Here is a 72,089-nt window from a genome sequence, read left to right as displayed (position 1 = left end):
CGATATACCTTGTGGTTTTTTGCGCTTCTCCGAAAAAACACTTTCAAGAGTTGGTTGCACTGTCAGTGGTAGCTTCTCCTTGAGTGATGCGCTTTTACTGCACTTAAATATCATTTGTTTACGTACATCATAAAGATGTCAGATAAATTCGAACTGTGTCGTGTGTGCATTTCTTAGTTTGGTGCTACGCACATGTTTACTTTCTAGCATTACCTTGATGTTTGGTCTTATGACTAAATAGATATTGCCAAACACCTTGTCATACACGTCATTCATTATTAGCAAGTGAAAAAGAAATACGGGGAGGGGTTACTTTGTATATCTGCTCCACTATGATCTTAACCAATGGTTACAAGCTCCCGACAGTGAATAACTGTTGATAGCACCAGAAAAAATGTAGCATTGGACAGTGTACACTGTCGAACATTCAATGTTTCGTGCTTCAGTTATGGCTCTGTAGTCATTATGCGGGTGATGCCGAAATATGGCTAGGCGCGCTTGCACACAGAAATTACTGGGTTAGCTGGTTCTCGGAACAATGGCTTCCGTCTTAATTTACGGTGTGAAAAAGTTACGCGTTCAAATATCAGGATCTCGTTTGTATGTAGTACTTTATTGTAGTCCAGACCACTAAAAAGGCTGAATGCAGAAAATGCCGGAGTGAGGTTTAAGATGGTAGTTTTTTTTTCAATTGTGTGCACACATGTATGTGTGGATGGGTTCATCCTAAAAGCAATAGGTCTGAGTCTAGTTCATTTGGACACGCTTCTCTTGGTGAAAAACAGGTAAAAGCACTGAGGCTCAGTCGATGAGTCGTGAGCAGATGAGCGACTCGTGTCGTTCCGTCTGCCATGCTTCGAGCCTAACTCAGCAGCCCACATGTACCCGCAGGCACAATTGTGCTAACCTACACGTACTACTGTGAGGTGTGCAACTTTGTTTGAGAAAAAAGACTCTCGTAATTGCCTTTACCTATACACGGTATATTAGATCCCTTTATGTAAACGCAATGCGATCAAGCGAAATGATCAATCAAATCAAGTGGTCCGCTTTAAATTACAGCAATCCTGTATTTGTTCTTGCCACCATGTTTGCTTCCTAAAATGCTCTTTTTAAATCAATTTTTGCTGCATCACTATTATTCCAAAGTGATTACCCGATGTAAAAATTATGCCCTGCGTGGCTAAGCTAAGGCGCAAGCAGGCGGATAACAGGACCAGCACCAAACGTGTTTGTTGAAGACGTGACTACACACACGTAACTCCCATCGTCCCTCCTAATAGCCAAACATTATGTTGCCTTCCTGTCTCTATACTAATGTAATCAAGCAATAGGTTATTCTTCAAATTATCACAATGCAACTTGCCAGAAACGAATTCTCATCATTAACCTAAGAGCAGCTTGTGTAAAACTAATATTGTAGGAGCAGCAGTGTGTCGTATAGCAGTGTACATTGGGCCTCTAATTTTGCAAACGTGTCTACTAGTGCTTCCCTTTTTATTGAATTTTTGATATCAAATCCACATAATATATCTTTGATGATAATTAAATATTTCCAACGGTAGAGATTTTGAGACAGGTTAAAAATTCCCAACCGGCTTACATAATTTAGTAGATTTTAACACCAGTATAAGTGATAGCCGACACACCACAAGGAATGTAAAACCCTCCAGAGTTTATGCCACGTGCAGTGATTGGCAGGATAGGACTCAATTGCCTCGCTCTTTTATTTTTCTCTCAGATGAAGGTGACCCGCAAGTATGTTCACTTTTATTTGTTTCCTTTACAAGATGAATGCAATAATATATGTTTGAAGTTAGCAATTACCACGCAATAAAATTAAGAACAATTCTTAATTTTCGACTTTACGCAGTTTCCATCAACAGTCAACGCTTTTTACATATTGCTGCTACCTCAACTATTTGTTGGATGGGTTGGTAATTTTTTTGGTGTTAGAGATGATGTCACACATATCATTTGTTCAAAGTTTCTAATGCAATCCCACACAAAGTGTTTCTTAGAGAATTTTTAATTGAAACGCCATCATTATAATAAACGATAATATTTTGTCTTTTCAAGCACTTCTTAAATTTACATAGATATACTAATCTTTAGCTTACCTGCAAATAAACCAGAGTTCCATGTCATTAAATACCTCACGAATCATAACAAGACTACTTTCGGCGCCATTTACAACTATTTCTTTTTTTTGTTTATTCCGATAGCGGTAAAATAACATATCACTTAGCTACTACTGCAAACCGTACCACCCTGGCGAATGTACTAAGTTTATGCCAAGCCTTCAATACACAAAGCATCTCAAGACGCTTTTTGGAGCGTAGTGGTATACGTGGAGACCGCCGTCAATATTCGGGTATACTAAACTTACGACGAACCGCTTCTCCGTTTTTTCTCGCCACCAGCTTTGCCTCTTTCGCAGCTTCAGCAGACAGATGATAACTGGGCTTGAAGCTTATGGTGTATTGCGGTCATTTACTTCATTTATAACTTTTTACGAAGGGGTCGCATTATGCTCTTTCTGATTTAAAATGCTACCTGGATGGCTGCCATATGCAGTCCCAGTTTGTTTATCTGGATGCTTTAGAAGTCACCACATTTTTCACGAACATCTGCGGCACTCGACGGTAACCTATTTTAATAGGTTCCCCACGTCCATAAAAATGGAGTGGTGTTTTTTTCTTCCATGGTTTGCTAAGGGTAAAAATAACCTTGCCAGGTTAGACGGGCCTGCCCGCTACTGGTGAATCCGCCACCAATTGCTGGAACACGCCCGCTGACTTTCGATGACCTCTGTAGTTCAAAGGGACCTGCAATACTTTCTAGAGATCAGCAATGGTTTGAATTTCTCGCGGAAAGTTTCTACGTTGCAGGCGTTCACGGTCGCCCAATGTGCAGCCTTGTAAACCAGTCTATGTACACAAGACATGGTACAAGATGAAGTTGACCAAGCCGCTGGTGCCTGCACCCTGTGTGAACAGCGTTGCCCAATCTGTAATACGGCGATTCCATGACAGCACATGGTCGGTAAACCCAGCTGTCTACTTTTCCTAAAAGCACACCCAAAATCAGTGCGAGAGATGTGCCCAAGACATCACGTGCTACACTTTCTGGCACAACAGTTTTACTGAGGAACCTGCAGACTTAGTTTATATACCATTAATAGCATTGAAATCACAGTAGTGATTTCACTCTTCATATCTTGAAGTTTTATGAACATATGTTTTATGTCCAAGCGACTGATCAATTGCAAGTATTCCTATAATGGGCTTAATTCCCCCACCGCCCCAGCACAACACCAGGCGTCATCACGGTTAAATTAAATGACGGAGTGTCGTTCAACTCTAACAGCTTCGCTATATAGAGCTTGAAGTTTCTGCGGAAATCCCATTGGCAGAACCGTTCTCGCTGCAATCATGAATCGTTTATCTTGTGGTCAGTACTGCATGGTTATCGGACGGTTGTCGCCGCATGACCTAAGCGAAAGATTACCTTCGACTGCCACAGCATTGTTCAAATAAGTAAATTCTGCCCCAAGCAGCTAGTCGGCTACAATCGTAGCCATTCGCATGGTGATGGGGATGCATGTGAACGCAGCATTTTTTGTGGAAGCAATATTAACACCTGGCGGTGACACCGTGTATTCGGGCTGAGTGGTTTTAGAAACATATAAATAAAATCGCAATGTATAATCACAGCAACGCAACAAAGAATGGAGCCTAGTTTGGTCTGCACGACTGTGGGCATGGCGCTGCTTCGAAGACTTACAGTCATCAGGCCAACAAGACTTCACCCACGTCGCCAAAACCGAATCGAGGCGTCATCAGTCACGCACCGCTACCTTAAAAATGCTGCTTACGTCATAAAATGAAACAGTTTTGGGAGAAATATTGTTGTCCTAAAGATTGCTCGGCGATACTACTGCAGAGTCCATCACTTTGAGAGATTGTACCGCTGGCGTCTTTTATAGAACCCTCCAAAAATGCTATATCCCAAGTACACCCAAAACTATTTGCCACACCCTAGTGGTAGCAAGAGCTCTAAACGTACTCCTACTTCAAAGGCCAAGCGAAGATAAAAGATACCGACGTCTTAGCTTTCTCAAGTCTTTTACCTCATACGCTGTGATCTTTTTGCATTGCTTGGAACGATTATGGCTTGAATAAAAAAATTGCATTCAAAGCTGCTGTCGTATAGTGTGTAATGGTTGTGAGAGAAGGCAAAAGTAATACCATGGCACCCATGCCTGCTACATGCTTGTCGTGTGTGAGGCGTGGTGAGCAGCATGTCATCATTCTCAGCCAGCGCTTATGATAAAAGTTTGTGAACATTAAAACTGTCTCTTATTATTACTGGGGAATATGCGCGTGTTTAAAATTAGGTACATCGGCGACAAACCACGTGTGTTCGGAGACGAAGAGAAAGTTGCTATTCTTTTCCTTGTATTTACCTATTCCTTCGTCTTCGAAGGAATAGTTGGAAGTCGAGAGAATATGTTTTGTCAAACTAGCTGCGGCCAATGTTTTCAAGGGCATTGCACTCCAAAGGCCAACCTGCACGCCTGATCGCAGCCACAGCAGTCGCTTATGTAGTTGAAGCGACAAACAAGAATGTCTGTGCGTTGAGATGTAGGTATAAGTTGGATGTCTCCCGGGGTTCTCAGTGAATCCAGAAACCCCCATTATACATCACTCAGACGGCAGGTGTAGCTTTGACAGAATAAACACTCGAACTTTGCAATTGTTTCTTTTGTTTTGAAAGTACAGCTTTTAAACGTGAGACGGATTTATTTTGGTATTTGTACACACATATTTAACACCCACTGTAATTTTGAAGCTCAGCAGAGACATCCTAATCATGAAAGGAGTGGACTTTGATTCACTTAAAGATATCCGGGAATGCATGCACGGCTGCCTTAAGAATTACCCACAATGGGTTTTATGGGCTCTACAGAGTTACATTTATTTATTTATTTATTTATTTATTTAGAAATACTGCAGGCAGCATCGCTGCCCAAGCAGGAGAGGGTTACAAAAGGTGATTATACAATGCATGTTCAAATGCACCAACACTTGTACATTCCACAATCGAGAGGGGCAAACAGATCCATTGTTCTATGGTGTTAGGAAAAAAAGACTTCTGAAATATTTTAGTGCGGGCGAAGTACGGGCTTATGGTCTTGCTGTGATTGATCCTCGATGACCTTTGTGGTGCGGGAAGCAGATAATCTTCGCGTAACAGGCCGGTTTTATTGTCGTACAGTAGATAAAAAAATTTGAGGCGCGTGACCTGGCGGCGGAGTTGAAGTGACGGCAAGGCGAGTTTCTTTATCATATTTGTTACTGATGACGATGTTCTGTAGTCGGACAAAATGAACCGTGCAGCAAGACGCTGGATACGTTCAATCTTTGTAATATTCTTGGCATGAAACGGATCCCAAACTATTGATGAGTACTCGAGGACTGGGCGAACCAAGGTGCGATAAGCTTCTAATTTAATATTAGAAGGACATCCTTTCAGTTTTCTTCTCAAGAAGCATAGATTCTGAAAGGCTTTGTTGCAAATATTATCAACATGCGCATTCCATTTCAGATTATTAGTAATTGTTAAGCCCAAGTATTTCACAGACGTTACAACTTCGAGATCACGGTTTTTAATAACATAAGTGTGAATAAACGGATTCTTTTTTGTTGTAAATACCATCGAAACTGATTTTGAAAAATTAATTTCCATTCCCCTCTTATCGCACCAGTCCACGAGTTTAAAAACATTTTCATTCAGTGCAGCCTGACAAGACCCACTCTTGATAACGGAGTAAACAACACAATCATCTGCAAACAATTTGACCTTTACACCGTCACCAATATCTTTTGCAATATAATTGATGTACACTAAGAAGAGCAAGGGTCCCAACACTGAACCCTGCGGCACTCCTGACAAGACACGTAGACTATCCGACCTAACACCGTCGCATTCCACAAACTGGGTACGGTTTTCAAGGTAAGCCTTTATCCATCGAACTATAATGTCGGGTAAACCAATCTCTGTTAGTCTAGCCAGAAGTAAATTGTGCGGCACTCGGTCAAATGCCTTTCACAGGTCTAAAAATACCGCATCTATTTGTTGATGATTATCAATTGCGGTTGGGAAGTCATGAATGACAGTTACTAATTGTGTTACTGTGGATACCTTGCGCCTAAATCCATGTTGGTACTCAACAAAAAAGTTGGTATGCTCAAGGTGATTCGATATGTGGCTAGCTATTATATGTTCCAATATTTTGCAGCAGGTACTAATCAATGAAATTGGCCTGTAGTTTTTTGCGTTTAATATGTCATCTGATTTGGGTATGGGAATTACCTTCGCTGTCAACCAGTCATGTGGCAAAGTGCTCTGCCTGAGCGATGCCTCAAAAAGTACATAGAGGTAGTGCGAAAGTATTTCAGAATATCGTTTTAGAAAGATGTTTGGTATGCCATCCGCGCCGCATGACTTTTTTACATCAAGATTTAAAAGAAGTGCGAATATGCCTTCTTGGTGTAATACCACATCAAAAATTGGAATGCGTGTTGGCGATCCGCAAGATTCATTTTGGGTACAGAGGAATGCTGGTTGCGAGAAAGACTGAAAAAACGTGGAAATAAATTCATTTGTAATCTCTTGGAGAACAGTGGTAGTTTTCCCATTAATCTTGAGCTGTTCTGTCTGCCGCTTAGTGTCTGATAAAAAGCGCCAAAATTTCTGAGGCGATTCCTTCAGGAAAGTTGAAAGCGTTTGGCAGTAAAACTTAGAACGTGCAGTACGCAATTTGATGAGCAGGTCATCCTTCATGGTGCGCAGTTCAGAAGTTTTTACCTTCGCCTTGCGCTTTCGAGAAGTTCTGAAGTATTTTTCCAGGGTGCTTTGACAAACTGTAACAGTCGCGTCTAGAAAACGACACTTGTTGACAAATTTTATGTCGACCTTTTTTGCACATGGGTTAACATACGTGAAATTACTGTCTAAAAAATTTTGTCAACCTAAAAATATTCTCAGAGGCAGTTCCTTTTGTGGCTGCGTCTCAAGGTACGTGTTTCTTTTTTATTTTTGTGAAACAAAAACTTTCGCAGCTATCACCTTATTTAGCTTATGTAGAAAGGTTGCATAGCCACAAATAATTGAGCATATTAGTGACTGGCTTGCAGAGTGAACTCCTTTGATGAAAAATTTCAAAACTGCATATACGAAAATTCACCTGTTGTGACACTGTTATTCATATTTACACAATATAGTTGTTTTGATCCCTTTAGTTTTCTTCTCCTCTCATTCTCTCGTCTCTGTGGCAATTTCAATTGAAATGGTCAAGACGGTTCCATTATGGAAAACCAGAGTACTGCAGTTAGTAACTGCGTTTTGGTATATTTAGAAGGCAATAGAAAACCACCATCTTTCATTTTTTTTCAATTTTCCTCAATTTACACCAACATTTGCGCCACATCACCGACATGAAAATCAAGCTGCACTAAACTTGCTTCTCTGCAGCTACAAAGCTCCACATATAGGCTTGTCAGCAGTGTTTTGGTGACAATATTCGTTTGTAAGAAGCTTGCGACCTGAATGTAGGTGAGAAATTGTTGTTAACAAAAATAAAACCAATAAACAAACATTGCGATGAGCCCGCTTTGTTGAAATCAAATAGAGCAAACTAGCCAGCAATATAAAAATTGCAGAAAATCACACCAAGGGAATCGAAGGAATCGTTCTAGCTAGCACACTACCCCGTCGGGATGCATCTCTCACGCACTGCTCACTGTTTTGGCACACTAGCCTACATAGAGATGAAAAGATGATATCCATAACTCTCGGGAGCGACCGGGCGCACACTCGGCAAAGGCTTAGTCTATCTTGCAGGGTCTGGGAAACCGTTGTGGTGGAAAATAGTAAGTTCTAATAGATACATCATTAACCAGCGCAAGTTCAACTACATGAGAGAGGTGTACACAACACAAGGACTACTAACAACTGATGTTTTATTGAAAAGAAGGAAAACATATAAAGTCTTCAGCCGGGGCACTAAACACAGTCGTCACGTAAACCACGGAGGAAACACACTCTCCACTACACCGATACTGAAGCCCAAGTACTATTGAGATAAGCAACTTCAATATCCACCAATGACACCCAGGGCGAGCTAATGCAACCGTCAGAATTCATTTTTATCAAGAAGGCTTCCTAAATTTCTCTTGTGAGTGTGTCAATGTGTCGAAACAGAACACCTGTGTGGTTCAACGTGGGGCAACAACCATGGTTAGAGCATTGCGACGAATGTTGGAACCTGGGTTTGCCTTTTAACTTGTGATGTTCTCGCAAGCACTCATTTTTGCACCGGCTCGTCTGTCCAATATAAATCTTATCACACGACAAGGGAATGCAGTACACAACGTTCGTTTTGCATTGAAGAAACTGTGATTGGTCTTTTTTTGTACGAAGACCCTCTTTTCTTGCTGTTGCCTGACTGCCTGTGAATCGCAGGAGACACCTTTTCTAACTTTTTTTTTGCTTAAAAAACCACGTCCTCGTTGAACCTGTCAGGTATCCTTTCACCCTGGGCGAAGTTATGTGCATATATGGGACAACAGCAAAACGCTTTACTTTTTTCCTTTGCCTGCCTTGACTTTCTGGATTTTTTAATTTTCAGAGAACTTTGATAGCCGCAGAAACAAGCGCATGTTCCGGGAATCCTGCCTGTTTTATTCCAGTAACATGGCAGGCGGAAGTGGCAAACATGCTGTGTACGCACGACTTCGTTAAAGAAGAATGCAGGCTGTTAACGGTGAAACCCAACTTTACCACCTTAGAGGGAAAATACGAAAAACCTAACAATGCTTCATTGACCTTGACGAGTAGGTACATCACATGTCCTCACCCTGAAAATTGAGTGACAAATCCAAAAACTGAATAACACGTTCTTTGGGAACTTGGGTGATTGAAACCAGACCGTGTGCATTTACCTCAATTCTATAGAGGATGTAAGACATTCTTTGCTTAACGTTACTGGGACGAACAACCGGAAGGTAATCCTCCAACAACCTAAAGGCTTTCACAATCACATTTTTCAGCTTTCTCTGAAGAACGATGTTCATGTTTCCGAGAAAAACGTTACTCAAGACGGGAGCCACACGAGAACCAATACAAACGCCCTATTTTAATGTAGACACTTACACCCTAGGCTACAAGTATAGACTTCAGATAGAAGCTTAAAGAGTTCCAAGAAACTTGACAGGTAAATGCCACACCTCTTAACTAACAAACCGCAGCCCGTGGTTTTGTTTTGCAATACACTGCTTCACACAAGACGTAAGCTTTTCGTGAGGAATGGAGTATAATGAATGGGTAACATCAATAATAAAAGCAAAACATTGGCTTGGTTTTTTTGGAGACAAATACTCTGTTACCTGGTCATAACCTGTGACAAGAAATGGGTCTGCCATACTTAACATGCACAACTGGTTTTGGAGGTATGTAGAGATTTGGCCTTGACACGTATCTCTTTCCGTCATAATAACAATAAATGGGATACCGGGTCAGTAAGTCTGCAGAGAAAAACGGTTCCAACGTCCCCAAAAGAAGACGTAGGAAAACAGGCTCAGCATAGGAAGCAGCAACTACAATGTCAAATAAAATATTAAAAATACCAAGATGTGAATATATTAGGTAGTTTCGACATCATGACCATAGATGGGGGGGAAGTGGTCAAAATGCTGCTGCAGAGGAGTAGGGAAACCTATGTGAATTGAAATATTTAAAATACGGTGATAAAAATATTATAGGCAAGCAAAACATATTGACCATATTCCTATCCAGTAAATTTCGGGAAAGTAGATGAATATCAGCTTATTCCTTAATAAAAGCTAGACTGCCACGACTGGCAGCAACACATAAGTGTATTGAAAAAATTAAAATAAGATTTTTATTTATAATTGGCAAATAAAACATAATGACCAGTGTCATCTCCCTGAAATGATCGGGTTAGTACATCATGATCACCTTGTTCTTTCCTAAAAATATAAATGCACTGTTGCGAATGGCAGCCACATAATCAAGTATGGTGAAAAAGGCGTGTTTTGGTGCAGGGGAAATGACGCAAAAAATGTCCCAAGAAGAAGTTCCCAAGAGCAAGCAGTTGCAGCTGAGTAGAGGAAGAACATGTGGCACGAGGCACGGTCAGACTCAGATCAAGCGAGACCGAGCCACAACGAGACAAAGCGGGTAGAACGGGGTACGGCACATTGGATAAATGAGTAAGACGTCCTGCCTACATCACACACCGAGGCAAGGCCATCGCCTGCCTACGGCACTGTTCCGGGCGTCGCCGTAAAGGCCCTTGGCGTCGTCTACAGCCCGGATGGGCCTACGCTCCCGAATACCGGGCTCCGGGGCGCAGAAGGGCGCGTTACCAGGCGCAAGGCCGGATCAAGCCCTTAAACTGACCCGGCTGAGCTTCTCTGCAGCGTCGCAACCTGCGAAGTCAACCACGATTGCGCAAGCACCGCTACAAAGGAGACGTCGCTACCCGCATCCTCATACGACTGACCGTGAGCGTGTTACTTTCTCAGGACATTTATGCGGGGACGTTCGCGCACCTTGCAGACCCGGCCACCTGGGTAGTTCCCTTTAGCTAATTCTCGTCTAAATTTTAGTGTGTAACCTTTCATCGTTGATTCAAATCTGTCCTGGGCAGTCTGTAATCAAAATGTCTCCGCCCCGTCTCCACAAGGAGCATCCCATTTCCGTCGCGTGATCCGGATTAATCATTACAGAGGGGGGAAGAGGCAGAATATACTGCTTCAGAGAAAGCACCGACCCATATGTCAATTAAAATATTTAAGATATAAAGATATACATATAATAGCAAGTAAAAACGTAATAATCATTGTCCTGTCCCAGACAAGATCAGGTTAGTAGGTCAATATCAGCATATTCAAGAGAAATAAACTGCTACGAATAAAAGCCACACATCAAGTGGGTTAAGAAAATGAAGGGGTTTGGTAGCAGACAAGAAAGAGGCAAAAAGCTGCTACAGAGAAACCAGCCACACTGTTGTCAATTGAAATATTAAAAATGTAGATTTATAAATACAATAAAAAATAAAACATTACGATCATAGTCCTTTCCTACGAAAGGTAGGGTTAGTAGTTCACAATTAGCTTATTCTTTCCTAAAAATAAAAATAAACTGGCAGCCATACAGTCAAGTAGGATAAAAAAGGGGGTAGTGAGGAGTGAGGAAAGAGGCGAAAAATTCTGCTGCAGCGGTAGCCGTAACACCTATGCCGAATAAATACTAAATATATAAATATGTGAATACAATAGAAAAATAATGACGATATTCCGTTCCAAGAAAAGCTCAGGTTAGTAGATCAAAGTCGGGTAATTTTTCGGAAAAAGATAAACTGTTGCGAAGGTCAGCCACACTGTCATGTTGGTTAAGGACAGGTAGGGGTTGCTTAAGAGGCTCGAAAGAGGCGAAAAATGCTGCTGCAAAGCAAGCAGTTTCACACGTGTCAATGAAAGTAATAAAAATATGAAGACATTAATATAATAGCAAACGAAACATAATTACCATAGTCCTCTATCGAGAGAAGTCGGGTTAGCGTATCGTGATCAGATTAGTATTTCCTAAAATAATAATAGTCTTGCACGAATGGCAGCCACACAGTCAAGTGGGATAACAAAGGTGGGGCATGAGGAAGACGCGAAGAGGCGCGTAATTCAGCTTCAGAAGAAGCAGCAACACCTTTATGAATCAAAATAATAAAATTATACAGATATAATTATATTAGGCAATTAAAACATAGCGACCATAGTTCCCGAAAAAAAGGTCGGGTAAATAGTTCTAGATCAGCTCATTCTTTTGTAAAATATAAATACCCTACAGCGAATGGCAGCCACACAGTCAAGTGGAATAAAAAAAGAAAGGGGGGTAGAGGGGGAAAGTGGTAAAAATACCGCTGCAGACGAAGCAGCAACTTTGGCAATAAAAATATTAAAAACCGAAATATATAAATATAATACGTAATTTAACCTAATGGCCATAGTCTTCTCCAAGGAAAGGTTAGGTCAGTAGTTTAAGATAATCTTATTCTTTCATAAAAAGGTAGACTGCTGCGAATGGCAGCCACGCAGGCGAGTATGGTAAAAAAGGGTGGGGGTTTCGGTAGAGGGGAAACAGGCTGAAAATCACCGGCAGATCAAGCAGCAATATCTATGTCAAGTAAAACATGAAAAGCATTTGTATATGTATATATTTCGGAAATTATACATAATGTTTAGCGTTGTCTCCAAGGAAAGGTCGTGTTATTAGATCAATATTTGCCTAACTTTCCATAAAAAGAGAAGCGCAGTGTCTAGAGTTATATCCGACCGAACCCAAAATGAAAAAATACAGTTACGTCCGACATAACTTTAAGCCGTTTCTAGAGTTACGTCCTACGGAACCCAGAATTGTAAACTACAGTTACGTATGGTATAACGTAACGCACAAAAAAATTGATGGCTAACCGCACCAGCTATCGTAACGCTCTATATGTGTTATCTATACGAAGCATTATTTAAATGGTCGTTTTTTCAATAAATGACGACAAATTCGGAAACACAAATGCTGCTGCTATACGGCCAAACCAGTTTAGAATGATTAAATCATACGTAACATGCTCGACAGCGCTGGCTCCTTATCGGCCTAGTGTTTAGGAACGTCATACAAGTGCCCCCACTACTGCAGGGATGATAGTTCGAATCCAAGAGGGGTTGATGGAGTTGTTTCCTAATTAAAGGATTCAAATTTTTCCGTACTATTCCACGTACACATCTTTCGAATTCCAACACATGCAAGCAAATGAGAAGACAGGAATTACTTGAACTGAAACTCGTGCGGTGGGCGCAGTTCTAGTTTGTACCGCCTGCGGTTTCTGGCGACAAATTTACATGGGTCAAGAGTCTTTTAACAAAGTATTAGTAACTGCAAGGCGTCGGTGAATATTATAACCCGATTATTTGGCTGGGCTTATCCATCGATTCTTCGGTTATGTTCCTTTGGCAGACATCGGGCAACGGAATAAATAGTGTCGCATTATGGCGGCGATGGGAGCAGTCAAGTTTACCTCACTGTCAAAACCGCTTCCAATCACTGACTAGCCAGAGTCACTGTGATTATCAATAACGACTCTGACTAGTCAGTGAGCGGAAGCGGTTTGTCCGGTTGGGTAAAATCCAGACAGACTGATGCGTTTGCAGTTTCGAAACGACACAAGCGAGGATTGCTGTACAAGATGCGAGCAGTCTGTCTTGATTTTTACCCTACCGCCCAAACCGCTTCCGCTCACTGACTGCTGTTGCCACCGCGAAGGCAGACTGCAGGCGGAATGACGTCCAGAGCTGATAGGCGAACGTAACTGTTTACTTCATAGCGAGAGGTGGGCCGAAGCCAAAAAAACACACAATGCCCCGACGGGCGAGGTTACAATACAGAACACGAGCAGAGCGACCGCATGGATTCGCTGCTCAGACAGGAATGATTATCAGCGTTTGTGCTGCTGCTTTTATACCCAAAAAACGCCCCCAAGAGTAACACGCCACGAACATCACAAACACACACACACACTCCATAGTTCGCGAGTCATTGCTTCGCCCCTCGTGGCGTCTGGAGACGGGGGGGGAGAGTGTCCTTGAAAGGTGCCGGGGTCGCGCTATCACCTGCTGATAGTGCCGATAGCGAAACGTCTGAGCTGGGAGGGTCAAGGCAGGACTCTCCGACGGGCAGGTGCCTGAAGGGTGTGGCGCTGGCAGCTGCCGGAAGCACGTTGCAAAGCGAGGTGATTGACCCGGCATGGCCAGACACGAATGTACGATTCACCGACACGCGGGCGCACATGGTCGATTCCCACGTGGTCGCTGATGCGGGAAAACACGTGTTGCTGGCCGATTCGTAACAGCTTATCCGCCGGGGGTCCGAGATCCCGATGGATAATCGTCTTCAACCGTTGTCCGGAGGGATGCTTTCGCAGGGAAGTGCTCAGCAGACGCTCGACTCCAGGCCTGGGCTGTACGACACCGTGCTGGAGCTTCACAGGGCCGATCATTGGACGAGAAGTGGCTCCCCAAGAACGTCTCTGGATTGGTCAGGCAAGCAACAGAACAACACAGCAAGACTCAACCGCAAAGCCGGCAAGCGCGAAGACAAATCCACACTGAAGATCTACCAGGCTTTTAGGTGCGAAAAAATACGCCAATAACTAACTACACTAGTTATATTTTAGCCCAACAGTACTTTAGACAAGTGCACAAACCTGAAATGTGACATTTCGCGCGATTAGAAATGTCCCACACACACAAAAAAAACGTGATCGTAAAGGGCGAAACCTGCTTCAGGAAAAACAAAGAAATTTGAGAAAGTCAGGCGTCAGCAGGCCACATCTTGCCTTAAGGACTCCGACTTAAGCCATCAGCATTGCCATTCAGTTTCCCCTTTTTGTACCGCACTTCAAACGTATACTGATGCAGAGCCAGACTCCAGCGTAGGAGGCGACCGTTCTTTGAGGACATCGTGTGCAGCCACGTGAGAGGGCAGTGGTCGGTCTCTACTATAAACTTCGAGCACGCGAGGTAACAGGCCAGTTTTTGCACCGCCCATACGAGACACGCACACTCTTTTTCGAAGGCGCTGTACGCTTCTTCGCGAATCGTCAGCTTACGACTTGCGTACAAGACTGGGTGTTCCTCCTGTTGTTCCTGCGTCTGCCTCTCGAGCTCTTGTTCTCGCTTTTTCTCCTCGCGTTCCTGTTTCTGCCTCTCGAGCTCCTCACGCTGGCGCTCAGCCTCTGCAGCCTGACGTTTAGCGGTCTCCCTGTCATTCGTCGTCTCAATGCACTCGGACAGCTCGTCATCGTCAGCCCCAACAGCGAGTATAGCCTCCATCAGCTCTGGCTTTCTCAGCGCGTCCGGAACATCCAAGCGCAACTTTTTTGCAAGATCCGACAACTGCGGTTTTTTCAACGCTTTCAAATTCATGGCCGGTCTAGAGTACTGCTTTCCCACTGCTCCCAAAAAAATGTTTTGTGCGAATAACCCACGCGACAAAAACACGCGCCCTACCAGCTATCCTCAGAAGCCTGGTAAAACTCAGTGAAGAAAAGTCCCGCACTCCCCCTTGACCGCCGTGACGTCCGTGGTGTTGGGTCTCGCACCGCATGCTCCAGGTGTCGCGAAGTTGTCATCCCACCGCTGCCACCTGTTGTTGCAACCGGGCGGGGGCAACCCGATCCTTTCTCCGTGGCCTCCAACATACGATGGGTAGCGTGTATGAAGCGAGCGGCCAGCCGGTGTTGCAGCCGTGAAGAAGTCCAGAGCAGTAGGATAACGTAACTGTTTACTTCATAGCGAGAGGTGAGCCGAGGCCAAAAAAACATACAATGCCCCGACGGGCGAGGTTACACTACAGGACACGAGCAGAGCGACCGCATGGATTCGCTGCTCAGACAGGAATGATTATCAGCGTTTGTGCTGCTTCTTTTATACCCAAAAAACGCCCCCAAGAGTAACACGCCACGAACATCACAAACACACACACACACTGCATAGTTCGCGAGTCATGGCTTCGCCCCTCGTGGCGTCTGGAGACGGGGGGGGGGGGGAGAGTGTCCTTGAAAGGTGCAGGGGTCGCGCTGTCACCTGCTGATCGTGCCGATAGCGAAACGTCTGAGCCGGGAAGGTCAAGGCGGGACTCTCCGACGCGCAGGTGCCTGAAGGGTGTGGCGCTGGCCGCTGCCGGAAGCACGTTGCAAAGCGAGGTGATTGACCCGGCATGGCCAGACACGAAAGTACGATTCACCGACACGCGGGCGCACATGGTCGATTCCCACGTGGTCGCTGATGCGGGAAAACACGTGCTGCTGGCCGATTCGTAACACTACCAGAGTCACTGGTTATTACTAGTTCTGACTCTGGCTAGTCAGTGAGCGGAAGCGGTTTGGCCGGTTAGGTTAAATTTAATGCAGACTGCTCCCATCGCCGTCATCATGGGACAATAATTAAACCATTGCACAACAACTGACCAAAAATAATTACCTGGGAGCAATAATAAGAGAGAGAGAGAGAAAACACTTTTTTTAGTTTATATGGCATAAGGGGCCGTTGTTGGCTCTGGCTTGTGCCGGGCGGCGACTTTGGCAGCTCTAGTGACCAAGGAGGTTTGTACCTCTAGGTCTGAGCTCCCCAGCGCCTCCTCCCACTGCTCATCAGAGGAACTTAGGGAATGGGATCTTTAGGGCACCCCCAGAAGATGTGGGGAAGGGTGGCGAGGGCTACACATGCAGGGCATTCAGGGGAAGGGTATAGTGAAGGGTTGATTCGGTTGAGTATAACGGGATTAGGGAGCGTGTTCGTCTGAAGGAGGCGCCACGTGTGTTCTTCGGAATTAGGTTGACGTGAGCCGCGGTGTACCTACGGCGGTCAAGGGGGTAATGAACGGTTATTTCTTTGTACGTAAGACGACTGTCTCTGGCGGATCTGGCTCCGTAATGGGGTTCGAGGCTTACCCCGTCTCGGATTGCGAGCCCTCGAGCTGTATTGTGGGCAGCCTCCTTACCCGCGAGGCCAGCGTGCGCCGGAGTCCAGACAATTTCTACCGGGGAGTCGGGTGGGTGGCGTCGGAGAATTTTGGATGCCTGTGGTGAAACATGGCCGTTGGCAACATTTTGAATGGCCACTTTAGAATCGGAGATTATTACATAGGGGGTCGGCCTTTGGGAGAGGGCTAAAGCTTTTCCCGCCTCTTCCGCCGTGGCGGGATGGGGAGTACTTAAGATTAGAAAGTCCAGAGGGGGATTATCCGGGTCGTTTAAAACTGCAATGGTGAATGCGGCGCGGTGTTTATATTTTGCAGGATCCATATGGACCACGTCGGGTCGAGCCGGGAGTCGTTTTTGGAGAGCTCGTGCTCTCTGTTCCCTGCGGCTCGCGTGGTATATGGGATGCATGTTGCGGGGTATTGGTTTAATGATAAGCTTTGCATGGGTTTCAGAAGCCAGGGGAATTTAAGCCTCAGGGCAGTCAATACGACCTATACCTAGCCGCGTGAGAACATTGGTTCCAGTGGGAGTTTTAGACAAGCGGACGACCTGATTGGAAAGGTGGGCTTCAACAATCTCCTCTGCCGTATTGTGCACACCAAGACTTTCAAATCTGGCAGTAGGTGTGTTAAGGGGGAGGTGGAGGACAGATTTGTATGCCATTGTGATGAGCCGATTGACCTTGTCTAATTCAGTGGCAGTCGGGTTTAGGTAGGGGAGGGAGTACGTGATCCTGCTGATAATAAAAGCTTGGATCAGCCTGATCCTCTCTTCTTCATTGAGACCCCCGCGGCGGTTGGAGATTCGTCTGATGAGTCCTATAGTTTGAATAACGTGTTGTTTTAATTTCTGGACGAATTGTGTGTTAGTCCGATTATTTTGGATAAGCATCTCTAGGAATGTAAGGGTAGAGACCTCTGGAATCGGGTTCTTTTCTATTTGAACTCTAATGTCGGGTGATACTTTAGATCTCCTTTTTGGTTGCAGCAGGAGAAGTTCGGACTTACTGGGGGAGCAAGCGATCTCCGCTTTGGCGGCTTCCTCTAGAACTGTCTGAACTTCCTCCTGTAGGGTCTCCTCTAAATTGGAGTCGCTTCCGCCATAGACCCACAGTGTGATGTCGTCGGCGTAAAGGCTGAATTTAAGACTAGGAATTTGCTCAAGACGGCGGGGGATGTTAAGTGTGGCCAAATTAAACAACAAGGGAGGTAGTACCGCTCCTTGAAGCGTTACTTTGGAGGGGAGATAGACCGTGTCGGAGGTAATGCCACCGATCTGGAGGATGGCGCTTCAATTGGACAAGAAACTGCGTATATAGTTGCACGTGCAAAGCCCCGGGCTGGTGTATTCAGGTCCAGTCTTTATGGCGTCGTGGAACACGTTATCAAAGGCTCTGGTCAAATCTAAGGCAAGGATAGCCGCCATGTCCAAGTTGTTTTGGGGATTATTACTTCGCGGGAGATTTGAAGGAGGATGTCCTGCGTGGACAGGCCCGAACAGAAACCGATCGTGGAGTGGGTGAAGGGGTAGAAATTTTGAATGTGGGAAACCAAGCGTGCATGTATCATATGCTCAAACAGCTTTCCCGGGCACGAGGTGAGGGAAATGGGCCGGAGGTGTGGCAAAGCACGCGGTTTTCCTGGTTTGGGAATAAATGTGATTTTATCATGTTTCCAGCATTGTGGCAGCGTGCGCTGTTCCCAATAATGTTTGAAGTAGGCTGTAATAGTTGTGATGGAGTGGCCCTCGAGATTCTTCAGCGTTTTGTTGGTTACCTGATAAGGGCACAGTGCCGAGCCCGATCGCAACTTGAGTATGGCTTCTCGTACTTCTGCCTCAGATATTTCCCTGTCCATATACAAATTTGGAAGACAGATGTATGGGAGGAGAAAATTGCTAGGGCCTTTGGGCAAATACGGTCCTTGATCTTATTAACTGGGTCTGCATCCGTGCCTGGGAATCCTTGGATGATACCAGTGAGACGATGGCTTCATCTGTTTTTGACTGGTTCGGGCTCAGGAGATGTTTGAGAAGATGCCATGTACGTTTCATCCCCAGATTGCCACGCACCGGGTCGCAGATTTCGCCCCACTGATCATTAGAAAGTCGCAGTGTGTTTTTTTCAATGTTCGCTTCCAGTTCCGCGAGTTTACGGCGCAACCTGTGGTTATGTTTGTTTCGTCTCCAACGTTTTCGTATGCTCTTATACGCGTTCCACAGGTGTTGCAGATGAGTATCTATGGTCTCTGATGGTATGTCTGGGTCGACTGCTTTGGTTACGGCTCGCGTGTCCGTAATGAGTTGCTTTACCCACCTTTGCAGATCTAGTGGGTTATAGGCTACTGATGCTTCTTTGTGGGCTGCTCGACAACTTCTGAACTCATCCCAGTTTGTGAGGAGCTGCTGGCGGGGGTGAGTTCTAATGGTGTGGGCAAGGGTGAGCTCAGTTTGTATGATTAAATTATCACTTCCAAGTGTGCTATCAGTAATGCTCCATCTGGCATTTTTATTATGGAGTGTAAAGGTGAGATCTATTGTGGAATCTTTTTGATCACTGTTGCCAATTCGGGTTGGAGCATTGGGGGTCTGATTCTAATGTAAAATGATAGATCTGCGCTTGGTGCGGTGCGCAACCCCACGCCGTGTGCGGTGCATCAAAGTCACCCTTAACAATTAGGGCGTTGGGGCCGGCTTCTGTATTGAATCTGTTGAATCTGTATTGAATCTAGATTGAATCTGTAATTCTGCACCCGAGGGTTACTATATATATTCAGCATGAGAAGTTTGTATCCTCCCCTTTTTGTGCGAAGCACCGTGATTAGATCGTGGGGGATTTCTACAATTTCGAATAGGGTTGTATACGCTGGAATGTTTCTTTGGATTAGTACGGCTGTTTTTGGATTCGCTTCGTTTTCGAATGCTTTGTAACCGGTCAGCTTAACTGCCTTGTCCGGCTCCTGGAGGGCTATAATGTGTGGAGTGGTTTCCACGGACTGGATGTGTAACTGAAAGTTGCTTCGTTTTCTGCTAAAGCCCATACAGTTCCACTGCCAGACTCGGACGGCCGCGGAGCAACTATTGGACGACAGGTTCATATTGGGTGCCAATTTGGGGAACGTGCCCAGACAGGTTGTTGACGCTTTTGAGAACGTATCCTATGTACGAGAGCAGTTAAGCGCGGAGGTTTTCTATGCTACCTTGGAGATAAGATTGAAGAGCTAACATATTAGCCTGCTGAGTTTGGTGGAGTTGTTGAAGCTCGGCAAATTCATTGTTCTGCTCGTCCAAGAGCTTCCAGGTTGACGAGACGCTGGCTTCAAGGGCAGTGATTCTTTTATTATGCTGCTCGTCATGCATGGCGTTCTCAGCTTCGGCTTGAGAGGTCTCACAGACTGCCCTGCGTATGTTTAAGGGGGTGTTTGTGTTCGCTTCTGCTAGAGTGCGGGCTTTGATTTTCGATTTCACGGCTTTGTTTTCCTGACTTAAAGCAAAATTCTCCTGTCTGAGCAGGTTAATCTCCACTCTGATGCTAGCGAGCTCTCTTATTATGTCAGGGGAGGGAGACGAAGAGGGGGTTGGTGCAGGGAAGATGAGCAGTGAGAGGGAGCCCTAGAGACGCCCACCTTTTTGTCGCCGCTTGGCAACCTCTCTTGAGATGATTGTGTGGACTGTTTCTTGGGTACTTGGGGTCCTCCAGGTGATTTCTTTTGGCTGGAAGGGGGTTGGTGAACAGTGGCCAGACGTTTCCCTCCTCTGGGTTCTTTGGATGATTCTTGCTTGGAGGGTTGGGCGTCCTGCTGGTCTTTCTCGGGGTTTAAAGCTTGAGCATAGGTTTGGGGGCGTCTGCGGGGTTGGAAGCGGTGGGGACAGTCTGTAGCACCAGTGATGTGTGGGCCTCCGCAAACGATGCATTTGGGGAGACACGTGTAATTGTCATCGGAGTTAGGGGTTCCACACTTGGGGCACCTTGTGGGTGGCTTTGCGTTGGGGCATACATCTTGGCGGTGCCCCGGCTGCCAGCACGCGGTGCACGCCTCCGTTTTCTGTCGAAAGGGCTTACACCGGTACATCGCGGCTCGGTAACGGATCCAGAGAGGGACCCGGGTGCCATTAAACAGGACCTGGGCGTTATTGGAGGTTCTGGACCGTTTCGCAACGAGGATCTGCACATCGGGATTGTAGTCGCTCACGCGTCGGAAAACTTCTTCGGGTGTGTCGTCATCGAGGATATTGAAAATCACTCCAGTTGCCGTGTTGGCAGGAGCGGAAACATGCGCAAGGACTTCGTATTACTGTCCTTTGAACGCGGGTGATTGGATGGCCGAGTATGTTTGTATGCGTTCTTCCGAGGGGGTACTTATCAGCAGGTAGTTGGCCACGTGTTGGACCCGTATTTGGTCTACCGGGTTCTGAGGGAGGTTGAGTTTTTTAAAAATGGCATCCGCAAAAGAGGCTTGAGCCACTAACCTGAGATTGAGTCCCCCTTTCGGTTGGAGAACCATCTTGATGTCCGTGTCGGGAAGCGGCGATGCCGCCGGGTTGCGCCGCGCAGAGCGGTTGCGAGCGTCTAGGTTCATTTGTTGGTTGTTCGAGGTGGGTGCTCGCAAGGAACCATTTCTGGCGTCGAGGTAGGTTCATTGTCGGCGGCGAATGTCCGTCCAGCCGCCTTGGTGGAGCTCGGTGGGATCGATGTTCTCACCGGCTACGACGACTTCCGTAGCCACGGTGGTTGTGGGGAGCTAGGCGTAGCGGCTAAGCCTACCTTCGGCGTGGCGAACGAACGAGCTTGGTTTACCACCAGAACAGTGCAGGAATGTCCAAAAAAACGTTTTCCAATCGTTCCTTACACCCTCCGGCGTCCGCTGTCGCTGGCCTTCGGGGTACAAGACGAGGATTTCGGCTCAACACTCGACAAATTTCGGAGCTCATGCGGGGCACGTCTGGTCAAGTCGAGCGACTAGAGCGCTTCCCAGCATTATTAAGATCAATGTGCTCATACACTTGCCCACACACATTCCAGATGAGGTAAGTAGGACATCGTCTGCGAATGATGCGGGTGAGGCGCTTACCAACTAGTTCGTCACACACACGTTTCTAGAATCAGAAAAATCAGCACCCGTCGTGAGTGCCGATGGAGCGGATAAATCGCGGCTTGCGTTCTACAGAAACTCTACATACAACAGCAAACCGGTATATATAGTTCCCCACTCGCTTTCTGTGCCGTGTATATTTGTATTCTTTGCAGATTTTGCCCTGTGGAATGAAGATACAAGAGTTCAGATCTCACGAACAAGAAGACTTCATATAAAAGTCTAAGAGTTGTCGATGAAATATTGTTGATTTTCTCACCTGGTTAAACCGGTTAAAACTATTATTCGCTACTAAATCAGTAATCCATTATTAGAAAGCCTAATTGAACAATAGCCTACCCCTAATAATAAATTATTGATTGGCGATAATAAAGTGAATGTCCCGCTAGTGCTTTTTTTCGTCCCAGAAAACAAATATGCCGATTAATTTTGGTCAATTGATCTGGCTGACTAATGAAAACCGTATGGTTCTAAATTAGTGATTTCCGTCTTCTGCTTTGCTTGCATGTGCTAGATATGGAAAGAAGTGTACGTGGACTAGTACAGAAAAAGTTTTTATTATAAAACTCCATAAACCCAACTGGGATTCGAACGCACACCGCTGCAGAAGTGAGTGCGCTATTATCACGTTCGAGGCGACACGAGCGACGGGGAGCCGGTGGTGTCAAACATGTTACCGATGACATACTCATTCAGAACCGGTTTGGCCGTAACGCAGCAGCATTTGTGTTTCCGAATTCGGCGTCATTTATCATACAAGCGATCAATTCAATATTGCTGCGTATAGATTACACATATAGAGCGTAGTGGTAGCTGGTGTGGTTAGCCACACAATTTTTCTGCTTGATATTACGCTGGACGTAACTCAAAACATTGACCTTAAGTTCCGTCGGATGTAACTGTACTTTGCAATCATTGGTTCCGTGCGACGTAACTCTACAGTCTGGCTATAGTTCTGCATGGTGTAATTCTAGTTTTAAATTTTGTGTTACGTTGGACGCAACTCTAAACTCTGCAAAAGAGAAATAGACTGCTGCCAATGGCAACCACACAGTGAAGTGCGTTAAGAGGAGGTAGGGATTGGGGAAGACAGGGAAAAAAGGCAGAAAATGTGTCTGAAGAGGAAGCAGCAACACCGGTGTCACAAAAAATATATATATAATTATATATACATAATATATATATATATATATAATAAGCAAATAAAGCTTATTGACCATAGGACTCTCCCGAGAAATGTCGGTTTAGTAGTTCAAGATCAGCTTATTGTTTTGTAAAAGAAAAGTGGACTGCTACGAATAACGGTCACTGAGTCAAGTACGACATTAAAAGATGGGGATAGGAAAAAGGGCCAGAGGAAAAAAGTTCTGCTGCATCGCAAGCACTAACACCTGTGTCAAATAGACTTTTAAAATTATGCAGATGTAAATATAATGGTGCTTAAGACATGTTGGCCATAGTCTTCTGCAATTAGACGTCGGGTTAGCAGATCCAGATCAGCTTATACTTTCATAAAATATCAATACACTGCTGCGAATGGCAGCCACACTGTCAAGTGGGATAACAAAAGATAGCCGAGGAGAGGAGTGGGAAAAGAGGCAAATATTCTAGTGCAGAGGTAGCAGGAGGACCTATGTCGAAACATATCAGAGATATAAAGGTATATAATTAATAGGGAAATAAAACATGACGATAGTCGTCTCCCAGAAAAGGTAGGGTTAGTAGTTCAAGATCAGCCTATTCTTCTATGAAAAAAATTGGTCTGCTACTAATGCCGGAAACAAATGGAATAAAAAAAGCTGTTATGGGCGAAATAGGGGCGAACAGGCCAATACAGTCAAACCCGTTTATAGCGAATTGCAATATGCACCGGGATTAGTTCCATATATCCATTAGTTCAATATAGCCGAACCCGCCTATAACGAACTTATTGTTACAAGTTCGCAATCCGCGGGAGCCCCCCCCCCCCCTTCTCGCCCTCCCCAATTCCACCATCCCCTCATGCAGAAACAAACACACTAAAGTAGCCAGTACCATACCAAAAATAACCCATTTATTCCAAGCAATAAAGCTACTTTCCGCCTGAACTGCCAAATTCGCAAAAAAAGCGGTGATTTTTGTTTTCAATTTTGTTTTGGCGGCTTTAACTAGCATAGCATTCTCTACACGAAACATTGTTACACCAATTCGAGTCCGCGTCCTCCAAACTCTAAGACGCATTGGCCGAGCACATCTACTACCGAAAGCACCTCATTATAAGCGTTGGATGGCTTTCACTCGAGACATCATCGGGAACATGGGGGAGCTCTTCCCGCAGTTCACCGATGCTGCTGTCTTGGTCCGGACTCGCTGACTTCACGGGTTCCGTCGTGAGTCCCGCGCGTTAGAAACAGTTGCGGAAAGTGTCTGGCGTCACGTCGTCCGTGCGAGGCGCAATATCTTAGTCGCAACACTTGCTCTGCGGTCGCGGCAAATCCGCATCCCAATCGCCGCTCCGAGACCGTGCGTTTCGGCGGCCATTTTCGGCGCGCAGAGTTCGATATATCGGATGTGAAATTCGTTATAAGGAATATGTTTCCCAAGTATTTCCGTAACTGAAATATTTTTGTTCGATATATAGTATAATTTGCTCTATCCGGGTTCGTTATAGCCGGGTTTGACTGTACTTGTTCTGCCGAGAAAGCAATGACACCTGTGCCAATAAAACATTTAAAATAATAAGATGTACATATAACATTAAAATGAAACATAGTGACCATAGTCCTCTCCCAGGCAAGCTCAGGTTAGTAGATCAATATCAGCGTCTTATTTCGGAAAAATATACACTGCCGCAAAGGGCAGCCAGATAGTCTAGTGGGATAAAGAAGGGGTTTGGGTATTACGAAAAGAGGGAAAAATACTGCTGCACAGAAAGCGGAACCACCTGTGTCCATTGAAAAAAAAATTAGGAAGATATAAATATAATACTAAACGAAAACATAAACACCATTGTTCTGTCGCAGTTATATTTGGGTAAGTAGCTGAAAATCAGCTTATTCTTTTGTAAATACCCGTTGCGAATGGCACCCACATACACAAGATTGAGGAAAAGGTCGGGGTTGGGCAAGAGGGGGAAGGTGTAAGGCATCCTGCTGCCGAGGAAGCAGCAGCACATGCGTCCTATAAAATAATTAAAAATGAAGATATGAATATAAAAGCAAAAAAAACATAACTACAAATGTCCTCTCCCAGGAGAGTTAGGATTAGCTGATAAAGATAAGCTTATTCATTCGTAAAAGATAGCCTTCTGCGAATAGCAGCCACACAGTCAAGTGGGATTAGAAAAGGTAGGTATCTGGAGGAGGGTGTGATGGTTCATACCCGTTAAGGGGAAAAGCACACATTCGACGCCAAGAAGCTCAGAAGATTAAGTGGTTGCGGTTGAGGGAGAGAAAGAAGAGGTGGCACGAGGCACGGGCAGAGTCAGAGCGGCGAGACCGAGCCATAACTAGACAAGGCGGATGCAACGGGGCGCAGCACATTGAAAACCTGCGTAAGACTTGCGGTCTACGTACCACAGCGGGGCAAGATCATCACCAGCCTCTGCCACGGTTCCGGGCCTCGCAGCCAAGGCCCTGGGCGTCGTCGACAGGACGGGCTAGGTCTGCGCTACCGTCTACCGGGCACCGGGGGACCGAACGACGCGTGACCGGGCGCGAGGCGGTATTTAGACCTTCGAATGACCTGACTGAGCTTCTCTCCAGCGTCGCAACCTCTGAAGTCAACCTCGACTACGCAAACAGCGCTACAAGCATGGCTTCGGCACCCGCGTCTTCATAGGAGTGACCCTGGGCGTGTTCTGTTCTGTGGACGTTTATGCGGGGATTTTCGCTGACCTTGTAGTTGTGGGCAGTGAAACGTCCCACATGCGTTGATCCCTTTAGCCAATTCTCTTCAAACGTTTTGGTGTGTAACCTTTCGTCGTGTATTCAAATCTATCCTGTGACGTCTGTAAATGTAATGTCTCCTACTCGACTGCAAAAGGAGCACTCCATTTCTGTCAAGTGATCATGCCCAATCATTACATTAGGTACCGGGCCTTCCAGGACCCTATCATACATTTCTATGGGAATCGCTTGAATGTTGTGTGCTTACGAGTGATTTGACATTTGCAAGGTGGATTTCGTACAAGTTAATGGTAATAGGTTCACAGCTGAGATTCTCGGGACCGGACCTTCAGGGGTGGATTGAAACCACGTGTGCGGAGGAGAGGGCTGAGGAGGCAGCCGTGAGAGGCCCTTAGAGAAGCAGAGGAAAGGAGAAAGGAAGCCGACGGAAGGAAGTTGGCACTGACCATGCTAAGATGCTCACTCAGGAAGGGGCACAAAACATTCCAGTAGTTACTGGAGAGAGTAGCGCCAGCCGAAAAACACTTGTGATCAATCCACTGAAACTGCTATTCTTGTTCGATGAGAGGCGAGACAATTTTCACGCCTATCTTCAAAGGTTCGAGCGCGTAGCAGCGGTTGAGCGTTAGTCCCAAGACAAAAGGGCCGTTGCCATTAGTATGTGCTTGCCTTGGGAGGAACTTTCAGTTATCGGCTGAATGACTGCAACAGAGTCGTTAGACTATGCAAAAGTTAAAAACGCTGGGCTTCAACGGATTAGGCTCGCTGTACAAGCCCAAGAAGCCAAGTTACGTCGTGCAGATATCCTGGAGACGTCAGCAATCGACATTGCAGATGTCCAGGTGACGTACCGTTCGGGTCGAAATTACTTTTATTCAACGTTGCTACAACTGCAAAAAACCTATCCAAATCACACTAAGGGTAAGGTAGAATAGACCTCTCTGGGAATTTTAAATGCTGTTTACGGGACTTTCTCTTAGTTGTACATCTTATGGATATTGTAGTGGTACACATGCAAGACGTATATAGATGTCTGTTCTACATTGTTTTCTTGTCTTTGGCACAAGCATTAGTTTGTTATATTCATGACTCGTGTAGATGTGTATGATATTGTTGAGATGAACCTGTATGCTTGAAATTTACATTCTTTATACAATATTGTGGAGTTTGGGGCCATCCGCCATTCCAAGATGGCCTACGTGTTGTGGGCATTTAAACTTCAAATACATGTCTTTTAACTATTCAGCACTGTTTGCTGTTACTTGGAACCTGGTTTCTAGATTAATGTGCTTCAAATTTTGAAGTGCTGCATACTGCATGAAGTCTCATATATGAAGTGCCAAGCAGACCACACACTCTTGCTGAAGCACACAAAGCACAGCTCGAAACAAGAAATGTGGCATCAAAAAGAGGCAGTAAGTAACAGCAACTCAGTCCTGATCAGCACAAGCGCCCTTGACACTAAGGCAACCACAGTAGCGCCATCAAATTGTACCTCATAGCACGGCTGTACAGGCCTTGTGCAAATAAACTATCACAGAAACGATTAAAAAATTTAACTAAGTGAAATGACAGTCGCCCCTTCTAGCTATAAGTACCTGCAGCTTGGTAGTAAGAACGCTTTCAAAGTACACATAAAACACAAAAGTGTTCAGGTAACACAGTTTATAGTGACTTCCAAATTATGTAATATGCTTTTGCAACACAACCACTTTATTTTGGTTCCTATCTGTCCGGGCCCATAGGGTACGCATTTGTACAATTACGAGAATAGTACAAATCACACACAGTCACACACATAAGTCACACACAGCAGAAAGGTTCACAAAAAATAGGAACAAAAGCAAACATGTAAACCCCAGGTACAAGCACAGAATAGTTATGCAACTTGAAATATGTCACATTAAGTGAAATTTGTGAAAAACAACGCTAGAAAAGTATGAAAACAAAGATATTGATTTATTGGTGGTTACAAAAACAGAGCAATATTACGAAATATTATTATTTCACATGTAGTGAAATTTTGGGGAACAATAAAACAAAAGCGCCTTGGAAACACGGAAGCGGTGTTGAGTGTTGGTTGTGAGTGCCATACAAATTTACGCTACTTTAAAAACACCAACATCTAGGGAAATGGTATGAACTATAGAAAAGCTGTGTATACAGAAAAGTCTGTACTGCGGTTACAAGAGCAGTAGAAATTCACGTGATGAAATGATTCCCACTTATTCATATGGCAGGACTACAATAAAACAACCAAAAACTTTAGAAACAACGCATTGAAGTCTGGTTAGGAAAACAATAAAAAGTTACAATATTTCAATATTTCACAAAAAGTGATATGATTTGCGAACAAACGAAAAAACGGCGAACATGGAAATGAATAAATATTAGTTACAAGACAGATTTAAATGACTACATGATTCACACCAAGTGATACGCTCAAAGAACAATAACACAAAATAAAGACGCATGAAACCACGGAAATGATTCAGTGGCGGTTCAATGGTGCATGCCTCCATCATCAGTTATGGTAGGTATTGTTGAACAGTTTGCGTTCTTCGTTGTAGTGCCAGAAACTCCCAAAATCGTTGCAGACCGGATTGGTTGGAAAGTGAGTAAAAATTTCATGGTCGAAAGGCTGAAAGAAATTTAAGACCTCTTCAAGCAATAAAAACTTAGAAGCCGGAGGTTTTCTACAAAGCTGATAGTTGCGCAATATGTGATTGACAATCAAAATCTGGGCCGTATACATTGTCTGGTAAAAGAATTTGATGTCTGTAACAACACGAAGATATCTATTTACACACAATTCAGGATGCCACTCGCAGATGCAAAAAAAGCGTGCTTTTCGTTTCCCAAAACCAGGAGAAGAGGAGGTGCTGGCGATGTGGGGGCCCCCATATGAGGGCAGACTGCAGGGCGAGAAGCCCTCCTGCTCAAATTGCGGGGGTCCTCACGCAGTGCTGGACCATTCGTGCCCGCTCTGGCAGGAGGAGCGCCGCGTATGTGCAGCGCTGGCGCGGGCGCAGGCGCCTGCCTCTCGCGTCGCAGTTCGCGCAGCACTGCCAGCGGCGGCACACCCCGGGCTAGCCCTTGCCATGGCGGTTACGACGCAGCAGCACCCGGACAGCAGCGACGGCAACAGCCGACGCGGAGTGGTGGCCCAGCAGCAGAACAAAGACCAGGCAGCTCCCGGCAGCATCCAGGCAGCATCTGCGCGGCCGAAACGAGGACGATGGAGTCGACGGCAGCAGCAGGAGGGCCTGACGCTCGTGCTTCGCACCCTGGGGGAGTTGCTGCCTGCGGACTCTCACCTGCGTCCCCTGTGCGCCCAGGCTGCGCAGGGACATCAGCACCCCGAGCACCGCCATGGCTAGGAGCCGCCGCACGCAGCCTCAAGCGCCCACTGTGCTGCAGTGGAACGTGAACGCGCTTCGCCCCCGTCACGCAGAACTGAGCGCATATCTGCTGCAGCACGGGCCCGACGTGGTAGCACTGCAGGAGAGCTACGTGCGTGCGGGAGAAGGCTCGGAGCTGAGGCTGCCTGGATATACGGGCTACCACAGTCTCACGGCCTGCGACAACGCGCAGTGCTCGTTGGTGGCGTGCAGCGAGCCAGCCCATCCTCTAGGACCCTCGCGCGCGTCCGTGTTCGTGCGCGACTGCGTGCAGCACGTGGTGCTGGACACCAGTGGGGTGACAACAACTGTGCAAGAGTGCGTGGCAGTGACATTACGGCTAGGCACGGGTGGTGACATTACTGTGTGCAGTGTCTATGTGCGTCCATGCCAGAGCTGGGACTCGGGCCTCCTGGATCAGCTGGTGTCTCTATGCGCAGACCGCCATCTCCTCTGTGGTGATTTCAACACCCACCACACTGCTTGGGGAGATGGCAGGATCGACACGCGGGGAGAGCAGCTGTGGGACACCATGCTGCGCCTCAACCTCACTGCGCTGAACACCGGAAAGTGCACCTTTAGGCGTGGCAGTCGCACTGCCACTGCCATCGACCTCAGCCTGGTGTCAGCCGGGGTTGAGGCCACCTGGAGGCGCGAGCCCAGCACACGGGGCTCCGACCATTACCCACTGCACATTGCACCACCCGGGAAGCCGGCCAGACGGCCCGCACTGCACCACATCACCCACTGGAACCAGTCCCGGCGCTGCCTTGCTGAGGAGGAGCTGGGGGAGGGAGCAGAGATGTTCCGGGACTTGGTTTGCTGCGCCAGGCGAGCCACGCGGAGCTGCACCTTCGCCGAGGGGACCACCACCATGCCAGACCTGAAGCTGCTGCAGCTGCGGGCGGTACGGAACCGGGCGGAGCGGAGGGCGCAGCGCTCGGGGGACAGGGCAGACTGGACGGAGTACCGTCGCGTGGATGCTGCCTGCCGACGACATGCCCACCGCCTCAACCGGCAACGGTGGGCCGAGCTGTGTGTCAGCTCGGAGGCAGACCTGCGCTGCCGTCGACTCTGGGGCATCTTCCGCTCCATCTTGAAGCCCCGGATAAACCGCAACCCTCTGGCCGCCCTGGCCATCCACAAGCAGGCAAGCTTTGGGGAGCTGGCCGAACTCTTTGCGGATCAGTTCCTGCCACAGCACCGGACGGAACCAAGGCCTGCGGCTGCGCTGGAGGAGCCCGAGGGACGTCACCCGCTCAACGACGCCCCCATCACGGAGGGCGAACTCCGCAGTGCCATCCGAAGCTGCAAGCGCAAATCGGCGCCAGGGGCAGACGGCCTCACCTACCAGATGATCCGCAACCTGGACGAGGTGGGGTTCGGCAAGCTCCTGGTGGCCTACAACCGCATCTGGGAGACGGGGCAGCTGCCGCCCGAGTGGCGGCTCGCCATCCTGAGGCCCATCCTCAAGCCGGGGAAGGGCCTTTGGGCGGTCACGGCATATCGTCCCGTCGCCCTCACCTCCTGCGGGTGCAAGCTGCTGGAGCGGGTGGCGCTGCGCAGGATGGAGGTCATCGTGGTGGAGGAAGAGGCTATCCCGGAGCAGCTCACGGGGTTTCGGAAGCACCGAGCGGCGACCGACTCCATCACTGACGTGGTGGCGGCCCTGGAACACGCCCGTGCCACCAGGCAGGTGGCTGCCCTGGTGCTGCTCGATGTGAAGGGCGCTTCCGATAACCCCGCCATCTCCTTGGCCATGGAGGAGGCTGGCTTTGCGGGGAAGCTGCGGGGCTTCGTCGAGGCGTTCCTAACGGGCCGGACAGCGCAGGTGCAGGTGGGGACCGTCTTGTCGGCACCTCGGCCAGTGGATATCGGCACCCCACAAGGCTCCGTCATCAGCCCCTTCCTCTTCAACCTGGTGATGGCAGCCCTGCCAGGCTGCCTGCCCAGAGGGGGGGGGGGCACAGGGTACACATGTCGGTGTACGCCGACGACATTGCCCTGTGGGTGCTTGGACCGAAAGGAGACGGCAGAGCGGTCGTGCAGCAGCTGCAGGCGGCTATGGATGCGGTGCAAGCGAGCTTGAAGGTGTCGGCCTGCAGCTGTCGACTGCAAAGACAGAGGCCATGCTTGTGCACCCGAGCGCAGCCGCCCGCGGACGGACGAAGAAACTCCGCATAGACGGCGAGGAGCTGGAGTGGAAGACCAGGGTGAGCTACCTGGGGCTCACCCTGGACCACAGGGTGGACTTCCGCCAGGCCGCCAAGGAGCTACGTGCCAGGGCACAGCTGGCCACCTCGGCCGTGCGGAAGATGGTCGCCCGGGACAAAGGCTGCTCCCAGAAGACAGCCCTGCGGCTGTGCAGCGCCTCGGCCGTGGGGCTACTGATGTACGCGCTGCCGCTGGTCACCCTGCGGAGACCCAACTGGCGGCAGCTGGAGGGCGACCATCGAAAGGGCGTCCGCGCCTGCCTGGGCCTGCCCCGAAACTCGCAGTGCGACAGGACGCTGGCTGAGGCAGGGGTGTGGACGCTGGAGATAACGGCCGAGCAGAGGGCCCTGGGCCACATTGACCGGCTGCGCCGAGCCGAGGGGGGCGGCCCCCTGCTACAGCGGCTGCGCACCCACCGGCACACACGCATGGGGCGCATGGTGGCCCGGTACGAGCAGGTGGTGGGCACCACAGACTTGGGGCCCTCCAGCCGCCCTCCGGACCTGGCGGCCGAGCTGCACCTGGAGATTCCAGGCCTGCGCAGCAAGCGGCGCACGCCCCACTGCGGGTTGCTGCCGCCGGCCCGGGCCGTCGCCTGGGAAGACCTGGAGGGTCACACCCTGGCGTACTCGGATGGCTCTGTGCGGCAGCGGCAGGGCTCCGCTACAGCGGCCGCCGTGCTGGGGGAGGCCACCCGGCAGGCCCGGCTGCACTACGCCGCATCCTCGGCCACGGCAGAGCTGGTGGGGGTCCAGCTGGGCCTGGACCTGCTGCTGCAGCTGGAGAGCGCACCCGAGCGCTGCGCCCTGCTGTGCGACTCCCGGGTGGTTCTGCTGCGCATCCGGGAGGCCGACCCGCACTCCCCTCTGGTTCGATGAGTGCGCGAGAAGGCGGAGCGGCTGGCAGGCAGGGGTGCCCGGCTGCGGCTGCAGTGGGTGCCCGGCCACATCGGGCTCGAGGGAAACGAGCGGGCGGATGAGCTGGCCGCCGAGGCCCACGAGCTGACGCCCGCGGCCGCGGATGCCCAGGCAGCGGCGGACGACTCCCGCCTGCTTATACAGCGGCACCTGCGGGCACAGCACCCGGACCCACGGCTGGCTGCTGGAGAGGCCCCACCACCTGTGCGGGCTGCACGGCTGCCCCGACAGCTGCGTTCGTCAATCCTGAGCCTCCGCTTGGGGGCGGTGTGGACGGCGGAATGAAAGCACCGCCTGGGGCTGGCCGACAGCCCTGCCTGCCGGCACTGCCGCGCACCTGTCCAGTCCCTGCCGCGCCTGCTCTTCGAGTGCCCCGAGTATGCGGCAGGGAGGCCGGAACTGCTGGCCGCCCTGGGAGGAAGGGCTCGGCCGCTAGACGAGCTACTATGGCCGCCGGGCAACACCAGGGAGAGGGACAGCGTCCACGAGGGACTGGGCGGCTACCTGGATGCCTCAGGGCTCCGCCTGGCACTTGACTCTCTGGCACAGTGACTGTGTGAACTTTTACGAGTTCTTTTTTTCTTTTTTTTTCCTTGCTCCAGACTTTGTGTGGGTGTGGGAGTGTGTGTTAACTTGTAAATATGCCCCTCCCTCCCCTGTGTTCTGTAAACATGTCACCTCTATCATCTGTCTCTCCTCTCTATGAATCTGTCATCCTCTGCCCCAACCCCCACACCAGCAGGCGTTCCGGTGTCCACCCCTAGGTGTGACAATTTACGCCTGCTGGTGGTCTTTCCTTTCCTCTTTCTTGACCATAAATTCATTCATTCATTCATTGTGCAAGTTTACTGTCAACAGTAGCTTGAGCAGGCGCCTTGTACAGAGTGTTACAGTAGCACCTCCCTTGCAAGCCGGTTCATCAATCTAGGCATGGGTACAGGAAAATATGTGTTGTTAATACAGCTATTTGGTACTGCTATAATACAGAATGGTCGCCTACCATTGTCCCTTAAAAATACAGTGCTTGACAGCTGCATCCTACCGGTACTCACCTACGGGGCTGAAACTTCCAGGCTCAAGTAAAGGGTCTAACCTAAATTAAGGACTACTTCGCAGGCAATAAAACGCTAGAAGATGCGTGTAACATTAAGGGACGAGAAGAGGGCGGAGTGGATATATTTTAATCTCGGAATTGGCACTACCAAGGCAAACTTTAATTTTACTATGACATCTAATGTGAGGTACCACCATATATAGGAACTATATGTCGTGAATGGGGACTCTGAGGACATTTTAACCAAGCTACAGGTCCCATCAGAACTTGCAAAATGTTTTTCTCTGTCTATCTTAACCGCTTGGTGGATTGAAGTGACAATATTTACACGGATGAAGCCATGTCCACAAAATGTGGCAAAAGGAAACATGCACAAATCCGGACAGCGTCACTGCCACAGAATATACTTCCTGCAGCAGAATGGCGAGGTCGGATAGTTGGTATATATGCATACCTAAACCTTCAAAACGCACACCTCTAAAAAACTCGTCATGTTGTCTTGTTCGTTTGTCCTGTTAGGCTACATTTTTAGTTGAAGTACACGTTGTACAGCACGAATAATCAAAGTAGTGCAAGAACGTTTTACAGCACAATCACATTCACACATAGTCTAAGTTGCACTAGTCAGCAGCCTGCGACATGTAAGTTATTAGCAAACGACAGGGCAGATACCAGGATCATACTCTGCCTTAAACCTGCGAAATCTAATATGCTGTTACTCTGCTCACCAAGGTGTGTTACACATAACAAATTTATTTGGCTGAAAATTCCATAAGTAACAGCAACTTCACAGCCATTTCTTAATATTTTTACTTGGTTCTGAACGGTTTATTTATGTTTCCGATGCTGTAGTAAGAGTACGAAGCGCAACCAGCGCTGCTCATGCAATTGTACCAGTTACGACATGCGTGTAGGTCTGACATTACAAATAAATTCGGGTTGCCTACACCTTGTTCATTTCAACATGTAACGACCAAACTGATCGTTCCAGAAGATTGAACACTGAATCGAAACGCGAAAAAGCATCCAGATGGCATTTTAATCTAATGCTGTACGATCGGAAATCACTCGATTTATTATTTTATTTCAATGTTACACGCACGGCAATCATTTAATTAATTGTGGACGTTTTTTAACACAAAAATATTATTACAAAAAAATGGCCTCTGCAGAAGCTAAACAAAAACCAAGAGTTCATAATATCACGTTAGAAGTACATGATGTGCGTGTAACGGATACACGCCTATATTCACACACGCACTTATATTCACACTCTCCAGCTTCTGGTATTTCATTTCATGTTAAAATATACGGATAGAAAAACAGGACAGAACAAACACTTCACCAAAAACAGGGCTAGATATTGCGCCAGAATTGATTCGTGTTACACGCATAAGCCAGGTACAAAGGTCTACCGACAAATCTGCGCAACGCACAAAGCGAGTCACTCAAAAAGTTAGGGCTAACCACTTACGTCGACCGAAGTTCGAGAGCAACTCCGCTACGTTAAATACATACGTTTGGAAAATGAGGTTCACTAGTACTTACTTATCTTCACTACTTGGCAGTATTTCTTCGCCCGGTGAATAATTCGATGGTAGGCAAATCACCGAAATAACTAATGTTGAAGGCGCGCACACCCGTGCCGTCACCAACCACTGGCACGCGCATCGATAAGGAGTGCAGCAAATACAGCTGTCAACCGGTCGGACTCGCCGCCCAACTACTTTCCTGTCTCTTGTTCGTCCGAGAGAAAAACTAGTTCCTTAAAGACACCCAACTTGATAAAACGCGTTGCGAAATATATGCCCAAGTTATTGGTAAATACAGATATTAGTTGCCAATTGTATACAAAAATAGCTTGAGCGTGTGTATTTTTAAAGAAAACAGTAATTGTACCGACAATCTAGATTACGGCATTTAGGGCAATTTCAGGGTCTACGGTGGAAATGCAGCTGCCGTTGGGTTGTGGGCGCCGTACTTCTGCGGTTTTTTCTGAGGCCACAACCACGTTCAGCCTATTTTCCGCGCTTTCGTGCGTCGACATCGCCCAGCGTTGAGGGCGTCCGGAAAATGCCCGGCGACGTGACCTGACGCGGCAGCTACGCCGATGTCTATGGTACTCGCCAGATATCAGCGTCCACGCAGCGCCGGAAAGCCCCCGAAAGCATACGACATCGTCCGGATTCCATGTCCATTTCCTTGTTTGGGGGTCATTACGTTCGCAGAAAACAATTATTTTTAACGTCTGTTCGGAAGTGCGCATTCTTTCGTTGCTAGCTTGGCTTTCATCGGTGAGATCGGGGGTTTGGGATAGCTTTTTGTGATTTAAATACGGGAGCTCTGCCTACGTTGCTTGTAGTAATACAATGATGGGCTTGTTTGCAAGATCGGTGCGTAACGAACAAAGTTTATGAACGCCAGAAATCTAGCGGTGCATTCAATTTCATTTGCGGCTACCGTACCTTGCATAGGAGGAACGATGAAGCGCGATAGCTTTTTTTGGCCTAAATAAGGGAGCTTTGGTTACACCACTTGCACTATTAGCATAATTTGCCTCGCCTCCAAGATCGGTGCGAAAGAAACAAGCTTTAGCACTGCCGAAATTTGTCAAATACGACCAAAACATATCACTCGGCTGGCGTGCTGGCGGAAAGCAGGCCAGCCTAAATCTCTTCGATGTTGATATTAAAAAGACAGATATCTAGCAGGGTAACACTAATAGAAGATGCCCTGGTCGGTAGTTCTACGAGATTTTTGTATGCATGGCATGCCAGTACGTTTTTTTATTTCCAGAGACCACGTATCCACTGAACTCATGTCTATATTGATATCCCCCATTATAATACAGCAGTTGTTATTACTGCTACCAAACTGAAGGAGTCGTTCAAGAAAAATACTTAAGCTTTGCCGGTCACCATTTGGTGGTCGATAGACCACAGACTGTGGTCTTTCCCAAACGAATTGTTAAGCACTCAACATCGTTGTTACTCCTACAAAAGTCGTCAATGACCGTATACGCTATAGATTTTTTAAGTTAAATTGCAACTCCCGCCCCCTTCCTGTTCTGTCTGAAAAGGTGTTTAGATCGGTATCCACTAAAGAGTGGAATCGCATCATTTTTAGTCAACCAAGTTTCTGGAAAGCACACCAGATCAAGATCAGGTTTAATTGTTTCAAAGAAGATATAATGATATCTAGGTTGTTTCTCATGCTCCAGGCTTGAGAAAAGTTCTGTCGGACGCAACTCTAGCTTTCAATTATGGCTTCCGCCGCACGTAACTGTAGAGATTGGCTAAAATTTCCGTCGATGTAACTCTAGTTTTTTTTAATTTTCGGTTATGTTGGACGTAACTCTAGACACTGCAAAAGAGAGACTTATGTCAATGCCAGACACACAGTCAAGTAGCTAAATAGGAGCTAGGGGTTCGGGATTGTAGGGGAGGCAGGCAGAAAATGTTTCTGCAGAAGAAGAATAAACACCTGTTTGAATAAAAATATTAAAAATATCAAAGTGTATAAATAAATACTAAGCAAATAAGACATAAAGGCTGGAGTTGTCTCCCCAGAAAAGATGGGGTATTAGTTCAAGGTCAGCTTATTCTTTCGTTAAAAAGTATACTGGTAGGAATGGCAGTCACAGAGTCAACTAGGACGAAAAAGTTGGGGGATGGGAAAAAGGGAAAAAGGGGAAAAGTTTTGCTGCAGAGAAAGCACCAACACCTATGCCCATTAAAAAAATAAAATGTGAAGATATAAATATATAGAGCAGCTGAAAACATAATGACCGTAGTATTCACTCATTAGAGGTCGGGTTAGCATATCAACGTCAGCCTATTCGTTCGTTTAATATAAATTCCATTCTGGGAATGGCAGCTATAGAGTCATTTGGGATAAGATGAGATGGGGGATCAGGAAGAGTGAAAAAAGGCAAAAAAAATTCTTCTGCAGAGGTAGCAGCATCAAATTTGAAAAATTATAAAGGTAGATACATAATAAGGAAATAAAACATAATCATATTGCTCTCCCACAAAAGGTCGGGTTAGTATTTCCAGATCAGCTTATCCTTTCCTAAAATATAAATTGCCTGCCACGAATGGCAGCCTTACAGTTAAGTGGGGTAAGAAAAGGTAGGGGTTTTGAAGAGGAGGAAAAGAGGCAAAAACTATACCGCAGAGGAAGCAGCAACACCTAAGTAAAATAAAATATTAAAATATGAATATGTTATTTTAATAGGCTATACAACATAATTACCATAGTGCTCTCAACGAAATATACGGGTTAGTAGACCGTGATCTCACCTATTGTTTCGAAAAAAGAGAAATACACTACTGCAAGTGACAGCCACACAGTCAGGTGAGACAAAATTTGGGGGTTCGAGAAGAGGGGGGAAGGAGCTAAGAAAATCTGCTGCAGAGGAGGCCGCAACAATTATGTCAATGAAACTATTGAACCTTTGAAGATATAAATATAACAGGCAAATAAAAAATAAGGACCATAGTCCTCTGCCAGGAAATGTCAGGTTAGTAGATTAAGTTCAGCTCATTCTTTCGTAGAAGATAAGTTGTCTGCGGTGGATGGCCGCCACACAGTCAAGTCAGATAAGAGAGGTAGGGGTTGGGCAAGATGGGGGAAGTGGAAAAAATTCTGCTGAAGAGGAAGAAGCAACACCTATGTTAATTAAGATATTTAAAATATGAAGGTAGAAATATGAAGGCAATAAAACATAATCACCATTTTCCTCTTGCAAAAAAGTTCGGGTTAGTAGACCAAGATCAGCTCATTGTTTCTTAAAAGGATTCACTGCTGCAAATAGTAGCCACTTCGTCATGTCACATAACAACAGAAGGTTATGCTGCAGGAGAAAAAAGGCAAAAAATCATGCTTCAGCTGAGGAAGGAGGAACACCTATATCAATTAAAATATTAAAAATATGAAGATATATATCTATAAAGGCGAATAAAGCATATGGGTATAGTCTTCTCCAAGAAGCGTTCAGGTTAGTAGATGAAGATCAACTTTTTCTTTCGTGAAAAGATAGAGTGCTGCAAATACCAGCCACACAGTCAAGTTGGATAACACAGGGACAATATTGAAGAGAGAGAAAGAAGGAAAAAATGTAGCTGCAGAGGAAGCAGTAATACCTATGTCAAATAAATATTAAAATAGGAATATATAATTTTAATAGGCAATTAAAACATATTCACCGTAGTCCTCCCCGAGAAAAGGTCGGAATATAAGATGAGCTTCGCCTATTCATTCATAAAAAGCTGGACTCCTGCAAATAGCACACACACCGTGAAGTTTGATAACAAAAGCGGCGTTGGGAACAGGGGCAGAGAGGCAAAAGGTCTGCTGGACAGAAAGCAACAACACCTATGTCAATTAAAATATTTGAAATAAGAAGGTGTATATATTCGGCAGTAAAAATAATCCCCACATTCCTCTTCTAGAAAAGTTCTGGTTAGTAGATCCACATCAAATTATTCTTGGATAGAAAGATGGATTGCTACGAGTAGCAACCACACCATCAAATCGGATAAATAAAAGGGAGGTTGGGAAAGAGAGTGAAAGCGGCACAAAATGCTGCCATAGTGGAAGCGGCAAGACCCATGTCAATTAAAATAATTCAAATATGAGGATATAAATATAAATGCGAATAAAACATGAATATTGTGTTCGACAAAATTTTGAGTTACTAGATCAAGACAAGCTTATTCTTTCATAAAAAGATGGACTGCTGCAAATAGCAGCTAGACAGTAAGGTTGCATAACAAAAGGTAGGGGTTTGCGAAGAGTGGGGATAGAGGCATAAAACGCTACTTGTGAGGAAGCAGCAACACCTTTCTAAATAAAAATATTAAAAATGGGAAGATAATTATAAAATAAGCAATAAAACATACTGACCATAGTGCTCTCCAAGAAAACATCAGTGTGTACATCAAAATCAGCTTATTCATTGGTAAAAAGATAGACTCTTACGAATGGCTGCCAAACTGTCACGTAGGGCAAAATAAAGCGGGTTTGGTAGAGTGGAGAGAGGCAAGAAATGCAGCCGCAGAGCAAGCAGATAGACCTCTATCAATTGAAGCAATAAAATATAGGGCTATAAATATACTATGCATGTAAAAACTAATAACCACAGTCCCCTCACAAAAGGGTTGCATGAGTAGTTCAAAATCGTCTGATCTTTCGTTAAAAGAAAAATAGTATGCTACAAATGGCAGCAACACCGTCAAGTGCGATAAAAGGGGGGGGTCATTAGAGGGGGGTTAGAGGAAACACTCTGCTTCAAAGGAAGCAGCAACACCTATGTCGAATTAGTATAAAAATGTAAAGGGATATAAATAATAAGTAAATAAAAGATAATGACGATAGTCCTGTCCCGCAAAAGGTCGTCTAAGTAGTTAGAGATCACATTATCCTTTAGTAAAAAGTAAAAAAAAAGTTTGCTACTTATGTAAGCCACGCAGTCAAACCGAATAAAATTGTGGGGGATGAGGGAGAGCGGGCAAGATGCAAAAAATTCTGCTGCAGAGGAAGCAGCAATACCACTGTCAATAAAATATAAAAACATGAAGATACAAATATAATAGTCAATTCAAATACAATGACCATAGTCATCTCCAAGAAAAGAAAATGCTACTGCAGAGCAGGCAGCAACACCTATTTCAAAGAAAATGTTAAATATATGAAGATATAAATATAATGGGCAATTAAGAAGTAATGACGCTTGTCCTCTCCCAGGAGAGGTCGGGTTAGTTTATCAAGGTCAGCTCATTCTTTCGTAAAAAGACTGTTCAAAATAGCGTCCACACACTCAAGGGGAAAACGTTGGGGGATGGGCAAGAAGGTGGAAGTAGGCAAAAATGCTTCCGCAGAGGAAGCATCCACACATGTGTCAATTAAAATATGAAAAATAAGAAAACATAAATAAATTAGCAAATAAAGCCTAATTACCATAGTCCCCTCCCAGAAGAGGACGGGTTAGCTAATCATGATCAGCCGTTTCTTTAGTAGAAAAAATAGAGTGCTGCGAATTGCAGCCACGCAGACAAGTGGGATAAAAAACTAGGGTTTATTTAGAGGGGGAAAAAGAGAAAAATGTTTCTGCAGAGGAAGCAGCATCACCTATGTAAGTAAAATAATAAAATATGAGGATATATATACACTAGGCAATAAACATAATCACCATTGACATCTTCCACGAAAGCTCAATTTAGTAGTTCAAGATCAATTTGATTCTTATGTAAAAAGATATACTGGTGCGAGTGGCAGCCACACTATGAAGTGAGATAAGAAAAGGTAGGGGTTGGGCAAGAGGGTGGGAAAAGGCTAAAAATGCGGCTGCAGAGGAAGCCGCAAATCCTATGTCAAATGAAATATCAAACCTATGAGTATTTAAATATAATTGGAAATTAAAATACAATGACCATAGTCTTCTCGCAGGAAAGGTGGGTCAGCAGATCAAGCTCAGCCTATTCTGTCGTGGGAGACACTGTAATGTCGGATAAGAAAAATATGGATTGCGGAAGAAGTCGGAATTGCTAAAATATTCTGCTGGAGAGGAAGCAGCAACTCTTATATCAATAAAATATTAAAAGTATGAAGTTGTAATTTTATTTGGCTATTAAACATAATTACATTATCCTCTCCTTGAAAAGTGCGGGTTAGTTGATCAAGATCAGGTAATCTTTTCGTAAAAAGATGAAATGCTGCAAATAGCAGCACAAGGTCAAGTTGGCAATAAAAGGGGGTTGGGGAACACAAGAAGAGAGGCAAAAATGTTCCTCTAAAGGATTCAGCAACACCTATGCCACTTTAGAAAATAAAATATGAATATATTAATAAAAAGGCAATTAACACATACTGACCATAGTCCTCTCCCATGAAAGGTGGGGTTATTACACCAATTTCAGCTTATTCTTACATAAGAAATACACTGCTGCGAAGGGCAGCCCCAAAATCAAATGGGTAAGAGAAGGTAGGGGTGGCGGAATAGGTGAGGAAGAGGCGAAATATCCTGCTGGAGAGGAAGTGGCAACACCTACGTCATTTAAAATATTGTAAATGAGAAGATATAATTTTAATAGTCAATAAAACATTATAACCACAGTCCTTTTCCAGGAAATGTCGGGTTAGTAGATCAAGTTCAGCTTATTCTTTCATGAGGATGAATAGTCTGCTGCGAATGGCAGCCACAAAGTCAAGTCGGATAAGAAAGGTATGGGTTGGGGAAGAGAGGGTAGGGGTTAGAAACACTGCTGGAGAGGAAGCAGAAACACCTATGTAATTTGGAAATATTAAAAATATGAAGGTAAAATTATAATAGGCAATAAAAAGATAATACCCATTGTCCTCTCCTAGAAAAGGTCGGGTTAATAAATCAACATCACCCTATTTATTCATAAAAGTATGAACTTCTGCAGATAGCTACCACACAGTCAAGTAGGAAAACAAAAGTCGGTTGGAGGACAGGCAAAAGTAGAAAAAATGCTGCTGCAGAAGAGGCAGCAAGACCTATACCAATTACAATAATTAAATATGAAGATATAAATATCAAGGCGATTGAAACATATAAGTATAGTCTTCTCCTAGAAATGTTTTGGTTAGTAGATCAAGATGATGTAATTCTTTCGTAAGAGGTAGATTGCTACGAATGGCAGCCACACAGTCAAGTGGCATAGAAAGAGGTGTTAGGCAATAGGGTGGAAAAAGCAAAATATGATGCTGCAGATGAAGCAGCAAAGCCTCAGGTAATTAAAATACTAAAAATATTAAGGTGTAAATGTATAACCAATTGATGATGATGATGATTGATGATGATGATGATGATGATGATGATTGTTGGTGTTGAAGCGTGCAAGGCCAACAAGGGCGAAGAGCACCCGAGAAGAAGTTATTTAACGGTTTATGAGACTGTAAATACTTATACCGGTGACTAAATGTAAAAATAACGCAAAAAAAAAACAGAATGGAGATGGCTTGTGTATACGGCCAGGATGATCGCATGTGATATGACAACAACTGCAAAAATTTTACCTCGGCTAAAAACTGAAGACCGTGTTGACCAGAAAACACTGGTTCATAGGCAAAAAAGTATGACAGGTGCAGTGGATGTGTCGTCTTATTAATCAGAATGTTTATGTCGTGCTTTGTCAAGTGCCTTGCAAATGAATATTATGTGGACTACGATAGGTCCCTTCCACTCTGCTACACATGGGTCGCGAAGATCCAGTGAGCAGGTGGGAGAGGATTACATGCGTGTGGCTTATCCACAGTCTAGCCAGGGTCACTTCAGTGTACCTGCTGTGTGAGTCAGTTCTGTAGCGTCCCAATTGTGGTTTTATTATGTGTAGTTTGTTGTCTGTTTGTTGCGTCATTGTAGTCGCCGTGTGTCATGAAGCTGTCGTCTGACGTGTGTCTTGAGATCGGTGTTAGGTACTGTTGTCATGTGAACTATGGTCATGAAAGCAGCTGCACCAGCCATTTGAACCGCGGTCTCATTGCCAGGGATCCAAATGTGACTTCTTACCCAGCATAGACATTTTTAAAATATGAAGCATATCCAGTCATTAGTACCTGTAATGAACATTGATCCCAAATTTTTTAGAAGACCTTAATGATGATAGTGCCTGCACACAGCTTAGAGAATCTGTGCACACAATGTACTTGGGAATTTTATGTTTGATGATGTGATTTGAAATGAGTAAGATGCCTTACTCTTCTGCCATGTAAATACTGCTATGAAAATTCATTGTTTTAGAAACGCTTAAATTTGGTCTGTGTGCTGCACAAGACATGGTAGAAGCAGTTTTCGACGCGCCGCTGAAGAATTCTGCGCACGTACACTTATCCTTCAGGAACAAGAAGTGCTGCAGATTTGTACTCCTGGGTACCCTATTGTTTTAAATGCGTGAATGACTGGTCGCTCGATATAGGACGAAGATGTCATGGTGGAATTAAATCATGAATGAGTGTCTTGTGTGCGTCTTAAAGGGGGATATTAGGCGCAAAAGCCACCTCCATGTAAGCCTCCTCGAGGTAATGATATACATGCTCTGTTAAAAAGGTGTTGCAAGTCTGATGCATCGTTGATCATATGATTGAAAGAATGCTTGGTGAGAGACACGATTTTAGATGCTTACACTAAGTCAACATACTCCCGATGATGCCTTAGCTACAATTTGTCCCACTCGACATACACACCCTCGACAGCGCTAGTGTGGGAACCGCCGCTGCAGCGGCGAAGAACAAGACGCAGCACTGGGTCGAGCATTTTCAGTGCTGTTTTTGTAGCCGACCCATACACGACACTGCAGTAGTAAAGCTAAGACCCCACCAAGGCTATGTATAGGCGCAGCAGGAGTTTTTTGTCGGCCTGATAAGATTGTTGTGAGAGGACCTTAACAATGTTTATTGTTTTTATCGTTTGCATTCAGCTGTTTGATACGCGGAATGAATGTAAGCTGTTCATCCAATAAAATACAATAAACTTGTGCTCCTCCTTCACAGGAATTGACACGCTGTTTAAAGTGATGTCTGGGTCCGGGTGGACCCCACGCTTCCTGGACAACACAACGCTGAAGCTTTTTGCAGGATTCAATTTAAAACCATTCTTGTCTGCCCACCCCACCAGTTTGTTGACAAAAAGCTTGACCTGACGTTCGCAGATGGACATATTACATGATTTCAAGAAAATGTGGACGTCCTATATATACATGGAATAAGATATTGAGGTGAGAATGCTTTCCCAGTATGCTTCATCTTAACTATGAAAAGAGTTCACATCGACACTCCACCTTGCGGCACGCCATTTTCTTGCAAAATATTATTTTACAGTGCGGAACCCACTGTCACACGAAAGGTTCTCTCCGTCATTAAACTACAAAGGATGTTCAACATGTTGCCCAACACACCTATTGACTTCAGGTCACTAAGTATGCCGTAAGGCCAAGCGGTGTCATGGGCAATCTCGATGTCGAAAAATACAGTAACACAGAAATGTTTGTGAACGCAGGCATCCTTGATATACGATTCCAAAGCAACCAGTTTATTGTTGGTGGATCTCCGTGCCCTTAAGCCGGCCCGGCAGATCTCGAATAGACCGTTGTACTCCAAGTACATGAGTCTCCTGTTGATCATCTTCCTGAGAATCTTGCACAGGCAGTCGGTCAGGGCAATGGGTCGATAGCTAGCGAGAGAGGAAGGTTCCTTTCCTTCCTTCGGGAAAGCCACTACAATGGCGTCCCTCTATGAACTGGGAATCTGCCCCGAAAGCCATGTTTTGTTGTGTAGGTGAACGAGTGTCTCAAGAGTGTCTGGGTTTAGGTGTGGTAGCATGGTATATGTCATCTTATCTGCGCCTGGAGCTGAAGGTTTGCACGTGCTCAGGGCAGCCATCAACTCATAAATAGTAAATTCAGAGTTGTAAGAAGTTTTTATTTATATTTGTCATGTACGGGCTTTTTCTCTACAGATGTTTTGTGTTGCATGAAATTGTTAGTGTAAAGTGCTGAGCTGGACACGTGTTGGAAGTGTTGTGCGAGCGTGTGAGCCTGGTATTCCAGTGCGTCCCCGGTTGTACGAACAAAGGGCAGGCTGTGTGTCTGTTGCCCTTTAAGTTTGCGTATTTGTGTCCAGACTTTGTGAGTGTCGGTGTATGAGTTTATGGATGTTATGAATGAGCGCCAACTATCTTGTTTGGCCCCCGGCGCACACGTTTCGCCCTCGCCTTTGCCCTTTTCAACAATAAAAGGTTAACCGGCGTGCTGTACCAAAGAAAAATACCCTACGCCTTGTTCTGGGCCTCTCTCGCACGCCTACAGTCCTCATTTCACCACGGCCTCCTCTGGTTGCGTGGGGCACCAGAGGCGTGGGGAATAGAATTTTCGGCAGCGTCGAGGACGTATGCCATAAGGAGTTGGGCATCTTAATCAACGTGTAAGTGTCTTATAAATGTACGGTGTAGTTTGGATGTCTGTGTATATTCCAGTCAGCTCTTGCTTTATTCAATCTGCTCTTGGAAGATGTACTTCATGGATCTTTACCTACAACTGTTAGTGAGGTTGTGAAGTGGTCACTGCCGTATGAGTCAGTGGCCACACCCCCACCCAGACAAGGAAAGAGAACTGCGGAGCCAATAGCCAATACAACAAATGTGTGTGTGGTGTGTCCTATGTTATGGCATGTAGGGTATTTCTTGTTGAAAAGGCACGCTCAATAGGATGCTAAAAACTTCTCTATCTGGCGACCTCGGGAAATCGTGCCAGAAAAGACCCAAAAATAATTGTGCGCATTAAGGTCGCCAATGATGATGTAGTGTTCGGGCAGCTGGTCAGCCGCGCCTCGCAATCAGAGCTAGAAAGTTCAAGATGAGTTGGAATGTATTTGAAGCATACCATTATCAGCATAATAAATATAATTTTTAGAATTGCTACAGCCTCCAGGCAAGTGTGCAAAGTGACAGGGTTGCATGCTAAGGTTTTCCGGCGATTATAGCCACACTGCCACAAGAGTGTGCAGCCATCTGTGTCCATTCTGTATACTAGATAACTATTCAAGAAATTTGTGTGCTTGGTATTAAAATGTGTTTCCCGAACACACTATACCCTTGGCTGATTAGCATGCAGTATTTCGTACACATCATCAAGATTTTTATGAAGGCATCTGCAGTTATATTGGATTATGTTTTCTCTTCCCATTATGAAGAGCTCGGACCTACTAGAGTGTGTCGCTTAACTGTCATCTTTCGGAGCCTGGACTCTCGAAGGGGGCATTTCTGGCCCCTCTAAAGGGTTGGGTGCAGGAACCCGTTCCTTCCGCGGCGACACTAACATGAGCGGTGCCACGTCCATCTCATCCTCAGATGTCCTCAGCCGCGGACGCTGAAAGGGTCAGGAGCACCACAGGTGGCATGGGCGGTGCGGCAGGCGTGGGAGCTAATGCGGAGCGCCCGGTGTCCATCCCGTCCGCATGATCCAGTGGAAGCAGGGAGGGTGACGAAGGAAGTGCCGGAGGGCCATCGTGCCCGACGGTGGCTCTTGCCACCAGAGCTGTTGCTGGCTCAGCCAGCTGACCGTAGGTGGATTTCGGTTCCTGAGGCCATCCGAGGGGTGGGGGGGTCTCCGGAGGTACAAAACCCTACTCCCGGTACTGTGTTCTCCCGAAACCAGACGCCGATCAGCACCCGGTGAGCTGCGCCGGCGTACCTTCCCAGGGGGAAAGAGGCGAACCACTTCCGCGGCTCTCCGAAGGCGATGTTTTTTGTTACCTGTAGGTTATTGAATTTTTCTCTAGTTGAAACTTTTCACAAGGGCGAAAGTATGCTACGTGTGGACCCTGGTAATTCGTGCAGGTAAAGTTGGTTATAGTGCAGTTGTCGAATAGAAGATCATGCTGGGCAAATGTGGCACATGTTCATCCGTGACAGTAGTTGGTACCATGCCGGAACCGCTGGCAGTTGAAACAGCACTGCGGGTTCGTGATGTACGGCCGCACAAAACAACGAACTAAACCTGCGTTGACATTCTCGGGCAGACTGCAGCGGTCAAAATTCAGTATCACGTGTTTGGTGGCTACTTCTTAGTTGTCTCTCCTAATGCCGATGCGCCTTACTGCTGTGACGCCTTGGTATCTTAGGCTTTCGAGCAGATCATTCTATGTCTCGGTTAGAAGATCTGGCTCAGATATCACACCCTGGGAGTCGTTGAGGCTGGGATGGGGTGTGCCTCTGATATCCAGATCTGCCATGCGGGTTTGGCTGATGGTAGTTTTGGCTTGCTGCTGCATGTTGACCTGAACTAACACCTCAACAGTTCTTAGTTTTTTGGCATTGTCTCTCTTGCCAAGGATAGCTTCAAGAAACTTGGATTCAAGGAATACGGATAGTGAAGAAAGAGGCTTGGATTTGTCAACGGACTCTACTATCAAAACGGACTCTACTCTACATACTCTACTATCTACTATCATTTGTACCGGACTCTACTATCTACTATCAGCTATCAAATTTCGGGGGGTTGATGGAAGGAAGAGGTGAAAAAGATATTTCGGGTCTGACCCTTTTCAGGGTCCGATCTTGTTTGTTAGGGGGGGGGGGGGGCGTGTTGATTTACCATATGCCATAAAAAGAAGCAGTGGACGAGGTACTTTCTTCGCTCGGGTTACCCTGATACCGAGAGAGTTCCAGGCGCTTCTTGCGTAATAAACAGACTGGGAGCCCATCCGCCGAAGCTTGACCTGGTCTCCGACGGCCACTGTTTCAGGTTTCTACCCTTCACCTTAAAACACATCGCTTACGGTTGATCAAAACTTAATGTATGGGGGCTCGGGGTCCACGGTGTCGCCAATAAAGTCACCAAGATTACTCAAGGTGCCCCGGGGGGTGGGTTAATAAATCAAGATCACCTTATTCTAAGGTAAATAGACTGCTGCGAATGGCAGCCACAGAATCAAGTGGGGTGAAAATGGGCGGTTTGGGTAGAGGGGGAAACGAGCAAAAATGCTCCTGTAGAGCAAGTAGCTATACCTGTGTCAATTGAAATATTAAAAATGTAGAGCTACATTTATCATAAGCAAAGAAAACATGACTATTGTCCTTTCCCACAAAAGGTTGCAATACTAGCTCAAAATCATCTTATTATTTCGTAAAAAAATAGACTGCTACGAATGGCAGCCACAGGGTGAAGTGGCATAAAAAGAAATCGGGAGTTTGGGAAGAGGGGGAAACGCGGCAAAACATTCATCTGCCGACGAAGCCGTAACACCTATGTCGATTAAAATATCAAAACTATAAGTATATAAATGTACCAGACAATAAAAACACAATGACCAAAGTCCTGTCGCAAGAAAGGTGGCGTTAGTAGATCAAGTTCAGCTTACTCTTTCGTAGAAGACGCATAGTCAGGTCGGATAAGAAGGGTAGGGGTTGGGTAAGAGGGGAAGTGGAAACATTGAAAATATGAAGGTGTAGATTCAATAGGCAATAAAAAAATCACCATAGCCCTCTCCCAGAAAAGTTCTGGTTAGTAGATCAAGATAACCTCATTTTTTGTAAAAAGATGGACCCCTGCAAACAGCAGCCACACAGTCGATGGGGGTGAAAAAGGGGGAGGTTGGAATAGAGGTAGAAAATAGGCTAAAATTGTGGCTGTTCAGCAAGTAACCGCAGCTGTGTCAATTGAAATATAAAAAATATAGAGGTATAAACATCATAAGCAAGAAATTCATCGCCCATAGTCCTCCACAAAGGTTGAGTTAGTAGATCAAAATCATCTCATTCTTTCGCAAGAATAAAAAAAACTGCTTCGCATGGCAGCCACACAGTCAAGTGACAAAAAAAGAAGGCGGGGGTTGGAGAAGAGGTTGAAAAGGCGAAACTCTCGCTGCAGAGGAAGCAGCAACACCAGTGTCAATTAATATATTAAAAATTTGAAAATATAGATATAAAGGCAAAAAAAATCTGACTATAGTCTTCTCCCAGAAAAGTTCGGATTAGAAGATCAAGATCAGATTATTCTTTCGTAAAAAGATGAACTGCTGCAAATGGCAGCCACACAGTCAAGTAGGATAACAACGGAGGGTTCGGGAAGAGGAGAAAGTAGAAGAAATGCTCCTGCAGAAAAAGCAGCAAGAACTATGTGCATTACAATATTAAAATATGAGTATATAAATATACAGGCGAGTAAAACATAATGAAAACAGTCCTCTACACAACAGGTTGTATTAGTGTTGTAACGTGATAGAGTCGGCCAAGGAGCGGTGACAGCGCCGGACGCTGTTAGTTTCCCTGTGTGTTTAGCCGCCTGGCTATTATCTGTTCCGGCCGGTGACGTCACGCCTGTCCTATATATATATGCGTTGGTCAGCGCAGAATCAAGGATGACTCTTCGTCATGACTACCGTGTCGAAGTTATCACATGTGGCGACGAGGATGGTCGACGCCCCGCGTAGCCTAAGAAGAAAGTGTCCCAGTAACAAGTGAGCAGGCAGCCAAGCACTGCGAGCCGACGGAGCGACGGAGGAAATGCTGTACCTTCTTTGGGATTACGCCAGCACTCCGGCAACGGGTTCTTCGACGGACCGTCAAGAAACGCCCCTTGTCACCACAACGCGCCAACTCCGCCATGATGCAACTTAGCAAGCCACGCCGTCAAACGCAGACTTTTTGAGTGCCTTGCATCTGCAAAATGTCGTATTTGGGCAAGTTAGTCGAGTTTGATCCGAGAACTCAGAACTTTGACTCGTACCTTGAGCGCTTCAAACTTTTCGTAATTGCCAATGATGTAATACAGGAAAAAGTTCTGCCCGTGTTTCTGACTGCAATTGGCGCAGAAGCATTTGAAGTGCTCAGAAGTTTGGTTGTGCCAGACGCGCCTGCGAACAAAACATTTGCAGAGGTGAAACAGGTGCTTCAGGCGCATTACAGTCCTTCGAGTTCACTGATTGCTGAACGGTGCAAATTCAATAGGCGTCTTCAACATGAACAGGAAAGTGTCGACGATGTTATTGTAGAACTGAAGCACCTAGCCAGGAAATGCGATTTCGGCGAGTTTTTGAATGATGCTTTGCGAGACAGGCTTGTGGAAGGGGTAAGAAATGATGACACTCAGCGTGTGCTATTCGCCGAGGAAAATTTGAAGTTCGATAATGCATGCCAAATTGCTTTGGGCCGAGAGTTAGCAGCCCGAGACTCGGCATAATGAAGGCTACGGATGCCAACATACATCCACTGAAGAGTCGGCAAAGGGAGAATAGGGAGGGCTGCGACGCTACTAGTAAGCCTAGTCAGTCTCGTCCGAACATTCAATGCGAGCGATGTGGCAAGAACCACCCTGCAAGCAAGTCATGGTACAAAGAGTTTAGGTGCCGCCGGTGCGACAAGCTAGGGAATTTGCAGAATCTGTGTCGAAATGAGCCTAGACGAAGCAAACAAACTCACGCGGTAGAATGTTGGGAGGAAGATTGTGAGCAGGAAGTATATCATTTTGTCAACATGGCGCATTCCTCTTACGAGGTCATCGGGGTGGTAGAAGGCAGACCGCTGCAGATGCAGATTGGCACAGGCGCAGCTGTGACGATAGTTCCAGGAAGCGTGTACATGGCGACTTTTCCGCACGTAAGGTGCACGCCGTCTCAAGTATCGTTGCGCACTTATACGGGAGAGCAGCTGCAGCTAAAGGTACAGTGTGAAGTAGCTGTCCACCACAACAACCAGCCCCGCACGGGGCACCTTGAGTATTCATGGTGACGGTGAGCAGCGACACCGCGGACCCCGAGCTCCCAACATAAGTCATGTCCAACCGTGGCGAGGTGTTTAAAGGTGAAGGGTAGAAGCCGTAAACGGTGGCCGTCGGAGCCTTGGTCAAGCTCCGGCCGATGGGCTCCCTGCCTGTCTACCAGGCAGGGAGCTCCGGGACCTCTTTGACTACCAGGGTAAGCTCAAAGGAAAAAGTACCCCCGTCTCTCTGCTTTTATACTATGCTATATGACATTTTCAAACCTCCCCCCTCCAAACGTGATCGGCCTCCGAAAAGGGACCGCACCGAAGTTTCATTTCCACCTCTTTCAACAACTGTCTTACCAAGAACCGTAAACAACTATTCCCGTTTTCTTGTAGTTGAGTCAACTGACACAGAAAGATCTGTCTCTTCATTGTCTGTCTTCTTGGTATCGAAGTTCCTGAGGAGTATAATTGGTGAGGCGTACAAAGCCAAGAAACAAAGAACTGGGCAATTGCTGGTTGAAGTCACCAAGCAGCAGCAGGCAGAAAAATTCTTGAGCCAGACCCGAATCGCTGATCTTGACATCAGGGTCACACCCCACCGCCGCTTAAACAGCCCTCAGGGCGTGATCGCCGATCCCGATCTACTGAACGAAACTGGAGCCGATCTGCTGGAGGGCCGTCGAGGTCAGGGCGTAACAGGGGTCAGACGCATAAACATACGTAGAGAGGACAAACCCACAGTTTGTCATCCCACAGTTTCAACTGTGTCAATTGCCAGGGGCCCCACGGAAAACCACCAGGAAACCCACCTCAATTTTAAACAAACAAATTTCCTAAATAGGTACATGGTATTCAGAAATGACAGGGTTGGCTGCACACACTCTTCAGAAGGTGTGGCAATTGTCGCCCAGAAATCCTTAGCCTGCCACCCTGTCACTTTGAACACTGTCCTTGAGGCTGTAGCAATCCGTACGATAATATTTAGTAGGTTGATAACGGTATGCTCCATTTACATTCCTCCTGATTTTGCACTTCTGAGCTCTGATTTCGAGGCACTTGTTGACCAGCTGCCCGAACCTTACATACTAACAGGCGACCTTAATGCGCACAACTCTCTTTGGGGCTCCTACAGAACGGATGCCCGAGGTCGCCTGATAGAGAAGTTTCTTACCTCCTCCGGAGCATGCCTTTTCAACAAAAAACAGCCTACATACCATAACTTAGGACACAATACATACTCGCATCTTGACTTGGCTATTGGTTCCGCAGTTCTCTTTCCATGTCTTGAGTGGGGTGGGGGCACAGACGCATATGGTAGTGACCATTTCCCCACTTCCCTAACGTACATAGGTAAAGGCCCACGCAGTCCATCTTCCCATAACAGGTTTAATGAATCAAAAGCAAACGGGAGTACATTCACAGAAACATATAAACTACACCACATAACCATAAAATACCAACACGTGGAGGAAGCAGCCCAACTCGTCACGGCACACATACTCGACGCCGCCGGAAAGTCTATGCCCCAGGCCTCTAGTGCGTCCCGCAACAAAAGGAGGCCCTGGTGGAACGAAGACTGTAGGCGGGTGCGAGAGGCCCAGAACAAGGCGTGGGGTGTCCTTCGCCGGTACCCCAGGCCAGATAATAACATTTCCTTTAAACGGGCAAAGGCTCTCGGAAAGCGTGTGCATCGTGAGGCGAAAAGGTAGAGTTGGCGCGCCTTCCTCACTTCCATCAACTCATACACCGACACTCACAAAGTCTGGACACGAATACGTAACCTTAAAGGACAACAGACACACAGCCTGCCCCTGGTCAGTACAACAGGGGAAACACTAGAAGACCAGGCTAACACCCTTGCAGAAGATTTCCAACACGTTTCCAGCTGTGCACACTACACAAACACTTTCCTAAAACATAAAAATACTTGTGAAAAGAAGTCCTTCCATGACAATAACAGGTCAAAATCTGGTTACAATTCTGAATTTACACTCTATGAGTTGAGGGTTGCCCTGAGCACATGTAAATTTTCAGCTCCAGGGGCAGATAAGATTATATACACCATAATACAACACCTACACCTAGACACTCTTGAAACACTCCTACACCTATATAATAAAATATGGCTTTCGGGGCAGATTCCACACTCTTGGAGGGAGGCCATAGTAGTGGCGTTCCTGAAGGAAGGGAAGGACCCTTCCTCTCCCGCCAGTTATCGTCCCATCGCTCTGACAAGCTGCCGGTGCAAGCTGCTCGAGAAGATGATAAATCGGAGGCTCATGTACTTCCTCGAGTACAACGGTCTTCTCGAGAGCTGCCAGGCAGCCTTTAGGGTGGGGCGATCCACCAACGATCAACTTGTTGCGTTGGAGTCCTTCATAAAAGATGCATTTGCTCATAAGCAGTTCTGCCTTACGGTATTCTTTGATCTTGAAAAGGCTTACGACACAGCCTGGCGATATGGCATTCTTAGCGACCGTAAGTCCTTTGGTGTGTCAGGTAACATGTTAAATACCATTTCTAGCTAAATGTCCACGAGGACATTTCGTGTTAAGGTTGAGCGATCCCTGTCCGGGATATATGTGCAGGAAAATGGTGTGCCGCAAGGTGGAGTTCTAAGCTGCACATTCTTTATAGTTAAGATAAACTCCCTCCGAAAGGCATTGCCACCAACCATTTCCTGTTCCATCTATGTAGACGATGTTCAAATATCTTTTAAATCGTGTAGCCTGTCAATTTGCGAACGTCAAGTACAGCTCGGTGTTAAGAAGCTTGCTGCATGTGCGGACCTTAACGGTTTTAAACTGAAACCGGGCAAAAGTACTTGTGTTCTGTTCTCCCACAAGTGCGGGCTTAGTGCGGACGATGAGATTGCTCTTGGCCGTGCATCTATTCCTGTTAAAAGGGAGCACAAGTTTTTAGGTGTCATATTTGATAACAAGCTCACGTTCATACCTCATGTCAAAGCACTTAAACATAAATGCCTCAAAACACTAAACATTCTCAAGGTCCTCTCCCACCAATCCTATGGGGCAGACAAAGAACTACTTTTCTGGGTCTTTACCGCCTTAGTCGGGTCCCGGTTAGACTACGGCAGCGTCGTGTATGGGTCGGCATCAAAAACCGCACTAAAAATGCTTGACCCAGTACTCCACTTGGGCCTCCGCCTTGCGTCGGGTGCGTTCTACACTAGCCCGTTAAAGAGTCTATACGTTGAATGTAACAAATGGTGCCTTGAGGACCAACGAATGTACATGGACTTTCTCTACGCTTTCAAAATTTCATCGGTGAATAACCATCCTTTAAATTTTTTTAATGATGCATCCACATCACTAGTGTTTGTAAATCGCCCGTCCGTTCCTTTCCCATTCTCACTTAGAGTGAGACAGGAAGCTTCGGATTTCAACATCTCCTTTTCAGACATTTACACATCTTCTTTTACTGATGTTTTACCACCCTGGCATTTTCAACCTGTGTGTTGTGACTTGTCTTTCATGAATATTGATAAAACCAGGGTACCACAAACTTCAATTTTGCAGCACTTCTTCTCCCTGCAGTACAAGTATCAATGTGCAGAGTTTTATAGTGAAGCATCAAAAACTCAACCATAGTGTCTTGCGCTGCTCATGGACCAAACTTTGACGCATGCAGAACCATGGGCACATACACCACAATTTACTCAGCTGAAGCATATGGCATCTAACTCATTGCACAACACATTTTTCAACACAAAATCTCGAAGTCCATCATATATACAGATTCCTTGAGCGTTGTGCGCGCATTGGCATCATACAAGCCATGCAGAAACAGAATTGTCCATATGGTTTTCAACACTATCATGTCTATATATGCCCAAAAACTTGTACTGGGGTTGTGCTGGGTTCCAGGCCATGCTGGAATTGCTGGCAATGAGGTTGCGGATCAGAAGGCCGCAGTTGCTGCAGTCAGAAACACAGTTGATGTAACCATACTACCACAGAGTGACGTTAAGCCACAAATTCGATAATACCTTCGTAGTAAATGGCAAGCACAGTGGAATGAACAGACAGATAACAAACTACACGTAATAAAGCCACACTTGGGACCATACACAACTGACTCACATTACAGACACACAGAAGTGGCCTTGGGTAAGCTGTGTAGATAGGGCACACCCATGCAACCCACTCGTATCTTCTAGACCCCAGTGCAGCAGATGCGGAGAGGCCCTATCCGTAGTGCACATACTAACCACATGCAAGGCACTTCACACCACACGACACAAACACTTCAGAGAACTCTACAGACAACATATTCCACTCTACAGACAACATATTCCCCTACATCTATCGTTTTTTCTAGGTGACGATGCCATTGTTTCAGTGAAACGTGTGTTTGAGTATTTGTCAGAAGTCAAGTTTTTACACCTCATTTCCTATCATGCATAATGAAATCTGGCCTTATACACCAGCCATGCCCATTGTCGTTTTGTGATTTTACTTTTGTTTTTGCTGACTTTACTTAGTGGTTAAGGTTTCACCCTCATATATGACTATTGTTTTGGCGCTCTTTGCCCCAGTTGGCCTTGCGCCATAAACATCCAACCATCATCATCACCACAACAACCAGAGAGTGACATTGCCAGTTGTAGTGAAAGACGAAGGCAGACGACTTCCCGTGTTGCTGGGCCGCAATTGGCTAGAAAGGCTCTAGCTGGACTGGCGAGGATTCGGGAAAATAACCTGCGAAGACAGGGTCCAGGCACTGAAAAAAAATTTCCTACTGTTTTCTCGAGCGAACTTGGCGAGATACGAGGGATTGAAGCGAAAGTTCTTCTCCAGACAGGTTGCACACCTGTGTTTTGCTGTGCAAGACCTGTTCCTTTCGCAATACGAGAGCCCAATAGAAAAACAGCTAAGGAGCATGGTGGAGAAGCGCACAATAAAGCAAGTTCCTCGCAGTGATTGGGCAACTCTAATCGTGAATATTCAGAAAAATGATGGTAGTTACAGAATATGCAGAGAATACAAAATAACGATCAACCCGGTGTTAAAAACCGATCATTACACCCTGCCGAGATCAGTGGATTTGTACTCGAGCATTGCAAATGGTAAGGTATTCTGCATTCTAGATTTGTCGTCTGCGCATAAACAAGTGCCTCTCAGTCCCGAATCCAGACCATTGTTGACAATTAACGCAAGCTTAGGTCTGTTCGTGTTCCAGCTCCTTCCGTATGGCGTGGCCCGTGCGCCCGAAATTTTTCAGGCTCTAATGGATAGAGTCTTGCGTGGCATAGTGAATGTCGGATGTTACATAGACGACGGCATAGTGTCAGGTGCGGACTCCGCTGATTGCCAAAAGACACTCGAACGGGTCTTGGCAAGGTTCCGTGATTACAATATCACGTTAAATGAAGGCAAATGTCGCTTTTTCTAGGATTCCGTAACGTACTTGGGTCACACCGTAAACGCAGAGGGAATCTACCCTACCGACACAAAGAAAAAGGCAATGTTGCAGGCCCCTGAGCCTACCACCAAGACGTAACTAAAGGCGTACTTGGGAATGTTAAATTTCTATCTGAAATTTCTCAACAATGACTCGACAGCCGCAGAACCACTGTATAGGCTCCTAAAAAAGAGTCTTGGACGAAGGTATGCAGAGAGGCTTTCGCCGCGACGAAGCGGCTGCTCACAAGCTCCCGCGTCTTAACATTCTACGTTGTAGGAAAGCCGATAGGCTTGTTGTGTGACGCATTAGCCTACGGGCTCGGTGCAGTTATCATTCACGAGACTGCTGAAGGCGAACGGCCGATCGCGTATGCTTCGCGAACGCTAACTATGGCAGAAAATAACTATGCGCAGTGTGAACGCGAGGCTCTTGCCTTGATTTTCGGTGTAAGAAAATTTCATCAGTATCTATACGGAAAGTCGTTCACTCTGTACACAGACCACCTGCCACTCTTGGGCATTCTAGGACAAGATAAACCAGTGCCTAGCATAGCAGCAGCACGCATGCAACAGTGGGCGATGACGCTTGCGGCTTACAAGTATGTGCTGAAGTATCGACGCGGGAAAAATGTAGAAGTGGTGGATGCTCTCTCGAGGCTCCCACGCGCAGATGACAGCACAGAAGAGCCATCTGAATGTTTGGCCATTTTTGAGCGCCTTCCGTTAATCGCGGGAGTGATAGCGAAGGCCTCAAAAAGGAACCTGACCTTGTCTCGCGTGGCCGAATTCACAATGAATGGCTGGCCTAGCGAATGCGTAGATGATTTGAAGCCTTACTACGTCAGGCGGTGGGAACTGTCGCTTAAACAGGGCTGTGTAACGTGGGGTTTGAGAGTTATTATTCCCGACGCCCTGCGGGATCGTGTGCTAGACCTGTTACACGAAGAGCACCCGGGGGCCAGCCGCATGAAAATGCTAGCAAGAAATTTTGTTTGGTGGCCGAGAATGGACCAGGCCATTGAAACGTATGTCCACCGTATGTCAGGCAGTTCAGCCCTCCACGCAACCGGTACCGTTGCACCCATGGTCGTACCCAGCAAAATGTTGGTCGCCAGTGCATGTGGATTTTGCTGCAAAGGATGCGAACGTGTTTTTGATCTTAGTCGAAGCGTACTCAAAATGGGTGGAAGTGTGGCCTATGACTCCCACAACTGCCACTAAGACCATTGAAAAAATTCGAGGTGCAGACTCCCAGAAACATTAGTAAGCGATAACGGACCACGTTCACGTCCATCGAATTTGCGGACTTCTTGGCAGCTAATGGTGTGAAACACGTTCGCATTCCCCCTTATCATGCTGCATCGAATGGCGCAGCCGAACGCATGGTGCAGATGATCAAGCGAGCCTTGCTTAAACAAGTGCTTGAAGAGAACGCTTTGGATAGCCGTAGCTCATTCCAAGAACGCGTTGACAAATTTCTTTGTGCGTATCGCAACACTCCCAGCAGTGTCACAGGACACTCGCCGGCTCAGTTGTTTTTGAAAAAGCAACCGCGCACAAAACTTTCTGTGTTGTAACCTGATTTTGGGCATGCTATGCGGGATAAACAAGAGCATGTGAAAGAAGAGTGTGATAAAGGGCGTAGTGAGGAACGTGTGTTTCGTATGGGTGACCGCGTCTACGTGAAAACAGTGCGCGGAGAACACGTGTCGTGGCAGGAAGCAGTGGTGAATCAGGTGGTCAGTGCGGTGACCTATGTGGTGAAAGTTCACAACCAGTTCTGGTTTGTACATGCTGATCACCTGCGGTCTCAACATGCGGACACTGCAAGAGCGTGCGACAAGGAGATACCGAAAATTCGCATCCGTCCACCAGAGCATCCTCCTCTTGCAACCCTGTGCCCTTGAGCCCGGACCACGCGACTGCAGCCCCCTCGCCTCCGGTTCCACGTACGCCGGAGAGTGAACAGAGTGACCCTGCTGCAGTCGAAGCCACAACGGCTCCTGAGGCTCCGGCACACCTCTACGTGACTTCCTCTTCCACGGTAGTGGCAAGTTCGCCGGAGAGTGCATATACCACAGCGCCCCGGCGTAGCACAAGGGTGCGGAAGCTACCAGACCGTTTCCGACATGAGGACTTCCGCAGGTGAAATGATTCCCTAATTTAAGGAGGGACGAAATGTGGTAACGTCACAGCGACGGTCAAGGAGCGGCGATAGCGCTGGACGCGGTTGGTTTCCCTGTGTGTTTAGCCGCCTGGCTGTTATCTGTTCCAGCCGGTGACGTCACGCCGGTCCTATATATGTGTTGGTCAGCGCAGAATAAAGGCTGATTCTTCGTCATGACTACCGTGTCGAAGTTATCACAGTTAGTAGTTAAAATCATAATATTCTTTCGTATAAAGATAGACTACGGCAAAGAGCAGCCACACCGTCAAGTTGTGCAACAAAAGGTAGGATGTGGAAGAGGGAGGAAAGGGACATAAAATTCTGCTGCAGAGGAAACAGCAACGCCTGTCAATAAATAATAATTGATAAGATATAAATATAAACGTGAGTTTAATATAATGGCCATATTCCTCTTCAAAGAAAGGCAGCGTTAGTAGATCAAGATCCGCTTATTCTTTCTAAAATTTACATTCATGCGAATGGCAGCACACTCTCTAGTGGCATAAAAAATGGGGATTCTGGGAGATGGGGGGAAAGAGGCAAAAAACTCTACCGCAGAGGAAGAAGCAAATCCTATGTCAAAAAATAAAGAAACATGTGAAGATAAAAAATATAACTGGCAAATAAAATATGAGGACCATATTCCTCTCCCAGGAAAGGTCGGGTTAGTAGATCAAGCTCAGCTTATTCCTTCATTGAAAATAGTCTGCTACGAATGGAACCCGCACAATCATCTCTGATAAGAAAGTTAGGGGTGGCAGAAGAGGGGGGAAGTGGCAAAAAATGATGCCTGTGAGAAAGCAGCAACACCTATGTCAAATAAAATATAAATATTATGAAGGTTGTGGGAATCGTGGAGAACAGCGACCTGCGATCCCGAGCCAGCACGCGCTTCGGGAGAGACGCTTGTGCACTGAGGCCGGTCCGGCACTCCGCGGGTTCGTCGGCGTCCCCCGAGAGATGGCGCCACCGATGTGTGCGGGGATAGGCGAGCGGGCGCGGGCGGCGCGAGCGTGCGCGTCGGGAGTCGGGAGAGTCTCGTCGGAGACCCGGTCGGGACGAGATCGGCGCAACATGGCGGCGGTGATGGATACTTGTGTCTGAGGTGGGAGCTTTGTTCGTCGCGCGCTGTGAGTGCCGGCCTCCCGTTCGCGGTCACGACCCGGACGGCGTGATTCGTGAACGCCGTCGAGCCTTGTGCTCGCATGCTTTGGGATTCCCCAAATAAACGGCTGTGCTTCGGCACTACTCTCTACTGTGTTCTCGTATCGGCGAACCTCGCTGGGCTGCCGCAGCCATGGGAGCCCGCGTGGTTGACACGCCGGGAGCTAGCGTGGGGGCCTACCCCAGAGAGCTGGCAAGGCCCCCGAGGAACACCTCGTATATCCCACATGGCGCCCAACGTGGGGCTCGTATTCTGACGAATTCGAGGTTGCTAGCTCCCCGAGAAATGCGTTGCTGCAGTCGTAGCCCGCTACCCTTTGTCCGGAAGACTTCGGACGAAACGCCTCGCGCCAGCCGGTTGCAGGCAGACAGTTATGATGCCCGATACAGCCGTGACGGCAACTTCCTACACGCACCAGGTGGTGAGTCAGTAGGATACCTCCGAGAACCGCAGTCGCGGCCCGCTTGCGAGACGGCAGGTGCGTTGGCCTTGTTCCAACATGGCGGCGGGTCGCCTTCCTCGTATCGCCGTCCCCGTGCAGTCGCGCCGGCGGCGCGGGTTGAAGTTTCCCGCAGGCGCGGCGGACACTACCGAGCGAGGGTGAGGTGTTTGGGAGTTTACAAGCCGCACGATGAGCCCGCCGCTACTGCGCTTCGAGTCCGAGGCGGAGTGTTTGCCGATTTGACCCCTGACAAAGAGCGAGGGGGATCGCTGAAGAATCAGTCTCCTCTCGCTGCGGGGGGAAGCGGGAGCAATGGGACCGTTGTCTCCGCGGTTCCGGAGTGCGTGCGTCTCGATGCCGTGAAGTCTCCGCTCGAGATTGCATTTAGGCAGTAAGAGCTTCGCGCGGCTCGGCAGCGGGCTCGTTGGTAGCGAGAGATCGCCAGTCTTAGTAAGAGACGGACTCTCAGGCGACCTATACCGGTGATTTGCGCTTGTAAGCCGCTGGTATTGCGGTTAGCGCTGGCTCTACGGCAGCTTGTATTGCTGCGAGTGAGTTGCAGGAGCCCCGCCTGCTTGATGCTGACGCTGCTTTGCCGACCAACGCACCAAGCCGAAATTACTCGGACGTGTGTTTCGATGCTGACCCCCCGTAATAGTCAGGCGAGCTGCCTCCAGGCGGGGGTGGCTGCTGGGGCACAGTTGCCGGACTCGTGATTCCGCGAGCAAGCGAACGTGCAAGGGGGCACCCTCGGGCATCTTTGTTACCCTATTTGGCGAGATCGTCGATAAAGTTTCCGGCCAGTCACAGGAGATTGCGGAGTCCCACTGCTCCCCACGTCAAGTTTGGGAATCGTTTAAACTGGACGGTGAGAGCGAGACCTGCTAACGGATACAACCGGGAGCCACGCCAGTCACCACTGCCACGGACAGCGAGGATGGCCTGCTGAACCACCGGCGGGACCGAGCGCGGCCCGCGGAGCTACCGCCAGTTGCTGCTCCGGCCTGCCGGGCGGCAGCCAACCGTTCGGGAGGACCTGCGGCCGAAGCGGCCACGGAACCCAGGAGGCGGCGGGATTTGGCGCCTACGCGAGCGGCGCGAGCCTTCGGGCAGCCGCAGTGGGCGCGGCCGTTCCTGTTGCCGAGCTAGGAGTGGGGGTCGCATCATGGCGCGACCCCGGCGTTCGTCGGCTGCGGCTGCAGGGTACCCCCGGGCCTGCCAACCTGCTGTGCTGCCCAACCGCGAGAGACTTGGAACCATTGCAATGTGTTTGCGGGTTTGTGAGGCGAGCATCGCGACGGCGGCATCGTGTGGCGAACTTTGGTGTGGAGTGGCGTTCGGTGGCTGTTTTGCTGACTTGAGACGTCGTGACGAGTGTGGTGCAACGTGACGTCACTCGAGCTCAAGTGGCGTCCAGTTTTAGGGGAAGGAGTGTGGGAATCGTGGAGAACCGCGACCTGCGATCCCGAGCCAGCGCGCGCTTCGAGAGAGACGCTTGTGCGCTGAGGCCGGTCCGGCGCTCCGCTGGTTCGTCGGCGTCCCCCGAGAGATGGCGCCACCGATGTGTGCGGGGATAGGCGCGCGGGCGCGGGCGGCGCGAGCGTGCGCGTTGGGAGTCGGGAGAGTCTCGTCGGAGACCCGGTCGGGACGAGATCGGCGGAACATGGCGGCGGTGATGGATACTTGTGTCTCAGGTGGGAGCTTTGTTTGTCGCGCGCCGTGAGTGCCTGCCTCCCGTTCGCGGTCACGACCCGGACGGCGTGATTCGTGAACGCCGTCGAGCCTTGTGCTCGCATGCTTTGGGATTCCCCAAATAAACGGCTGTGCTTCGGCACTACTCTCTACTGTGTTCTCGTATCGGCGAACCTAGCTGGGCTGCCGTAGCCATGGGAGCCCGCGTGGTTGACACGCCGGGAGCTAGCGTGGGGTCCTACCCCAGAGAGCTGGCAAGGCCCCCAAGGAACCGGCCGCGTGCGCTGTCCGCCGGCTCGGGTCCCCACATTTTTGGCGCACCAACGTGGGACTCGTCTTCAGTCGAATTCTAGGTACGCTAGCTCGAAAGGAACATGTCACACGACTATGAGTTGGCGGATTTGATACTGTTGGCCGACCTTTGTGGTCATGCCAGGGAGCCCCAGCGATGCCCTGCATCAACAGCGTCCTCCGCAGCCGCCGACGCGGCTCGGGTCCCCCTTCTCCACGGCCCTTACGCAACCGCAGCCGCGGCTTGCGCAGCAACGGGAATCCCGGAAGGCTCCGGATTCCACGAGCGCTCTTCGTCAGGCGACGCCGCGCGTTCATACTCCAGGTGCCGGGCCTACGCTGACGCGGAAGCCCCAAACAGCGCGCCTCTCGTGCCAGTCGGCTCGCAGACGCCCGTAAGCGGAGGAATGTCTGCCGACGCAGCTTCCATCGCGAACGCTCTCGCAAGCGCTATGCAGCAGGCGTTGCAGGCGGCGCGCTCACCCGAGCCCAGGGTGCAGCTACCGGTGCCGACGTACAGCAGTTACGGCGATCAGTCGAGCGCCAACGCTTTCCTGCTGGCTTTGAACCGTTACGAGCAGGCGACCGGCATCAGCGAGAGCGCGGTGCTGTGCAGAGTCCTGCCCGCAGCCCTAGTCGACCAGGCCGCCCGGTGGTATCGGATGATAGGCCATACGGCACGCACGATGGACGACTTTCGAACGATGTTCAGGGAAGAATCCCTGCCCATCGACTACCTACCAAGAATGCGTAGGGAGTTGGAAATGCGCACCCAAGCCCCGGATGAATCGCTCGTCGAGTACGTTCGTGCGATGCAAGAACTTTACGAGTACGCCGACCCAAATGCCCCGAGCCCGGAGCGGGTCGATCAAGTCGTCAGGCAATGCCACCCCACCTTTGCCTTGTACTTGAGGAACTGCAGTTGTAGGGACCTCAACGAGCTGGCGACCGAAGCTCGCCGCGCGCAAGCAGCTGTCGCGGCTGCACGCGCGTATCGGCCACCGCCGCCTCCGTTGGAAACACTGGAACCAAGCTGTGCTTGGCGCGGCGTTACAGGCAGCGGACGGGCCGAGCCCGGCTCTACGTTGATACCCAGCCAGCGAGAGACGCTCGATCTTGGGGCCAGAGCCCTGGACCCCTACTCGTATGGTTTGCGCTACGCGGAGGCGACACGGCCGAATTCCTGGCCAGCCCCGCGTGCAGAGCACAGAGCAAACCGGTTGGACGATCGGCCGGCGAACGAGCGCCCAGCCGGGCGTCCCTACACGGGATCGGCGCTGCCGCAGTTGCCTGCACCCGCTCACAACTTGCTCCCGGAGAACCGTATGCGGCCAGGCGGTCGCGGAGCGCCCGAGCAGCCTCAATCATCGCGTCACGCAGCACGGAGCCCCGTCCGCTGCTACAAATGTCGCCAGGTCGGTCACATTGCGCGATTCTGCCCAGTCGAGCAGGGAAACGGGCTCAGCCGTCGGTGAGCCCACCGGCGGCGGATCGAAGCGCCCGAGAGGCAAGCATCGCCACCGCTCCCACCGCGTGCAGAGTCGGAGTCCCGAAAAATGTGCCGGCGCCCTTTCTCGACCTCGCCGTCGCGGGGCGAGAGTTTAAGGCACTGCTGGACACCGGGGCAAGCACTTCATTAATAAGGGACGAGGCCGTTTCCCATCTCGAGCGCAAAGCCATTCGGCTGCGCGCGCGGAAGTTGCCGCTTCAGCTGGCGTGTGGTGATGCAACATCAGGCGGTGACGTACGCCTCGTCGTGCGCTGGGGCCAGCGTGTGCGGCGAATGCGTTTGGTTCACTTGCCCGGACTCACGGTCCCAGTCATTTTGGGAAGAGACTTCAAGTCCAAGACTGGACTTGTCGTCGACATCGGCAATGGAGGCTATCGGGAGAACCCGTTTTCGCCGCTCAAACCGTTCGCCGAGCCTCCGCTCGCAGCGAGGCCGCTATGCGAGCAGAGGGGGAGAGACTTCATGCCCAAGACTGGGCCTGTTCTCGACACGGGCAACGGAGGCAATCGGGGGAACCCGCTTTCGCCGCTCAAATCGTTCGCCGAGCCGCCGTTTGCAGCGAGACCGCTGAGCATGCAGGCGGCCGAAACGTCCCACTCCCCCGCGCGAAGAGAAGCAGTCGTTTCTGGCGCAGCCGGTAGCCGGCGCGCGCAGCAACCCCGGAGCCCGGTCGTTGTTGCCGCCGCGGCTGATTTCTCCTGCGCCGCACGCTCTCCACCCCGTGGCCGGGACGAGAAATTGCGCGCGCTCCTAGCAGACGCTAGCGAGCTGACAGCGGCGCAGCGTGACCGCGTCTTGTCGTTGTTAGGCGACTTCGGCGAGATATTCACTGAGCAAGCAGGCTGCAGCAACTTGGTGCAGCACTGCATAGACACCGGCGATGCTCAACCATGGAAATGCAACCCCCGTCCCGTCAGCCCCGCCAAACGGCAGGACATGATGAGGCGCTGGAGGAACTGCTGAAAGCAGGCATTATCCGCCGCTCGACGAGTCCTTGGGGGTTCCCAGTGGTGCTCGTTCGAAAGAAAGACGGTAGTTGGCCTTTATGCGTGGACTACCGGTGGCTGAATGCAGTCACGAAAAAGGATGCGTACCCCTTCCCGAGCGTAGGAGAGATCGTCGCGAATCTTGGTGGCGCGAAGTATTTCTCTATACTTAACGCCAGCAAGGGGTACCTTCAGGTCGAGATGCGTCCCGGCGATGAATGCAAGACTGCGTTCACTTGCCATCGGGGGCTGTACGAGTTCGTACGCATGCCCTTCGGTTTGTGCGGGAGTCCCAGCACATTCCAACGCTTGATCGACCGGGTGCTCGGTGAGGCAAAGTGGCAGCACGCCCTCGCCTATTTAGACGACATCGTCGTCTACTCCCGCACCTTCGAAGAGCACCTGTGCCACCTGAAAGACGTCCTAGGAAAACTCCGGGCGGCTGGCATCACCATCAATCCTGCCAACGCGCAAATATCAAATATGCAGCGCTCAGGTGAGCCTGCTCGGCTATCGGATCGAACGCGGACAGGTGTCCCCCGATCCCGAGAAACTTCGGGCGATCTTGGAGTTTCCCACGCCGAAGGATGTCGCCGGAGTCCGGCGCTTCCTAGGGATGATCGGCTTCTACCGCCAGTTTATCGCCACTTGCGTGCGCCTGCAAGCACCCTTGACAAGACTGTTGAGGAAATCCGCCCCTTAGGAGTGGGGAGAGGAGCAGGAACGCAGCCTACGCCAGCTGGCGAAAGCTGTCGCAGACACTGCATCGCTGAAACTGCCGGATCTGAACAGGCCGTGCGTTTACCAGACGGATGCGAGTGACCTCGGCGTAGGGGCAGTTCTCCTCCAGGCGGACGGAGAACAACTGCGACCCGTGGCTTTTGCGAGCCGTGCGCTGACACCAGCAGAGCGAAACTACTCGGTCACCGGGAAGGAGTATCTGGCCATAATCTACGCACTTCGCAAGTTTGAGATGTACGTAGAGGGGGTCAAATTCACGATCGAGACCGATCACATGGCCCTGACATGGCTTTCCCGCCTCCGCGAGCCCTGCGGGAGGCTCGCGCGATGGGCCCTGACAATGCAACGCTTTGAGTACGAAGTACGCTATCGCAAAGGCGCCTCGAACGTGGTTGCCGACGCGCTGTCACGGGCGCCGGTAAACGACACCCAACCGGCCGGAGAAGCCGAGGAGGAAGCGGAGAACCAGCAAACTCTCTCGGCGCGGGAGGAGCGCAATGCGCGGGACTCCCCGTCCACCGAACGCTCAGCGCACGTGCACCTCGTCGGGGGAAGACTTCCTCTCGAGGTTGCGTTAAGTCGGGAGGAGCTACTCGAGGCTCAGCAGGAGGACTTGCTTTGTCGAGAGGTGATAGCCAGTCTTAGTGAAGAGACGGACCCTCAGGCAAATCGAACACCGGAGAATAACAGGCGCCGGGAAGCTGCTGGTATTGCAGCTGGCGCGAGCTCTAATGCAGCTGGTATTGGTGCGAGTGAGCTGGAGAGTTACCTGCTTGACGCCGACGGGGCTCTGCTGAAGTACGTGCCCGGTAAAAACGACTCAGACGAGTGTTTTAAGGCCGTGATCCCGCGCAAGCTCAGGTGTGCTGTTTTGCAGCACTACCACGACGCAGACGGTCACGGTAGCGCGCCAAAGACATGGCGGAAGCTTTGTCGGTATGCTACCTGGCCCGGCATGAAGGCACAAGTATGTAGCTGCGTACGCACACGCCACGTCTGCCAAGAGCGCAAAGCGTGAGGCGGTAAGGCGCCGGGCTTGCTACAGCCTATCGTGAGCACAAGGCCTTGGGAGATCCTGGCGTGCGATCTGATGGGCCCGCTGCCGCGCAGCAAGAGAGGGTACAAGTTTGTACTCGCGGGGACAAGCCACTTCAGTGGAATCGCTGAACTCTATCCGCTGCTCAAAGCGACAGCACAAGAGATCCTGCAAAAGCTGTCCGAAGTGTTCTGTCACTACGGATTCCCGGAGAGGCTGATTACCGACAACGCCACGTATTCCACATCAAGACTGTTTCGTGAAGCGTGTGCGGCCATGGGTGTCAGGCAGCAAACAACATCGTGCTATCATCCCCAGTCGAACATGACGGAGCGCCGCAGTCGTGACGACAAGCCACTGCTCGGAGCATATGCCAGACGGCAAAAAGACTGGGAAGAGCACTTGAGCTCAAGCGTGAATCGCTGTACGGGTTTCACGCCAGCGTTCCTGATGTTCGGCAGAGAGCTGAACACGCCGACGGATACGGTTCTGGCCCGACGGCCGAACGGAGTCCCCGCGAAAGCAGCAGACGCGGCTTACGCACGGCGCTTGCGCGAGCGGTTGGCGGGCGCCATCAATGAGGCAAACCGCAGTCGCGGTAAGGCCAGGGCCGACCAGAAGGCGGCCTATGACCGACCTCATCGAGACGTGGCGTACCAGGCGGGCGACACTGTCTTGAAACGGAACCACGCGCTAAGCGACGCTAGCGCGGGGTTCGCGGCCGGTCTCGCACCCCGATGGGTCGGACCGTTCGTGGTCGCCGAGAAGCTCTCGCGGCTTAACTACAAGCTGAGAGACCCGATTTCGGGTCGAATCAGCGGCCCCATTCACGTGGGCGAGCTGAAGCAGTACTTTCGGAGGGAAGATACTGCCGACGCCCCAACCTCGGGCGCGCGAGACCGCCAGCTCGAGGGAGGCGCGGAGGGAAGACTCCCGACGCACCGCTACAACACCCGCAATCGGCGAATCCGCTCACCGGGTGGGCCACGATCTTCTGAGGGTTCAAGCCCGCACGCCCAGGGTCCACGACGCCAGCCTGCCAGGCCTGCTGAGAGCCAGCCAGCCGCTACCCTGGGTTCACTCTACCTGGGGGAACGAGAGCCGAGCGGCTGTTTACGCCGAAGCAGCACCCTGCCGCCCGTACAGCGAGCGAGCTGCGCGGCGGGCCGGCTCCTGCGGTCAGCTGATCGCGCCCCGCCCCCTGCTGGAGGAGGCGCCCGCCGGAGGTGTGCCGAGCGGCAGCCATCGCCGGCGCTTGGCTAGCCAGCCACCAGGGAGGCAGCACCACAACGCGGCCTTCTGCTCGGGTCCAGTCGGCTGGGATCGTCACCTCTGACCCGCAAGCAGTGGAAGCCACCGGCGGTGCGGCAAGCAAACGCACCGTGTGCGCGGGGCGAGCCGCTGCGGCTGGTGGCCGCCTGGGAGCAGCCTGCTGCCCGGGCCCTGTCTTCAAACGGCCCAGCCTACTTCGCCGGCGGGGCCTGGGGACCATGAGCCGGCGGACAGCGCTCGCGGCCGGCTTTGAGTGCAGAAGGACGAAAGCGGGTCAACCGGCGGATTGTGGCGAACTATGTGGCGGCGACGTGCGGTGCATTGTGGACTGAAGCGCAGTTGCGCAGGTGCGGCTTTGTACTGTTTGAACCCCGAGGAGTGGACGATGCAGCGCAACAAGCGGTGAGACCACTGCCGACCAGAACCCTCGAGTCCGAGGGGCTTCGGTCAAAGGGGGGAGGGAAGTGGGAACCCAGAGTCCTGGCACGTTCCCTATTCCTCGCCGCCCGCCGCCGAGGCGAGGGGGGAAGGCTCCTTCTCTCTCCTTGGCGGAGCGGCGCTCCCGTCGTGGCGGCGGTGGCGTGGCCGTCGCTCGTCACGTGACCGGCTCTTCGGGGCCCCGGGGGGCCGGTCTCGGTGCGCGGGACGGAGGAAGGGCCTCTTGGGTCCCAGCGGTCAACGAGGAGAGACGGGAGTACCGGAGATCCGGCTTCCCCACCTTCCTTTGTCTACCCCCTTGCGCCTGCCTCCTGATCCTCGCCGGACGGCTGCGTCGGGACGAGCGAGAGTCGGCTACGTGATTTGGTGGCACGCCAATAAACGAGTATTTGGCCGTTTCGCTGTGTTTGTGTGTTCCTTGCTGTTCTCTGCCGCTACGCCGGTCGGCGGTCCGTGGCGGAGTTCAGCCGAGCTAGCCTTGCGGCCGGAACCCTGGTCCCCACAAGGTATAAATATACAGGCAGTGGAAACATAATCAACATTGTCCTGGGGTTAGTAGAAGTCGTGTTAGTAGATCAAGTTCAGCTCATTCTTTCATAGAAGATAGTCTGCTGTGAATGACAGCCACACAGTCAAGTCGGATAAGAAAGGTATGGGTTGTGGAAGAGAGGGTAGTGGTTAAAAATGCTGCTGGAGAGTAAGCAGCAAGACCTATGTAGAATAAAATATAAAAAATAATAAGGTATAAATATAATGGCCCCTTTAAGCAACAGGGCGCCTATAATGCAGTGTGCGGTGAACGTTTGGGAGCAATGGAATTACGACCGGCAAGAAAGATTGTCAGGTGGTTGTTTTTTTATTTCGCAGCATCATTAGTTATCTGAAAAACACTGCTACTTAACAGATAGAAAGACACAAACGGTTCATTCGAAAGCGTTTCAAGCCGCTCTGCAACTCTCTAACTGAAATTGTTTTTCTATCTTGTTTACTTCAGAAGTTGGCTGATCAATCTTGACTTATTATTTTATTAAGCAAAATTGAAAAAAAAAAACAGCCTGACACACTCATTTGAAACTCACCAAGATTCATTTGGTCGCGCCACCTCATAGAGCATCAGCAGATTTTAAACTCTGGTTCAAGTTACCATAAAGAACCTGTATATACATATGCGGAAAAAACAACCCAGAATGCAAAAGAACGGGACGCACAACACAAGCGCAGACTCACCTAGAGTAGATACCCAAAGAAAATTTCCAGTCAAGTGCAGACGTGCTCATAGGGACTATGGGGACTAATGCAGCTCACCTTAGCATATTGTCGATCATTTGGGCTTACTTTCGTAGCGCGTCATCGATGTCTGCCCTCCGCAGTCATCTTAACATAGGCTATTCTCCTATATTCTCCTTCTCGCTTCTCCTATATTCCGCACATATTCATTTCTGTGGTAGAAGAAAACCTCGGGATCAACGAAATTGGGTTCGCATTCCCACTTCTTGCAATGTGCAGCAAAATTGGGATAGGGGCATTTTTCCATCGTCCGTGCCCGAACACCTAGTCTTAAAGTTAGCTAGTGGTCCGTCTGCCCTACCGCAGGAGGTCGCGGGTTCAATTCCCGGCCGCGGCGGCCGCTTTTCTGATGGAGGTAAAAAGCAAAAACGCCAGTGTGTACGACATTTCGCCTCACGTTAAAGAGTCCCATTTGGTCAAAATTTATCCGGAGCCCTACACTACGGCGCGCATTATCGCCTGTTTTGCAGAAGTGCGTTACACGCTACAATCAATCAATCAATTAACAATCTGCCACACCGCCTGCCATCCCCGTTGTCCTGTAAAAGAGAGTACGTGGTGGAGACGGAGGGGCGGCCGAACTATAGGACTAGCTCAGCACGCAGGAACGATTAAAATTGCATGTATGCCAATTTGCCTGCACATTGCAAAAGTGTGGATTCGAACCCAGTTTCGTTGATACCGAGGTGCTGTTCAAGCACAGAAATCTGAAGGCTCGGTAGTAAGAAGACTTCTACATTAGCCTTTATCAAGATGACGGTGTAAGCCACACCTCGATCATGTTCTAGGAATATGGTACCCACATAGTTGGCTATTTGCGCAAGTGAGCTGAAAGCCGTTCATCCCGTGTTTTTTTGTGATTTAATGTTTGGGTTTTTTAGTGTTTTAGTGTGCACTACCCTATACACGGCATTCATTGAAAATTTACCTTTTGATTTTCTTGCTTGGCAACACTGCAAACGTCCCCTGGCGTGGCCGAAGCACCACGGACATTGCTTAGATTGCGCCACTGCACCCGCATGCCGAACAAACAAAAAACACCGCCTTGCGTCAGCTGCTTCGTTCAACCCCATTTTCAATGCTTGTGTCAACAGAAATGTTATTATTCGCACTCGCAACGGAGTCGAGGTATTAGTTTCGTTCCGTGGGGTAGAGTTTGGAAACTCCAAGGCACATCATGCCCCTAGCACGAAGAAATACCGCGATCCCGCGGAGCCCGATGTAACCAGTGATGGTGAGGAACATGGGTGCCTACAGGCGTGACCCGCGAGTGAAGAAAACCTATTTATATATAAATATACATATATATATATATATATATATATATATATATATATATGTATATATATATATATTGTATACGAATCTGAATTTGTGTGTGATAATATTTGTAACAACTTTTTGTACCCGAGAAGAAGAGCCGTTTCATCTGTGTTGAATTGTGCAATTGTTGTGAACCGTATATCCTTTTTATGCACTGTAACCCACCTGCTAAAATCCCTATCAGGGATTGCAGTATTTATAAATAAATAAATATATATATATATATATATATATATATATATATATATATATATATATATATATATAATATATATATATATATATATATATATATATATATATATATATATATTTGCTATTACACCATACAATCAATTTATAATGTTTGAAGCGCTTAGTGACCACATAATAAGGATGATGCTAATGAGCATTCTGTAACATCAGAAGACCAGTTCCCTTAAGAGAATCTCTGCACCCCCGCGAATCACTTCTTTGTGAAGACTGGGACGGCGCGACATAAATGTCAATTTTGAAAAGTTTGTTTCAAATGTATTTGCCTACATCCTAGAGAAATAAAGACTGAGCTAACAAAACCATGGCCTAGCTGTATTCCCGTGGACGTTGGCGGGAAGGCGCACCGAGACTCTGCGTTGGCCCCTGTTCTCACACCAGGACACAGCAATACCCTTTAAAAGAAGGAATCTTGAAATAAGAAACTTATAAAAAGAAAAATATATTTGAAAGTTCTACAGTAGGCCACAAGTAAGAGGTGCAGTAGGCACAGCATGTGTTTCTTGAAACTATCTTGCGGGTAACTACAGGAACGAGGGCAAATTTTTTACCTAGGCGAGTGACTACAGACGAGGGCTATGTAACACAAGAACATACAAAAAAATCACCAAGACTCACATAGGAAAGTACAGCCTGTGGACAATTACTAAAGAAAGCCTTCAGGGCTATTGAAACTTGCAACTGGAGGTGCAAACTCGACGCGGTTCCTGTTAATCTAGTCGCCGCCGTATCGGTCTTATCGCGACGCTGACGTCGCTCTTTTCATTGGTATTGACCAATTTCTGTTGCAGCAAAAACAAGAGCAGTTAGCAGCGCATTTGTTGCTCCTGACGAAAGTGCGAACGATTCTTTGTACACAATACATTCACACGGTGACCGGCCGATCGTCGACCGAGGTAACGTGGCGCAACGAAAGATTGATTGGCCAGGATGTTCCTCCCATATTAATATTCTAGGGGAGAAGCAACTTAGGACCGAGGCCTAATAGCTAAATGGGACAATACGAAAAGTGAAGGTCGTTTTGTATTGGATAGAAACGGGAGAAACAATCTAAACATTTCAATCTAAATGGGTGTGATTGGGAATAGCTGGAACAGAATACGACGAAAGGGGAAGGTCGTTTTGCTCTTGGGTAAAACGGGAGGAAACAGGCGGTAGAATTGAAATGGGAATGTGTTCGAACGGGAACCTCCTGCTGTGATAGGCTCACTCACATCTATTGCTTATAGTTGACAGTCAAATGACCGTTGTCGAAACCGGCTGAAAAAGTGGATGTTTCACAAAGTGGCTGTTTCAGGTATGGCAGTTTTCCAAAAGAGGGAAGGTTATTTTTTACGATAATTCTATTGGCTTTCCGGTTTAGGTCCGACCTTCAGAAAAGGCGCTTTGAAAACTACACTGACAGGAGGACGAGGTTTCTTTTTGTAAAAGAAACAACTGTTTTTTATAATCTTTTTTTTTCGTTCAGAACTATGAGTAGCTCTGATCAAAGTTTTTTTAGCATTTCCCAATTTGTTTGATTGCTCGTTCGAAGTACTGAAAATAAGCGAGCCATGATCGCGTCGGGAATATCGCCGTAATGTTTTCTAATTCTTTGACCGCAGCCAAATGGAACCTGTTTATTTAAGTGCAAGAGGCAAATATCACATACAC

The 72,089-nt window shown here is 48.3% G+C and overlaps 1 protein-coding gene across 1 annotated transcript; it reads left to right on the top strand.

The window, feature by feature from the left end:
• The first annotated feature begins 49,371 nt into the window (after positions 1–49,371).
• LOC144148206 (uncharacterized) lies at positions 49,372–49,884 on the top strand. Its single transcript, XM_077679789.1, has one exon. The coding sequence runs from the start codon at positions 49,372–49,374 to the stop codon at positions 49,882–49,884; it is 513 nt and encodes a 170-aa protein (XP_077535915.1).
• Positions 49,885–72,089: the final 22,205 nt, after the last annotated feature.

This window comes from Haemaphysalis longicornis, unplaced genomic scaffold (genome assembly GCF_048455015.1).
Source record: "Haemaphysalis longicornis isolate Haplotype H1 unplaced genomic scaffold, Haemaphysalis longicornis Haplotype H1 scaffold_8, whole genome shotgun sequence".
Taxonomy (NCBI): Eukaryota; Metazoa; Arthropoda; class Arachnida; order Ixodida; family Ixodidae; genus Haemaphysalis; species Haemaphysalis longicornis.
The sequence above is the reverse complement of the archived record's forward strand: the minus strand, read 5'-3'. Positions and strand labels throughout refer to the sequence as shown.

Bases quoted from the DNA above. Each gene is read 5' to 3' on its own strand.
- LOC144148206 (XM_077679789.1), top strand. From the start codon at position 49,372: ATGTCGTATTTGGGCAAGTTAGTCGAGTTTGATCCGAGAACTCAGAAC.